We start from the raw sequence: 72089 nt of genomic DNA, 5'->3' as shown, positions 1-72089 counted from the left end.
TGCTCGGCTCAGTTGGGGCTGTAGTTCCACCTGCTCCTTCCCCTCGTCTCTCGATGACAACGCCAGAGGAAATTCCCCTTGGGCCCAGCCTAGCATTTCAGACAGGGAGAAAATCCCCATCTGCACGCGTGCGTAAAAGCCCTCACTTCAAATATTCAGCGCTCCACATGTTGTGAGAACCGTAAAGCCAATTGTTACATGGCAATTAGTTTCATAATAATTTCACACAAGGGGAAACACGGGACAGGGTAGCAGTCATGGTGGTTGGGGTGAGGGGGGAGGGGCTTACTTTTTATTCGCCTCGCCTTGCCGTTTTGCGTGATCAGACTTTAAGGCTTTTGTCTTCTCTGGAAACGCGAACTGAGGGGCGGAGCCTTGGGGCGGGTTTAAATAATGAAGGAGACCGTGACGGACTCAGTGGCATAGAAAGTACCAGCTGCAGAACTGCGGCCGTTTCGAAAGACAGATGGGGTAGAGGAGCGAGGGGTGGGGTGGGGCGGGGTGAAAAAAACTTGTACTGTAAAGCCTTTGCTCTGGTCTGTCTCTTGTCCTGGGTTTCAGTACCGAATGCAAGCCACAATTCATACCAACCAATTAAACTAAACCAGCAGCCAGTTCCATGCTTGTTTCACCAGCTATCCCTGTTCTCACAGCTTCTGGCTCTATGAAAATGGCGCTCTCTCCTTTCATAGCCCTGTATGCGCACACCGGTTGCTCGTCGATTTGAGATGCTCCCCTCTAAACCTTCGGCAGTGTGTGTGTTCAGTTCACATCCCAAAATATCCTCTTTCTGCCAGACATGATATTACGGCGGATATGATATCAATCAGCCAATAGAATGCCGCAAGCCTACTCAAGAAGGAAGAGTCCGTTCGTGCCTTAGGGGTATACTCTTCCCTGTGCTGGGTTCCTTAGCGGTAGCTGCATCGCCTGTGCGGTGGAGACGTGAGGAGTGAACGTTTTTCTTCCAGTTTTAATGACTCCCCCTTAGCAGGAGTCTCACTGCAGGGTTATGTTCCACTAAATCGCGTCTCCTGCAGAGCGCAGTTACACATAAATAAGTAAGTCAATAAACAAATAAATACAATAGTGATAGCAAACTGGCTAGGTGTTTCAGCAACACTTCCGTGACTCTTCTTCCAGCGTGAACAGAGGTCAAGGATCCAAATAGCCAGGTCAATTTCAAAATCTAAACCGACCGAAAACAGTACACTTAAATTCATCTGGAAAATAACAACAACAAAAAATATATAGTGTTGCCAAAAGAAAAGCCCTTGAAGTTTATTTAATTTTTTTTTTTTTTTTTTAAATCAAAGCAATGTTCCAACTGGCTTCTTACAATAAACTAGTCACTAAGAAAATGCAACTGTCACTTCTGCCTAGGTATGATTGAGTATTTTATCTAACGGAGCTTTAACATTTAATTTGACCAGTTGGCACAATTCGCATATGATATTAAAATCCCAAACAGCCCAATGAAGGGCAGTTGGTTTTTCGATCGTCGTCTCAGTGCAAAATCACTACCAAACAAACCATTCTGGTTAGAAAAGGCAAAGCTGGCAGCAGTTGACAGCGTAGCCAACCTACTGAACATGTGACCGGGCTTTAAACTCAGGTGCACCGCACGGTGTTGATTATCCAATTAACACGATTTAATCGAATCCAGGTACGGGTGAAAGAGGGTGAATACCCACGAGCTAGACATAGCAGAAATAAAGGAATATGTCCTCGCACACACATTTCATAAATAATTGGCATTTGAACATGTTAAATTTGCCCTGAATGTAACGCGCGTATGAAGGTCTTTGCGTGTCGTCTGCGCCGATGCTCACTTCCTGTTAATGACCTCACCTCTGCGTGTCACTCTGGCGCCCTGCCTGGAACGGGCCGCTGTTGTCTTCTGCGCTAATTAACACTTCTAAAAGACTGGTTCGGCGGCGCGACCGTTGTCGCGGGCGAGCCTTTCGGGAGCATTTTCGGCGATGATGAGACGCGGAGCGTGTCGCGGAGGAGAAGGAGAACGCGCGCCTCCTCGTCTGACGGAACACCGAGCGGTTGCCAGGAGAGGCGAACGAAGGAACAGACAGCGCTCGTTTGTCTCCTCCCCATCGCCATGGTAATTCCTCACGCATTTACCACAATGTACCCTTCATTTTGAAAGAAGAAAGAAGATAGAAACATAAAGGAGGGGGGGAAAAAAGGAACTCATCCTGGAAACCTGGAAAGGTTGGGGGGGGGGTTGCTGACGGTTTAAGCAAAGAGACATAACCACCCTTCTGGACTGTGCACTTCCCAGAGCTCATAGCTTTTCCTCCTCATCCCAAGCCAAGAGATTACTGTATCAATCCAGAAAATGTGCTGATATATCTAATGTGGGGTGAGCTACACCTGGGTGAGTGACAACCTGCTGAGATGAACTGGGTTTGAGTTTTAAAGGGGTGGATCGGGCTCCAGGGGCAAACCAACCATAAAAATATATATTTTTTAAATAGATAAATTAATGCCGGCTGACAAGCCTCGTGTTATGAAACAGAACGCACCTCAAAAAGATTTCACTTTGGCTGAGCTAAAAAGACAATTGTTTGCATCAAGAACCAAGACCTCATATCAGAAAATTGCTTGCATGGCAGTTTCCTTATTGGCAAGGGCATTTTACACTGTAATCTTTTAGTTGCTTTTTTAATGCTTTTAAGTGACTTGCAAAAGTGCATTTCACATGGCAACCCGACAACAGAAGAACGCAAAGTCACAATCACGTAAGAGCATGCCTCAAGACCGACATGATGAAGAAAGGCTAGCTTTTCTTTATTACATAGCACAATATATTATTTGATGCTGCATTCCGGGGAGAGGTCTTATGGAAAATATTAATGGAGGCAGAATTAATGGTGATTTTATTTGATAGGTCTAAACAGTATGGATTTCTCTGTCAGGGTGGTGAGGGAGAAAGCCTTACAGAAACAGGGAATAGCAGACCTAGTTTATTTATTCTTTTATTTCCTCTTTGAGGACACCAGCAATAGGCAGGTACATCTCTTAAATTCACAATGGAGCAGGGAGTAGGCTCCTCTGTAAGTCAAAATATGGTAGGGTACCATGAGCTGAACATTTCCTGGCATCTCAGAACCTGAGCACAGTATGTTACAGTCAGGGCATCCGAGAACCTGAGCACGGTATGTTACAGTCAGGGCATCGCAGACCCTGAGCACAGTATGTTACAGTCATGGCATCTCAGAACCTGAGCACAGTATGTTACAGTCAGGGCAGTCAGAAACTGAGCACGTTATATTACAGTATGGGCATCTGAATACCTGAGCACGGCATGTTACAGTCAGGGCATCTGAGAACCTGAGCACAGTATGTTACAGTCAGGGCATCTGAGAACCTGAGCACAGTATGTTACAGTCAGGGCATCGCAGACCCTGAGCACAGTATGTTACAGTCAGGGCATCTGAGAACCTGAGCACAGTATGTTACAGTCAGGGCATCTGAGAACCTGAGCACAGTATGTTACAGTCAGGGCATCTGAGAACCTGAGCACAGTATGTTACAGTCAGGGCATCTGAGAACCTGAGCACAGTATGTTACAGTCAGGGCATCTGAGAACCTGAGCACAGTATGTTACAGTCAGGGCATCTCAGAACCTGAGCACATTATGTTACAGTCAGGGCAGTCAGAACCTGAGCATGTTATGTTACAGTCAGGGCATCTGAGAACCTGAGCACAGTATGTTACAGTCAGGGCATCTGAGAACCTGAGCACAGTATGTTACAGTCAGGGCATCTGAGAACCTGAGCACGGCATGTTACAGTCAGGGCATCTGAGAACCTGAGCACGGCATGTTACAGTCATGCTACATGAGACCCATCAGGGTGACTTCCCCACAGAGGGACCGTTAGCATGTGACAGAGACAGAACACTCGGGACGAAGGACAAACCTGCCGGGGCAGTACCTGTCAGCGGAGGCACTTCCAGTTATGCTGTTACACCTGCAGCCATTCAAACGCTGATAAACAAAAGAACTAGACAGGGATGTTGATGCGACTGTAAGGGCAGATGGTGCCTGTTCTCTATAAGGTGTGCGGGGAGGGGAAAACGTGAATTCAGCAAAAACGCATTCGCTACACGGAATCCACGTGGGAAAACCAAAAAATGCATTAAAGCAGCATTGTCAAATTGTGCTGACTCAAACTGTAAGTGATATTTCTGTTTTTCCCCTACAGACAGACACAGAGACATAGTTTATTGTCTGTCCCATTGATAACCGGGAACCCCTGTGCCAAACAGATAACTTGAATTAATAAAGATAAGCGCAGAACGAGAAAGAAATAAAATGTAAGCATTCTTTGCTGGCAACCTCAGTTTCTCTCTATTCAGGGTAATTATTCTACATGAGTACTGCTAACCCGAAGCCTTCCGTGAATTTCCACTGTTGCCTTTGGGCTGCAGTTGCACCATAAAACATGGAAACTGCTCGTTCATCAGACCTTGTGTTTTCAAAATTTATTTTCACATTTCTGTCAACAGTAGTGATGACATGTTTATATTTTCACACCGCAGTTGCAGAATCTATTACCTTTCATATAAAATATATCATTCAGACAGCCTACTTCATATCATAAAAAAGAAAGAGTACCTTTAATTAACCTGTTGCGTTTGGATTCAGATTAGCCTGTGGTTTTTTATATTCATGATAAAGACAAGCCTGAATTTTAATTCAGTTAAATCATAAAATGAATTTTATTTAGTTTCCTGACTTAATTGAAATGAAATGACATTGATCTTTCCCCAAGCTCCTTTGTAGTCAAGGCCACCATAACTATTGAGACAAGTAGACAAAAGGACTCTATTAGTTTATTATTCATTGGATTGTGTTAACAATAGGTACAGAAACTACAGGTATGACAATAGGTGTAAACTATATGTAAATAAAAATAATGAAAATGTATGGAGTCCATGACAAAGTCAATAATTGGTGAAAGCTTGCTATGGTGATGACTGGGCATATTTATTTTCTCAATAAACCTTTATTTTATTAAAAAAAAAAAAAAAAATTCCTGATTCTATGGTATGTGCTGTTTGTGATGACTGCATAAATTCTGTCTCTACAGTCTGCATAACCGTCGGGTTATGTAAAGCAGCGCAAAAAGTCCTTCCGAACATTATTTAATAAATTCCGTACCAAATCATAATTCAGTGTGGCATATGGCATGACTGCCACGCACACTTCCAGGCATATTGATCTATTCCCCTTTCAGCGTCGAAACAACCGAGCTAATCTGACATAAAAGCCATTTACGTAAATAAGCTGAGCGTGCCGAAGCGATTTAGCCCTGCCTCGTAGCGATGAATAAATAAATAGACAAAAAAGTCATCATCATCTCCATCTCGTCCCTGAAGAAGGGGCTCGGAGACGGGGAGATGGTTCGATCGAGAGAATAACCCGTTCGCCGAACGAGCTCGTTCGGTGCGTAGCTCCGCCCCCAGAGGAGGACCGAGCCGAGCCGGCTCGCGGGCTGGTCGCGGAGGTGACGAAGAGGTCCGGGACGCGATCGCTCACGGCCCTGTCCGCTCCGCGTCTTCGCCTGCCCCACTCGGTCCTGACCCGCGAGACCCTTCGCCGTTTGCAGGTATGATTAATTGCAGCTCGAAGCGCCGCGGTAACCCCCCCCGCGATAATGATCTCGGCCGGGCCTCCTCCGCGCGGACGCCGGCCGCTCCGGGCCTGTTGCGAGTCCTCGGGGTCCCGTCGGGCTGCAGACACAGTAATGGGCATGAAAGGGACCGGCTTTATGGTCGGCGGGTGAGCCGCATACACAGCCTTTATGGTTTAACCTCAGAAAAAAAGAGGCCATAACATTGTGTCTGCCAGTTGCGTCGTTCCAGGGTAATGTTTTTCTCTCGAATTGCAGGCACCTCTCGACGATAAATTTTATACGTGCCTTATAAAATTGCGGAGCTTTGCAAATCCAAGTTAATTAAATGGGGACATCTTGGCCACAGCATTGCATCGCACAAGGTGAAAGATCTGTATGTGTGTAAGCAAAGGGGGTATCTGAAGACAAAAATAAATGCATAGAGGTCTACAATGGTGTGCAAGCATCAAAGATGGTGGGAGGGAGAACAGAGACCGCGTACTGTCAGTTCAAGGTCAAGCCAACCGTAAAAATCAAACAATTGGTAGAACCGATAAATACCTGGAGGTCGACCCATTCTGTTTCATACTATGAAACAGAATGGGTCTCAAACAGATTTCATTTTGGTCGAGCTAAAAAAAACAAACTATTGTTTGCATCTAATTTTTTCTCAAGAACACTCATCTTATAAATCAAGTGCTACTTTACACCTCTGAGCTGACAGAACCCCATATGTTACTGCCTCCTTTAAAACCTCAGACCTGTTCAATCCACTCATTAATTTCTGAATCGGCCCTGGAGTGTACGCTCATGCTACTATCACCCCTAAGTTCAGCAGCTCACATTTTAATGTGTTTCAAATCCTGTCAATATGTCAGTCCCATTTTATTTGAAGTTCACCGCATGCCCGAGTTTAAATCCTTATGTTTTATTCATCAATGCCTTCTTCTGTTGGGGAGAGGGATAGAGTAAATATAAAAGCCACAGTGTCATAGTACCCGGTTGAGTCGAGTATTTGATGATGCAACAGTTTAAAATTTTCATTGGGTTTTTCATGAGAAAGACCAGGCCAGAACAGAGCGCTCACCTGCTGAGTAATTGGATTTGATTCTCGGTTGTTCAAATACTTCCCAAGATTATATCCATGGGCTCTGGGTCATTGCTACCAGATGAGCACTATCAGTGTATTCAAGGACAGTTGGAACCTTCAGTGGCCAACCATGGCCATTTTCATGCTACTCATTAACGTGTGCAGAACCCCCGGGAGAACCAAATTTAATTAAATTAATTAATTAATTAATTAATTAATTAAAAAAATATTTATTGTAAATAAAGCATTTAACAAATAAATAGGCTTGTATTTGTAATGGAATCCAACCATTTGGCAACCAGTCATGGCATGGGTTTCATCGAGTTTAGTGACGGTTCATTCAATTGAAGAAAAACATATGCATACGCTATGACACGCTGAAAACACTTACACTGGGGAAGCCAAAACCAGGCAAAAATGAATGATCCTGAGATGCATGCAGTCATACATCGCAGCAAAGTTTACTTCAGCCCAACTGAATGATTGGTAATACTGATGCTCTGTCATCATGCTCTATTCCACTGTGCCTTGCTGATAAATAATTACAAGTGCAGAAATGAACTATTGTCACACTTGGCTGGATTCAGAGATTAACATTATTTTTAGATTTAGCTGTTTTAGCTGTCCTTCTCTGTTTCTTGAAATCAGAACAAATTTGTGAAAAATGCTTTTTTCTTTTCTTTTTTTCAAAAACAGTTTACATCATTCATCAACCTCCACCAGAAAGCTGAAACTGGTACTTTGCTGAATAAAGGTTGTTTGATGTTTATGTGGATGAGGTACCACTGTCTCATTTGGATTTGAACAGGTACCGCATGATCCAAGTGTACTTATTATCTGACCGAATGCTCATTCTGTGGAGTGTGTGAAAATATAATAGAAAGTAATAAAGCACATTACCCGCTCTTAAATTGTAACAAGGTCTACATTTCTGTGGGATCATGAATGAAAGTGGAATTGATTTGATCCATACAGCAGCTGAATGATGCAATACAATAATTGGTTGCAATGAAAATGTCTAATTATATGATGCATCATTTTTATGTTTTGACAAAGCTGAATGTGTATATCAATTATTATGCATCTTCATTACCGAAGTACAGTAGACGTGTATACGGCCTTATTATCCTGGAGTAATGAATAGTCTATTATGCCAAAAGGGCCAGGAAAAATGTATGGTTGTTATCTTGTACACATTTCCATCCCCCACCAGCAAGTGGGGGTTAATTTCAAGTCATGTGGCAAACAATGAGTCATTCAGTTAACACATAATAAGGCACATAAGAAGAATGACTCTATAATGTTTATATTCAAAAACACTTGTGCTGTGTCAGATTCAGCGTAGACAACAATATTAAAATAATTGGAAAATAATTAAAATGTCCACCAAGAATGTGTAAATTATCTTTTTTTATTGAAGTGGGAAATGGTTTAAAATGAGAAACCTGCTTTTTCATTTTAACCAGCGTTAAACGAGAAGAGAAAACAGACTGTTTGCAGCTGGGGCACATAAACATGGGAGCCAGCTGTGAGAGCCACACATTTAAGAAAATGCAATCTGTTTCTGTCGTTTGTTTTATAATCAACCTCAATTGCATTTCAAGGGATATTTCACTTTCAGTTTTTTACACTTTCAATTTTAGTACCTGTTTTTGATTGGCCAGGTGCATTGTGGTCAAAAGCAAGAAAATAAAAAGCAGCTTGTACTGCGATGTTAAATTTCCAGAGGCTGTACAGACTAACAGATTCATTTTATAACGTGTAATGGATGTGTGCATGTCATTTAAAAATTGGTCATTTGGAGCAGGTCATTTCTGATTATAGTGGTGTGCTTTGGGGAGTGTCTTGTAGCTCAATGAGATTATAATGTTAATAGCTGTAAGCGATTTGGAAAAACTCTCTCCCTTTAGTCCAGGTGCACCGCATTTACTAATCACAGTGGATAATTGATGACTGATTTTTGTCATATAGCCAATTATCGTTTTAACCAATCAGTGTGTGATCAGTTGGGAGGCTGTCCTTTAAATTCCACTGAATTGGTTGTGTAAGGAGGCCTTTTCTTCTGAAGTCTATGCGAACTGGGAGACATGTGAGTGATTGCTTGTACTATGATATTATTTCAAACTGTGATAACTATTGCTGTAGAGCTGGTAGCAGCTTATAGGTAAATGTATTTTAAGGAACGGTATTTATAAAAAGCTGCCTGTGAATGTAAGTTAATTGACGAGACTTTCCCATGGTGTGAGGCTTGTGGGAGGGAGTGTGTCACTTCCTGATATTTCAAATTGTGTCCCAAGATGCATAGGTTTGTAGCGCTACTTTGTCTTTCTCTGTGGTACTTATAGTGCTGTTGGGAGGGAGGTGCAAGCAGTGATCCAAGTTAATTTGGTTGTATTTAAAATTTTTATTACTATGATATGTATTGGCGTGTATTTATCCAGGCTCTGTTGCAAGTTCCCAGTACCTTTTAGGATATTTTCAGATTTGTAATTGGGTGGAGTGAGTCACTTGCCTGTGAAATGATACCACTGTTATATTTTGCTGTTTAATACTGGTTGAGGTGTTTGTACTGTCTTCATTGATACAACTGCTGATGGCAGCACCATAATGAGTTCTCGAGAGTGCAGAAGCTTCTTATCTGCTCAAGTTCAAGCCAATGCTTCCAAACTCATTGGATGGCACTTCATCCTACAGCAAAACAATGATGCCAAACATACACGCTAAAGCAACAAAGTAATTTTTCCAAAAAAAAAAGCTTGACTGGCCAAATAAATCACCTGCTCTGAATCCAGTTGACTTGACCACGCATTTCATATTCTATAGAGAACTTAAAGCAACTAGCCCCCAAAACCATCAGGAGCTGAAGATGACTACACTACATCTGCTATGATGACTCTCAGATTAACCATGACTTGTTGCCCTTGCGAAATAAAATGTGCCAAATATTATGATCGTTTAAATCTGTAGGTTCTGTCAGTTCTTTGATTTTTCTTTTTAAGCAAACCAGTGATGTGGTAAATACTTGTTTTGAATAGCCGTTGATATGACCTTCTCTTCATCACAAACTTCTTTAAAACTTTGTGACATTGATAGATCCATTTCTGCTTTTTCAATAAGAACATTTGAACTGACCAATGTCACCTTCATAAACTAAACCTCTCATGGCTCTCTTGTCCATTATGCTTTTTGACAGCTGTCACCCTTACCTGTGTTTTTCTCGGGCTGTTATTTGTTGTCATTTTGTCATTAAGTGTCAGTCTGTAATGTCTGTCCTGTGTTCTAAATAGAAGTTCCAATATATACAAATAAATAGAATCTGTCAGTAGGCAATGTACCAGCAAAATATTGTTTTTCCAAGCCATATAAAAAATGAATTGGTAGTGCAGATGACTCACATTTCATAATTACTAAAAATGGACTAATTTCCTCCTTTCATTTTTTTTTTTTTTTTTTTTTTTTTGCAACTGAACATTACCATACAAAATCTATCTGAAACAGGTGAGTTAATTCTAGTCTTAACACATAACATTTGGTCCCATATTCCAACTGAATTAACACTGTCAGAGTTGCTTTAACACTGGACATCTTACTGCTCACACACTGCTTTGGGGAGAGGTGGAAAAACGGAAAGGCCTGAGACCGCAGTCACTGGTATGTGACGTGATCTCGCTCGGACTGACACAAGGTTCACGTCTCTGGCTTCTTCATGACCGAACACCTTCTTTTGGCCTAACCAAGACGTTCATTCCGCACTTGAGCCGGAGTGAACAGGCCATAGCGTCCGTCTTAAGGAAGAACGGCTCCGAAGGGGCTCCAGCGCGTACGATGGTTCCCTCCGCCTGGAGCCAAGATGGTGGAGATCCTTCAGCGGCTCCAAACCTCCCATCCCCACTCAGATATGAGAAGAACACTTGAAGTGGGAGATTAAGGGACACTTTGGCTGAAGCTGCAATAGGCACAAAATGGACTCCGTGGGAAGCTCTTGACAGGCCTGAAATGAGTGCCTTCTCCACTGAGCCCCGAGTATATCTAGCCTCTCGTGTCTCCGGTGGATGACACACAGAGGAATGAACTGCGAAGGGCTCCAACCGGTTTTCTGGATGTGTGGATTATTGAACTTGACTCGTTGGCCTGCATTATTTATTTAATGGAAATGTGCTTCATAGTACTGCTTAAAAAGAGAACAAACTAATTAACACTCTGAAGATTGGTGGGGTTAGAAAAAAAAAAAGGCCAGGTTCAAATGAATTCTCATCAACAATGACAATCTTATGATTGGGCCCTCTTCAGGGATGCGTGACCAGACTGCAAACGTGCAGTACCTCCACATTAGCTTAACTTACATCCAGCATAATCTTCTCACAGTGACATGATCACGTCCATGTCAAAGTGGCAGTGTATAAATAACCACTTAAATGGCAGCTTACGCAGAAAACCATTATTAAGATTGGGAGGCAAGGAGGGGATCTCGTCCAAACTGACAGAGTACATATCCGTTCATCAGGTAGACTACATGCAAAACAATTCCCGCCAAAGGCGTTGCTTATAAAAGAAGATACGAGGAGTCATGCTGATGAGCCTTTACTCAAACCATGTAAGGCAGGAGATAACGTATTCCGAGACAGAAGAAAAGAAGTGTGCGTGGGTGTCTGTGTACAGTTCGACTGCAAATTTGGAGCGAGCCCTCCCCCCCTCCCTCCCCCCCCCCCCCCCCCCCCTCTGAATTGACAGCCCTCTGATACTCAATTAATTCTTCTTCACACGCTGCTTCAATGGCGGTGTCAAAAGGCCCGCTCTTCAAAAAATAAAAAGTTTCGAGTTCCTTTCTCTTTCGGTGTCAGCCGCCTGAGCGGTAATTGCTAACCAGAGAAGTCGTGTGCGTCGTCAGAGGCGCAGAAGTGCCGTCGCGGAAGACAATCCCGCAGACTCCCTGGCAGCTCCGAGGCCCCAGGTTGCAATTAATGATGGAGTTAACAACGCTAACAACGGCGCGGTGGAAAAACCACCGTCGAAACGACGGGTCCCAAAACACATCGGGCTAAATTTATCAAGGAAAGGCAGGCTTCCCGCTCACGATTATATCCAGAAACGTTTTAATTATTGACGGGAATACATTTCCAAAGAGACCGGTTTTCAAAGATGATTTAGAGGTTTTCTGAAGAATAAACACATTTAATGGAAACGCCAATATTTACTGTTGTTTCTGTGCTTTTCTTTCCCCTACAAGCTAATTGCTGAGAACTGGGTAGGTAGTTAGTAATTAAGTTCACATGAAAGGGGGTTATCATTGAGTTTACTGGGTAGCGGTGTTGCCCATTGCATTTGACCACTCTGTAATTTATCTGTAATCTTATCGGAGTTGGATCAAGGGTTTCTGTCAAACATGGGACACCAGTTAATGAATTAATCTTAACAAATGATTACAGGAATCCATCAATACCAAAATTACAACAGACACAGATAAAAAAAATTATGAGATAAAATTACTGACCATGGTTAGTCGAGTGTTTTATGTTTCAAACAACTGCTTTGAATGAGATGATGACGGTTCTTTTCTCTGGAAGAGAAAAAGTTAAAATAGCATTGAATAATAAATGTTCTGAATTCACGTTACAGGTGTATTATAGGTATCAACCATAGTGTTTACATCAACACACACACTCTGGGGTCAATTTCATGGTGGCCACTACTGACAGGAATAGAGATGGTAAATACCCACCAATAATTCAATTAAATAATTAAATGGCACAGTAATATTATAAATCATTGCATGGGACAAAACAGTTATTGCCTTGATAAGGGAGGGGATTATGTGCAGACTAGCTTTCAAATGTCAGACCGATACCGTCTCTCACATCTGGGGCTTCATCGGCTAAACCGTAAACATTTGCGCTACTGCAACTGAAGAAGCGCTTCTGAGGAATATCGGTCCTTTCAGCCATAATCTTACACGGCATATGCTGTTTCCCAGGGGTAATAAGTCCACTGCTCCAGATTCACAGGACCAGATGAACCTGGAGGTCGACTCTTAGGACACTGACAGACGGCAGCGCGGTCATTCGGAGAACTTTGTTCTGCTAGAAAAGAACGCACAGCAAGAAACGCGTTCAGTATCCTCCGATTTAATCGTGGGTTTAGATCATAGACATAAGACAGTTTAGCGAAAAGAAACAGGCAATCCCACAGCGGGGATTACTTCGACGCAGTCACATCCCGCCTCTGGTGACAGAAAGTGGGCCGTCTAGACACTCGGTTTACAGATAAACGTACGAACAGCAGTCCGCTTGTTTTTTCCTTTCAAATGACAGTGAACACGGTATCATTTGTGTAACCAGCGGTTTTATTTTCGTTTGCAACTGTCGTACACATTCAAGGGTCTACAGGCAGCATACGGACGTGCAGCACGGAAACATTCGCCGCGGTGTCCTTCATCCTTGCCCCATCTCCCTCCTCCTCCTCCTCTTCACCGCTGATGACGAACGACTCTCCGGTTCAGAGAGACAGATGCGCTATCAGGAGAAAATCAAAAAGCTGCTTTTTCACTTTCACAAAAGAAATAAAAAAACATACATACAATATAAGCAACATTTTACTGTACATACTGATATATTGGACAAATATACATCAAGAGTGTTAAAGCCATGAAGCAATACTCTATAGAGTGCAAAATATTCATTCTTAGGCTGCAAAACACTACATGTTAATGCACAAGCCAAACCATTGTAAACAGTACACACAGTTGTTTTCATTTTCCAGTCGATTACTTTTATGGTTTTGTCAATCATATTCATTTCGGGTCCGAGAGAATGGCAATCCACTGCATATTTAACAAACAAAACAACAAAAAACGAAAGAGACAAGAATAAATACACAAAGAGCTTAAGTTGTGTCAGCCTTTGTAACTGCACCTCACGAAGGTGAAATGAAAAAATGCATAAAGCTGACTAAAGCTTTACCAGCACAGGAAGAAGACACATGGACAGTGTGAACACTTTCACAGCCTTCTAAGCTTAAATTATTAAAACTGTAGCCTGTTAGTTAAAAGTCTGAACAGAAATAAATATTCAGATGTGACAAAAAGCAATGAATGATTACTTAAGTCTTGAACAAACCAAGACCTGGAAAATAATAAATAAATAAATAAATAAATAAAAGTAAATAAAAGTAAATAAAAGTAAATAAAAGTAAATAAATAAATAAAGATTTTAATATGAGTATAATGAGATAACCTTGAATGGAGACGGATAAACAGCATCCAGCATCTGGACCACGGGAGAGATTTATAATGGAAGCACAGTGGACCTTAACACATCAATTTGTGTGGATGGAGGCAGTCACACGCTTCTGCAGGCCATTTTCCAGTTAGCGGCAGGCACAGATTCCATCTGCAGATCTCATTTTCTGCAGTGTTCAAAACTCTAATACACAAGCCAATTTTCACCCATTCATGACTTCTCAAAGTTGTTAATTAAATTGCAGGTAATAATCCAGATATCCAATATGTGTGTAATCAAAATGTGCCTTGTGTTCTTGTAGGGAGCAAATAGAAACATAATTGCGACTTCAGAGGCGAACACTTTGGTGTTAAATATCAGGATTGCTTTTTCAAAGTCATTAAAACAGCATTTATGGATATGCGATAAGCACAGCGATGAGAAGTCTTTAAAGCTGCTGTTTGGTATTGCTGCACTAAACATGTGCTTCCCTTGTATGCATTAACACATAGGAGATAGACCATCATCTTACAAGTTTGCCTATATCGAACATTAATTACAAATTCAGGACAAGCAGCCATAAAGTTGTTGCACACATTAAACCTTTCATATCTATGTACATAAATGCACAATCTGATATTGAATCAAAAGCAAATAATGTCTTACACCATCTTTCAATGACATTGTTGAGCTGAGAATAGTTACCAGCGTTTTGTATACTCCAATGTCTTTTTCAATCGTAAGAAAATCACTTTGTTTGGTCAAATGAGTGTATACCAATCCTGCCAACTTGCTCATCACATTGCATACAATTAAAGTTGGTAGAATTTAAGGGATAACTCAGCCCATTGTATCATATGGTAAAAAACACAATATTTGGTCCGAATGGTGATCGTAAAAGAACTTCAGCATTTCTGGGTACCAGACCAGGCCTGCCTGGTACCCAGTGTGGCCTGAAAACTCCCAGGAATAGTTCCAACGTAAAATAATCCGGAAATTTTTTTAGCGCAAAGCCCGATGGACATGAGAAACGGGAGCGGTGGGCGGGGCGTGGCGTGGGTGGGCTGGGGGGCGGGATCAAGCGTAGAAGATGAGCTCCGGGATCTGCCCTCCCTGGACGCCCGTCCCGTTGGTGCTGTCCGAGGAGCACTGGAACTGGAAGGTGACCTTCCCGCACTGCACCTCCGTCATGCCCTCCTGCCCGAAGTAGCTGAGCTCGTTCCCGTCCAGCACCACGCTGGCCGTGTAGAAGGTGTCGGGCTCCACCTGCACGGGGTACTCGAACCACACCGGGAAGGTGTTGCTGGACCCGTCCGAGAAGTACTTGCTGAGGTTCTGGCCCAGCACCGCGCCCTGCCGCTTGAGCTCGATCTTGGCGCTGTACTCGGCCGAGCCGCAGCTGGACCCGTAGAGCCCGAAGCCGGCCACGAAGGCGCGCCTGTCCACGGCGAACTGGATGCTGTCGCAGCGCCCCCGGTAGCGCCACTGGTTGCTGCGGTAGGCGCAGGACTGGAAGCGGTGGCACCGCTGCGGCGACAGCCCCTTGCGCGGCTCGCTGGCGAACTGCAGCTCGGGCTTCTTGGCCGCCGTGTACCACAGGAAGATGTCGTTGGTCTCGGTGAGCGTCAGCACGCCCGACTGCGCCGCGCCGTTGGCGAAGTCGTCCAGCGCCATGGTGGGCACGCGGATCAGGTAGACGGCCTTGCCCAGCACCTTGCGCTTGTTGTCGATGGACGCCGGCAGCTCCCGCCGCTGGCACTCGGCCTCGGCCCAGCTCAGCGCCGCCTCGAACACCACCAGCTCCTTGGCGTTGAGCGTCTCCCGCCGCAGGATGCTCTCCAGGGTGCGGGCGTCGATGTCGCAGAAGCCCTCGGACCGCAGCGCCAGCTCGGCCTGGGCGTCGATCACCTCCCAGCAGCGCTGGGTCAGGTCGGGCTCCTCGAACAGGCAGCTCTGCGACAGCAGCACGCAGGCGTTCTTGGCGCTCAGGCTGGTCTCCAGGAAGTTGACGCAGGCCCGCGCCAGGTGGGGCACGATGTACTTCTTGGCGGCGTAAAGGGTCGCCAGCACTGTGTCCGCGCTCAGGTCGATCTCATCGCAGTATATGTACCTGATGGGACAATAGCGAAAAAAATTACAAAAATTGATTTTCTCTTTGGGCCTCACAGATATCTCATTACCTTTAAGAGCAGTTATCAAAAATGAACACTCTATCAGGGCTGAATTCTAGATCAGGGCTGAAATACATGCATTTCTGGCTTTTCGCTATGGAGATTCCATAATATGAGTCCATTCTGAACATCAAAGAAAATCTGCACCCTTATCTGATAACATAGAAAGTACCTACATGAGCTGCTTTGTTATTTGAAATTGGCAGCATCTGTTGCATGAATCAGTATCTCCAGTCCCGTTCAACAAAACAGTTCACAACAAAAAAAACCATCTGAATAGCAACTCCAAGGCCCAATCAAAAGCTTACACAAACTGAACTGCGTGGAGAGGTACGTATGTTACACAACAGCACAAACTGATCACTTCAGTATCAAGGACAGTGAGTCCAGGCTAAACTCTCAAAGGCACCGAAACTCTCTCTTCCCCTTCACGAGAACGATTGACCTCTCCACAACACATCCTCTCTGTACTCTCAGTTCTCAACAAATTAAAACGTCTTTTCTAAGGACTGCTCCATGAGTAGGGACAGTCTTGCCTACTGTGTCTAATGCAGAATCATAACTTACAACGACGGGAAGTGCCTCCTTCAGAAGGGAAGACCGTAAAAATGCCATACAGGAAGCGAAAAACCGTTAACCTTTAGACGGTGTTCTTCTATGCTCGCTTGCTAACTACTAAGAGCCACCCTTCCGGTGACATTGGTGGAAGGAGAGGTGGAGTGTGGGAAAGCGGTCAGGTTTCAGGTTTTAACTGCGCCTGGAGGACCCTTACTTCAGCAGGGCCAGGAACGCTGCCGGCTCCACGTCCGGAATACGGATCTCATCCTGATCCTCGGCCAGCTCTCCGTAGAACATGGCGTGGAACACCGAGCTTCCCACGGCCAGGACGTACTGGGGGAGGGGGAGAGAGAGACAGATTTTTACAAACTGTGGTCCCCTTTATTTTGGCATTACTGTGAACTGTTACTGCAATATATATATATATATACATGTAATTCCTACACCCAATATGGATGTGAATACACTCAAATTAAAGCTGACAGTCTACACTTTAACCTCACATTGATTGTTTTAACTGACATTTAGATGCGCACACACACTCACACGCACTCCAAAATTGTTTTCTGTCGACAGGCCTGTTGAGGGGGTGGATCTGAGAAGGGCCACTTGGCACAGCTGGTTTCACTTCATCATCATCGTCATCATCATCATCATCATCAGCAGCAGCAGCAGCAGCAGCAGCATCATCAACATCATCAACTTTCAACTTTCTCCAAATATTGCTGCAGACCCTGAGACACCGGGCTCGTGCTGCTTAAATTCCATCCTCTTCTCAGGGATGATACAACATTTGTTTTTTTATTGCTCTTATTTCCTGATCTGCCCATTCCCCAAAAGGTCATCTAACCATAAAATCAGCTTGAGCACATCAGCTTCACGCGTACACAGTAATGTGTCCTTGTGGCTTTTTAATCTCCCCGACCCCAAAGTTGGCCGAGATCCCATTTGATGGCAGTGCCATCTCACGAATAATATAACCGTTATATGGTGAACTGCAACGAGCAAACTTAATTAACCTGTACAGATAGCAGACACCAACAAAATAATACAGACATACAGCAGAAAGGAAGAAACTGTTTTTTTTGTACCACATGCTCAGTATCTTCGTATCTTCATAACGAATACAGAAGCAAAGCGCTCTTTAGGGAATCGACCACCACGCCACACGTTTTGCCTTTTAGAAATGGTAAAGATTTCTCCCTTGAAAATAGAAAAAAATTTATAAATTCCTGACCATGACTGCTGACCGCGCTGACTGGGGATAATTGCCCACTTGAACAGTTAATTAAACAGGGAAAATTAAAACAATAAACACGACCTTTCAGTTTTGTTTTGTAGTCTTGTCAGCGCAGCCAGGGGCAAATTAAACTAGGTCTAGTTTATCGTCGAAAAAACAGTAATGACAGTTTCAGACACAGGTACTGATAACCTCATCTGTCTGTAAAATACAGTAGGGTGAGATTTTAGACGCTGGTTGTTTTGGCGGAGGGGGGTAAGTCCTTGACTCTGCCAAATTACCACCAGGCACTCCAAGGTTAGCGCTAATGGGAGCCGCGGGCTTCCTTGGCTAACTAATCAGTCGTCAGCCATGTGACAAATTTACGATGCCGCAGTGGAAGCATTTGGCCAGTCAGCTCGCCTGGGGCTGCCTCAAGCGACATGACATTCCAGAGGACGCGAGGCACTCCCTACCCTCCAAAATAACCGATCACAACTCCGCGCGTCCTCGCTGGAAACCCGCCAGGCTCAACCCTGTGACCAATGGGCTTTATTCAGGAACGGCCAGCACACCCCTCCCAGCCTCATGTAGACGCACAGTTCATCTACAGTATGGTTACTCATGCCAAACCACCTCCGGAAGGTCAAAACAAGAGCACGCCTTAAAAATATCAGAAATCAATATCAGAAATTCACCTTGAACAGAAATTCACCTTGCACAAAATAAGGGCAGTTCTAATTTTGAGTTCATTTGTTCTTGCTCTTCTTCATTCCTGAACCTGCTTTACATGAATTATGAAGTTTAGCTGTCGAAGGCTGCGTGGCTCAAAAGCAGCCCTGCTACACAAAGGGTGCCTGCTTTCACTGCGAGCGAGACGCCCGATCGTTCATGCGATCCTGACGGGCAATGGCTCTCAGGCGAGGACCGGTCTGCCGTCCATCTCTCCCATGTAGCGATTATTTTATTGCCCCGGTTTATGAGGATGACTGGAAAGGGAGGGTTTGTACAGAGGGAGGGGAGGGGGGGAGGGGGAGGGGGAGGGGAAGGGGGGGGGGGGGGCTGACTTACTTTGTGTCCAGGCAACCGCTGCGTTCCCCCAGGTGACCCGACCACGAAGTGAACGTCTGCCATCAGCTCGTTGTTAAACATGACCGCATTCCTGCAAGGAAAGCGATACGCAGTACCTCAGCACAGCCGCCAGAGGTCAGAGGTCACGCACGGAGGGCACCTATCCAGGTTTTCCCATGTTGACATCACTGCTACATGAGGAGATGCTACCAACTATCAAAGGTGATGACAAACTGAAAAAATACAATGAAATAGTAAAAATACATACAGTAAGTTCTCCATGCCTTGTCTGAAAAGTGTGGCAGCCTGTTCTTAATTCTATAAAGGGGGAGGGTGGGGGGGGGGGTGTTGGGAGCCACAGCCACTGTGTCTCACAGCCAGACATACAGCTCATCAGCACCGTGTGCTGCTGGAACAGTCCCTCATTCTCTAGTAATCCCTTCAACACAATGCAGCTCTGATGCCAGGGAGTACACCGCTCATTTGCCTCCAAAGACCATTAACTTTTTACAGCCCATCATTTCAGCCCGCCACTTTTCTCCGACGCATAAGCCAATAAAATAACCAGCCAGAATGCAGTAAGAGAGATAAGCTAAAGATTCATGCTAAAGGGTTAGCTTCAACAGCCATCAAATTCGACGGTGTTTGCAAACAGCCCGTAACATCCGGATGTAGTATAGGAACTAGAAAGCTGACATTCCTTATCATAAAGTTCACAGAAATAACAAATATCGTTACTCGAATAATAAATAGCATAACTGTCCCCCATAGACTAGTAGTGTGTTGACTCGGATGGGTGGGAGTGACAGGTTAAGACTGATGTGTCAGTGAAACGGACAGGTGGGGGCAGAAAGCGCACACATTCCCCATGCTGCCATGGGGCTTTCCTGTGGGGGGGAGAGTAAGTACTCCTGTTTACCGCAGAGCCCTCTGTGTGTTCCCTACGTGCCCCAGTTGCATTGACCCTCCGCTGGGGCGTTGATGGATAGACTCCCAGGACTGGACAGGGAAGAGGTTGCGCTTACTGCAGGGGACGGGGGACACCGCCGCCCCCGTCACAGCATAACGCTTTCGGCACAGGATCAGGCAGGAAGCGCACATCTATGACCCCTCGCGTCCTCTGAGGGCAGCTCACACCTCCAGGAGCCGGTAAAGACCACAACTCAATCACAAGCTTGGTAAAGACCACTACTCGACTACAAGCTTGATAAAGACCACAACTCAATCACAAGCTTGGTAAAGACCACAACTCAATCACAAGCTTGGTAAAGACCACGACTCGACTACAAGCTTGATAAAGACCACAACTCAATCACGAGCTTGGTAAAGACCACAACTCAATCACAAGCTTGGTAAAGACCACGACTCGACTACAAGCTTGATAAAGACCACAACTCAATCACAAGCTTGGTAAAGACCACGACTCGACTACAAGCTTGATAAAGACCACAACTCAATCACAAGCTTGGTAAAGACCACGACTCGACTACAAGGTTGATAAAGACCACAACTCAATCACAAGCTTGGTAAAGACCACAACTCAATCACAAGCTTGGTAAAGACCACAACTCAATCACAAGCTTGATAAAGACCACAACTCAATCACAAGCTTGGTAAAGACCACTACTCGACTACAAGCTTGATAAAGACCACAACTCAATCACAAGCTTGGTAAAGACCACAACTCAATCACAAGCTTGGTAAAGACCACGACTCGACTACAAGCTTGATAAAGACCACAACTCAATCACGAGCTTGGTAAAGACCACAACTCAATCACAAGCTTGGTAAAGACCACGACTCGACTACAAGCTTGATAAAGACCACAACTCAATCACAAGCTTGGTAAAGACCACGACTCAATCACAAGCTTGGTAAAGACCACGACTCGACTACAAGCTTGATAAAGACCACAACTCAATCACGAGCTTGGTAAAGACCACAACTCAATCACAAGCTTGGTAAAGACCACGACTCGACTACAAGCTTGATAAAGACCACGACTCAATCACAAGCTTGGTAAAGACCACGACTCGACTACAAGGTTGATAAAGACCACAACTCAATCACAAGCTTGGTAAAGACCACGACTCGACTACGAGCTTGATAAAGACCACAACTCAATCACAAGCTTGGTAAATACTGCAAATCGATTACAAGCCTGATGAAGACCACAACTCAATCACAAGCTTGGTAAATACTGCAAATCGATTACAAGCCTGATGAAGACCACAACGCGATTACAAACCCGGCAAAGACCACGACTCGATTACAAGCTTGATACAGAGCAGGACTCGATTACAAGCCTGGTAAAGACGGCAAATCGATTACAAGCCCGAGAAAGAGAATGACTCAATTACCACACGTGCTCCAGTAAACAAATAGAAAGTGACTGGCTGCATAAATGACTCACTTCAACAGAATCACTCGAATCATAAATCACTTTCCTCGGGTCACCCTGCGTATTTGCCCCACCACCCGCCAAACTTAGCCAGCATCACTGGAATCCAGAGGGATCCTGGGATTAACTTCCAAAACTGGAGCAGAATTTGGGAAGTGTTCACCCTCCCCCTTCCTGCCTACCTCTCTCGAATGGTGGGGTACAGCCCTTGCCAGTTGCTGCTCTGGATGGTGTTGTTGTTGTTCAGGTTCTGCTGCTGGTACTGCTGGACCGTGGTGGTCGCCGACGGCTTCTTGGCGGGGAAGACCTCCGCGGCCATCTTCTTCTTCTTCTTGGTCTTCAGGGTGATGATCTCATAGCAGACGGGGGGCAGCTTGGAGCTGGTGGGGCTGCCCTTCTTGGCCCCTTTGCTAGACCTGCTCTTCACCGACTCTGGAAGCATCAAGAAGAAAGTGAGACATTTCATGTTCCGTCCCTTGGCATCCACCATGAGTGAGTCTACCTGCTGAGCAGTGGAGCAGAGCGCAGAGAAGACATTCACGAAGTGAAGAGAAGGTGAACGCGGTGTCCCTCTGGCAGGAAGGAGAGCAGGGGAGTGGAGTGGAGAGGAGAGGAGAGGAGAGGAGAGGAGGTGAAGAGTTTAGCGTGGTCAGTCAAGTCCTCCTTAATATCACCTTTCCTGTGAGCAAACAAGCTTCTTCTTTTCGTACGGCACTTTGCCTTCTCCTCCTCCGGCTCCTTCCCCCCTGCCGTTGTTTTCTCCTCGCTGGGGGATCCGAGCACTCTCGACGCAGCGATGGTGCTTTTTATGGTCTTTTTAAGTTTGATCCAGAGCTTGATACCCTCTTTGGGTCTCCATTACTGTGAGCTATTGAAATGCTAATTTTTTTTGTTTGTTCGTCCTATCGTTCCCGAGCTCTCCCTTCTCTCTGTTTGTTGCTCTCTCACTCTCTCTGTCTCTCTTTCCCTCTCTCTCACTCTCCCTCTCTCTGTCTCTCTTTACCTCCCTCTCTCTGTCTCTCTCTCTCTCTGTCTCTCTTTACCTCCCTCTCTCTGTCTCTCTCCGCCTCGCTCTCTCCCTCTCTCTCTCGCAGTGTTGACAGACCTAGATTTAGCGCTGCTGCAGTGGCGCTGGCTGCCCTGCTTTCGTTCAGGCACACGGTTGCCGCGGACTCTGCCGGGCTGTTTTGCTGACTACAGGAGTTGAATGGATGAGCGGAGTAAACCCCCCCCCCCCCTCCCCCCTCGCAAACGGAGCCAAAGTATCTAGCGGAACTCAGCCAATCGGGCCAGGCGGGGTGTGTGATTGGCTGTGGCAAAACCTGTGTAGCACCTACTAGAATATGCAAATCTCCTCAATTAAAGTGACAGTCACCCCCGCCCCCCTACTCTGCAATCATATTATATTTATCTGTTGTTTATTTTTGCCATTCTTTCCTCCTTTAGGTGAACCACATATTGCTCAAGAAAAATCAATGAAAATGCAAATGCCAGTGCTGGAATTTAGTTCTATTTATACACCCACTTAGGGATCATATAGCTGCATAAAAAAATTTTTAAAATAAAAATTCTAATTTAAAAGCTTCTCAACATATTTGAACTGTTTAATAAACATGTTTTACTTGTAGCAAAAACAAGATGTTCTATGCCCTTTATTTTTAGCAAATGAACAAGATTCACATAATTCTTTTAAGGAACTGTAATTTTGCCCCTAATTTGGCTACTAACATCCTATTCTAAATGGCAAAGTGGGACAAACACTGCCATGCAGTAAGAAGTCAATATGCTCGGTATAGATATGAAATGTCAAAAATAGACAATTCCATACATATGACATGACGGTCTACTGTTGCTGTAGCTATAGGTTAGGTGCACAGCAAATCTGTTGCACAAATTGCATTTTACACACTTGGATCTGCCATTCGATTCTTAATGAAAAAGAGACGCTTCTACCACAACGTGTCCAAACAGATTCAAGACAGAAATGAATTCCACCTTCACATAAACGTCAGTGAGGTTGACGGCATTGTAAGATGTTGGTTGCATATTCATAAACGCCTGGAAAATACAGATTGCATTTAAACCACAACGTCAGTCCCACCTGCAGCATTTTCAACACAGACAATTTATTTCAGCGAGCAGTGTGCATTTATATTTAAAAAGCTTTATGCGACGAACGGCGCAGCTCGCAACAGCGATGTAGGCTGTAGTCTATAGCTCATAAATAATTCTGAGGGAAATGCGTCCTGTTCCATTTCTGGACACTCCATTCGGGCGTCATTGTTACTTCAGAACTAGAGAAAGTTTTTTTGTTTTGTTATGCAAGGCAAACGAACATGTAGGCTGCACTACGTGACTGCCTGCTGCTACAGCGCGAACAACCTGTCATAAATCGGTCAATGTGGTAAACTGAAACAAAAGCACTTCCATAGCCTATATAAAAATGTAATGTTAAGGATAGAAGAGTCACTAACCAACCGCATTTCATTTGCTTACATGTAAAATTTAGGATCTTCTTGTACCTGTCAGTCGGACTAGAATTGTCCCCCATCGTACTGCGGTCGCTAGGCGAAGCGGTTGTAAACTGCATGTAATGATCGCAGTTTTGCGGGTTTACTTTGGATTTGAAAATATTATGGGTCGCGAAGCATGTTCATTACCGAAGCATTTGACGTAAATGTTAGAGCAACTCATCCCGGAAACTTTACTCAGGTTTACATGAGTCCGGCTCCCTCTATTGTTCGAAAATAGGACGGAGTGCTTGAAGCTTTCCTCGAGGAGCCCGCAGTCAGTTCCGTTAGATTGCCGTTTCCAATAATACACTGGCCGTCGGCGTGAAACCGCCTGGCCGACTGAGAAACACGGGCGGCCAATCTGTATCGCATATTAGCATATGCTGCATGCATGTAGGGAATGCATTACCATCCGTTTTAAAATGCGCGGTAGGCTATAATAGTTAGGGAACAAAGCCCTCTACCTCTTTCAGGCTGTGGGTTTCATTCCCAGCTGGGAAATTACTTGTACAATATATTATACCTGAATTGCTCCTGTAAAATATGCAGCTGTATAAATGTGTGTTTTAAAAATTCTAGATTATAAAGGGCATGTTTTTTTGCTATTGCTGGGGAAGCATAGGCCTACTTCCATTGATTACCATTGCCTCGTACATCCATTGTGTGTCCTGCAAATGACTGAATAGGATTCTTAAAAAGAGAGAAAAAACAAAGGATTATCTGGATGAGCATGTTTAATTAAATTGTGTAATTGACATAAGTCATCAATTTAGACGTCACACAGCCTGCACATAACACTGCAAACCCATTATAATTACTTCCAATGACTGCCAGTTCATAACGTTTCATTTCTTCCCACTGATAGCATGAAACATGGAAATGACTAGCAGCGAATTAGGAACACGGTCATTATGTACATATGTAGACACTTTATACGGATGTCCTCTTTTTATTCTCTTTAAAGGAGAACAGATGTTCTTGTGTGCATTATTTATCTTTATTATGAATAGGCCTGCAGTCCCTACAGAAGTATAAAGCGTATACGGGGAGGCTCAAAGTAGATTTCAGCTGCAGATGTGTTTTGTTACGTTGGCGGATCGTTAACAGCATTCAATATTCACTCCTTATTCTCACTCCTCTCGTACCTGTCTAATATCTTTAACAAGATACCCTGCTCCAGGTCCTCCTCAGCTGAGAAATAAAATAATATTAATCAACAGCACAGTGAGCCGCCCCTGTTCGGAGCGTCGAATCGAAGCCCCCCTCCATACTCTGCGCCGCACAAAACTCATTCTCTGCTACTGGCCTGTGGAAGCGTTCCCTTGGCAACCTGACACTCAGAAACCAGCAGGACAGGTCATGGTGGGCAACACGAACCAGTGGCCCAAACATGTTCTATTTCAACCCAGTCCTGTTTCTGTAGGTGTTTTATGAAACATACGGGAAGATATTTCCATAATTGTTTTAAGTTTAATATCTTAAAAGTGTAAAAAAAAAAGACATTTTTTCTGTCTGTGATCTTATTCTGCAATAAATTAGGTTGTATAAAAAGAGACAATTTTCAGTCATTGAGAATTTAAATTCAGATTAAAAAAACAGCATCATTTTGTAATCAAAACTGGCTTTGAGCAAAAACATCCTTGACAGTGTGAATTATCATGTGTGGGTGGGGCACAGCTAATATTTATTACGCACGGATTTTCACTAAACAGATGGTGCGGAATTAGCCTCTGATTCAAACTGGCATGACCCCGGAACAAAATGGTTCCTCCGATTACACTAACGATCGTGACGACAGTTTCATCAATCATCTGGAATTACGCTGCTTTTCCCTTTGACCTCATGCGTGTAAACTCATATGTAGAGGACGCTTCACACAGTTCAGTCCTGCAGAGGGTCGCAATAGTTTTATCACACTAATAAATGTGTTCTGTGAGTGAGGCAAACCTTAATAAATCTCTGCTCTCTAAGTAACTGCGCCAGACCTCGCTGACTAATCTTCCAGGTCAGAATGTTTACTTTACAGTATTAATTATTTTAATGCTTCAGCATGCTTCATACTTCCTGTTTTTTACACTGTACATCCAGTGGAGAAAGGGGCTTCAAAGCATGCAAACAGCAACACTTGAGACATGACTGTGACTGAGAAATGACACATTACTATGTTTTGAACACACAAATAGAATTGTGATGGATTCATAATGGCAAGAAGTCAGTTGTGTTAAGATGTTGCTCCTTAGTTCCCAATGTCCCACCTTTACCAACCCAGACTACCTTTTAACACTAATGTTCACACATTGTGATACTTTGGTGTATTTTTAGCATTCTTCTCCAGTGTTGCGCATATGAAAGTTTAACATACGAGACAGACAAGTTATCACACAAGACTTTTTGAGAGAGAGAGGGGGGGGGAGGGAGGGAGAGAGAGATAAACTAGTATAGACTATGCTAATTTAAATGTACCAATGTTCTAAAAAACTGATTTTTATTTGTTAACTTGCACTAATTTAAACAATTTGAATGCTTAAATTGCCAATGGAATTGTGGTTTACGACTGAACTGCCAGTTCGCTTATTGCCTTGAGTCAGTGGCATTAAACGAAAGAAAGCGGCCAATCCGACTGGACGTAATGAAAGCAAAGCTCCACCACACCCACAGGTCATTTATTCATCTTAAACCAGCTTCTGTTGTGACTCCCACAGCTGGGTGTCCGGAAATTCCTGATATTTGGACATGCCTTAATTCGCCAGCGCCCCGCATTACCACATAAATAAGGCCCTTTGTGAGGTTTTAGAAAACCGAGTTTTGTGTAAACGGCAGAGCAGAGCCTCCAGACGACAAATTCCTCAGCTCGTGCTGACATTCCACTGTTTGCATTAGAAATTCTCATCTTTAATTGCCAACTTCAAAAAGGGGAAAATATGAATATTTACTTTCCATATGAGGAATCTTAAAATTATCCCTTACAAATGTCATACCACTTAATGGAGCCAGAGGCTCATGTGCTTTTAGCCGGCTGTCTCGTCTGTTGCGGTTTCATTATTTATTTATTTGTTTATTTTTTACAGTGGCTGCAGTGCAACGGATTGCCTCTTTGAAAGTAGTTTAAATATTAATATTTGTTTCAATGGTCTCCTAGTGTGAAGTCAGTATTTCAGCATATAAATTAACTATGCCAAAAAATGATTCTCAGTTCGGATGAGAGATAGAAAACTGCCATAGATTTAAGCAGAGGCTTTATTTAATGTTTTATTAATTTTTAATATTTAATATTCTTTTGCATAATGGCAGTTTTGTGAATAAGGAAAGGGCTTGCCGATGTTAAATCTTCCTGCAAGGGCCTACAGTATGATGAGGAGCACTCCAAGAACATGCACACAGGACCATTATTCTCACTGCTGTACCTGCAGAGGTATGGACAATCACCTGTGAACAATGCTGTGGTTGGCCTCTTTTGATTGTTTGAGACTGCATAATGTACATTACATTAGTGGAATTCTTAAGATGCGCTTTTCAAGAGCAACCCATGCAAAAGTGCGCGTGTGTGTGTGTGTGTGTGTGCGTATGTGTGAATGAAATTTTGTGATTGTAACCTATTTTTTTATGTTTACACAGTATTCATTTATGCCGCTGGATTCCGGCTGGGTCTGTTTCTCCAGGGCACAACAGCAGTGCCCTATTTGACAATTCAGTCTGTGTCCTTAGGATTATAAATCCAGTTCCTTGACCAGTATTCCACGCTGCTGCCCAACATAAGTGCTATTATTTTTATGAACTATTTTGACCCATGGAATTGTAGAATGGAAAAGGTAAATTACAATTACAAAATTGCACTCATGCACGCATGCGCACACATACGCTCACAGACACATGCGCACACACACACAAATCAATGTAATACGTTGCCATTCAATAGGTCCTATGATTAGGCAGCAGTGCACATTAATATGACTAGTGCATTTGACTGTAACCTACACTAACTGAAATCTCCGAAGTACTTCAAATAAATCTTCAAATGACCAAATTCGACCAAAGTCATGATCTGACTCTGTAGGAATTCAGATACGCATTTGGAATGACAGCCATTTGCAGAGCCAAAAAATGTAGTTTTTTTTAGTCACTACACCTCAGGAATGGAGTTTGTCACTATACCTCAGGAATTGTTTGATCACAGGCTGTGTGACTGAGTGAGTCTCTCTCTAATTGAGATGGAAAACCTGGCCCACCTCAGGGTCTTTGATGGAAGACAGCCAGTCTGCCAAGAGGCACCTGCTGTGAAATCGGGTCCTGGGGAGAGTTGAATTGAGACTTATGAGGCAGAATTTGAGGTTCTGACTAAGTTTTTACAGAGCAGACTCCTCTCTGTCTCCCTGCACCAGTGTAACACAGAGGCCCAATTGCAGACAAGGAGCAAACATCTGAAACTTGAGAGGCTTTTATTTTTGAACCCATGTAATTATCTCATTTATCAAATGACCTCGGTTTGCTCAGACGCGGTGCTTTTGAAATCATTCGCTCCCAAAAAATAATTATTTTGAGTCGGAAAATAGGCTCAAACCTTAGGAACATTTATGAAAATGTTCCCTGTCAACAATGGTGTAAAAAAGCCATAAACACATACATTTAGCTACGTTGTTTGTGCCTGTGTCATAAAATTATAAAAGCATGTCTGTAATACACATAGGTGTACGCACATAGCTATTATGATTGGCTTTTTCCTCATTAGCAAGCTTTTTAGCAAATGTTCTAGTAAAGCCGTGTTTCCACCAAAATTACCCGGAACTTTCAGTCCCAGGAACTACTTTACCAGGAACTAAAAGGTTCCTTCAGCCAATGGTTGTCTGCGTTTCCACCGGGGTCTAAAGTCCCGCGAAGATTAGGCAAATTAGCCCACTGACGTATGAAAAAGCGGCGTTGTCGTCGGTCCATCTGTCATATTATTTCTTCTGTAACCCCATACTACCACCGAAGTAGCCTACATTATTTTCTAATAACCGGGACAGCCCGGAGGGGTTTATTCCACTTATATACAACGGGTTACCAACAATGACTATATATGGTTACTTTTGTATTTATTGATTTTTATCGATTTAATCACATGGAATTGAAATATTCTTCTGCAGCCGTTTGGGCATATTTTACCGCTGTCAAGCAAAACTGTCGTTGGTAGTTGAACTTGGACCGTTATGCAACAAATAGGATATAACAGGCCAATAGTCAGATTGTAACTGTTTTATATATCCTCTCAAACACATTTATTATGTTTTTATGCGAACATTCGCTTTCATGTCTTGACATCCGAAGCGACAGAATGCATTCACATTTCCAATATAGGCTAACTGGCAACAACAGCAGAAAACATGCACACGTTGTAAACAGTTTGCTGTTTGATTACTTTCTCATCATCAATTCCATATAGGCTAATCGCAAAATGACAAGAATAGAACGAAAACTCGGACTTGCGTGAACATTTAAATTAGTAGTGGTACAGCCACCGTTTGTTTTCCTTCGAAGTTACTGCTAGCCAAGCAGCGAAGTGTGCCCTCCAGATGCGAACCATGCACCATAAATTAGTCCATAGTCTTCCTGGTCTTTTTGTGGAATTGAAGAATGGCAGAGTAAAATTACGGCAGTCAGAAAAAGCTAAAGGTACGATTACTAGAATTAACCTGTTATTTTACCCTGACAAAAAGTGCGGAAGGTGATTTCCAGTTTGCTTTTACTGTATCACCAATGTGAATTACGCAGAACTACCGCATACCTCACATAACTGTATCAAACGTTTTGAGTCAATTACAACGGGCTAAGAAAATCCAGAAGAAAATATTCAGCAACCGAATTAATCCGTTTGAATGTTTTAGTACGTAATATGCTGTCCCAGCACGAATGCTTAGCATTTTATAAAACGAATATTAAAGCAAGAAAAGAACAGAAGAGCACATGTTATAATTCCAAGACGTTGGCAGGCTATAACCAAAAGTAGGCTACTGCGCCGCATAACATACAAGTTTGATTTGAAGTTATTATGAAAATAAATTGGTTTGCGCCTGCATATTTTCAAACATGGCGCCTGAAAATAGACACAAAAAAATCCTGTGAGTACTCGACCAATCAGAAATGTTCAGCGCTGCAAGCTCCACCCAAAAGGTTCCTGTACTTTCGGAAAGTACTACCCCCCGAGCAGGAACCTTTTGGGGGGTAAAACAAAGCCCCCAGAACTAAATTTAGACCCTAGTTCCTGCGGTGGAAACGCACTGAGTTCCTCAAAAGGTTCCTAGTTCCGGGGTATAGTTCCTGCGGTGGAAACGCGGCTTAAGACAGTTAACTGTGACCGTTGTGCTCACTGTACCAATATGTCTTTGCTATTCTCTTTACCTACTTCCATACTTCTTTTGGTGTTTTAGACAGCGGCTTGTTTAGACGATAATTACTGGCACCATCATGTCTGAATGCTATTGACCCAGATAAATACCGGATTATCATTAGTTATGTGAGTGGGAGATGGTGGAATTGATGGAAGAGTTCATTAATACCGCAGTGATCTGTGTTCCATGTGTGTAAGTTACTACAGCGTAGTTCTCAGAGAAGGTCTAGCTGAATGACATTGGTTTGACAAATAGCCAAGCGCATTAAATGAATGACGGAATAGTTAATGCCTAGCCTTTCCTTCATACATACTTTACTTCCTGAAAAAAATGAAAGATGAAATAAAATGTGCACATGAAACAAGGCTGCATCTACAGAGGGGTGTCCAACGCAATTCTCGATACGGTTATTCACTTGTTATTCACAACGGAAGAAGTGTGTCCAGCGTGTTGCCGTGGCGTCTTTTTGAGCCCATTTGCATTGCGCGTGGAATGCGCGATGAAGCCTGTGCATTTTCCGCTGTTATAGCCGACCACTGGGGACCTCCTTCGAGAGCTGCTGTGGCAAAAGAACAAGATTTCATAAATGCGCCACAGGTCGAAACTGAGCAGCGAGAAGGTCAGAGGGGTGAAGCTGAGGACTCAATCACGCCCACTCATCCGAATCTGCCTGAGGGGGGGACTCAAACTCTAACCGTATCTTTGCACATCTGCTTCCTGCCTTGCACAAATCTGTCTTTCTTTCCCACTCTTGCAGGACTGCAATTGTTTTTTATCACCTAACTACAGCAATGAGTAAAGAATTAAATGGACACAATGGACGCTTTTCACATTTTTCTCAGTTTAAAAAAAATATATACCATGATGAAGTCTGTATGTATTTGGACAGTGACACCATTTTTATTGTTTTGGCTCTGTATTACAAGACATTGGATTTCAAATGAAACAAGGAATATGAAGTTGAAATGCAAACTGTCAGCTTTAATTTCAGAATATTTACATGCATATCAGGTGATCTGTCTAGGAATTCCAGCCCTTTGTATAACTAATGTCCCCATTTTAGGGGACCATAAGCAATTGGACATATTAAGATCTTAAATTAAGTTGTCTTATTAAATACTTGCTTTCAAATCATTTGAATTTGATGACTGCCTGAAGTATGCAACTCATGAGCATCACCACACTTTGGGTATCATCCCTGGTGATGCTCTGCCAGGCCTGTACTGCAGCCATCTTCAGCTCCTGAGTGTTTCTGGAATTTTTGCCTTCAGCCTTATCTTCAGCAAGTGAAACGCACATTCAGTTGGATTCAGGTTGGATGATTGACTTGGCCAGTTAGAACATTCTGCTCTTAGGCTCTCCTTGGGTGCGTTAACAGTATGTTTGGGGTCATTGTCCTACGAGATGCAGTGCCATCCAATGTATATATTCATTGAGGCATTCTGTTGAATCTGAGCAGATAAGATGTTTCTGTACCCTTCAGAATGAATCCTACATCCAGCAGTCACTTCATCAATAAAGACCAGTCAGCCACTTTCAGTGGCAGCCATACATACTGAAGACATACATTCCCCGCGCTTACCTCTTTCTGTCACTTCGGTACAGGTTAATACTTATCTTATCTGTCCTTAAGACTTTGACCCAGAACTCTACAGTCTTTTTATATACTTTTTTTTGTTGCAAAATCTAACCTCGCCCTTTTGTTCTTGAGGCATACCAGTGGTTTACATCACATATCAAAATAAAACTGACAGTCTGCACTTCAATCTCATATTCATTGTTTCATTTCAAATCAAATGTGCTGGAAATGACAAAAACTGCATCATTGTCCACATTCTTACAGAATGCTTTGTATAGCACGACAGCATGTGTGAAAATAATGATCAAAAAGAAAAGGTTTTCTTTAAAAATATTATGCAGAAACTGGCTCAACCCATACTTTATATTAGAAAGAGTATTAGAATACATATTAGAAAGAGTGACCTCTCTGTCTCCGTCTAATCGATATTCTTTCAGAAGAGGAAATAAAAGCGCAGCTTTTGTGTGTGGAGTGGGGGCGGAGCCACGATACCCGCCCTGTCGCCCACGGTTACTGCCTTCTGATGTTGTTCTCAGAGGAGTCCACCTCAAAGTGGCACAAGCATGGCTGTGATTGGCTGCTGTAACCCTTGCTGGAACTCTGATTTTAGAGGAAGGAAGAGTCAGTAGAAGGGCCCCCAATCACCCTTCCAGGGGCAACCTCCATGGCGACCTCCACAGGCTGGCCACCTCCATGTTGTGTGCATCGCCGTTGTGCTGCTCGTCGAGCCCGCACCTACTGTAACTGTGTAAGGGTGAATGAAGGGAGTGGGGCGACTGATCTGCATCTGTGTTAATGAGCTAGTTCACCCTCGCTGTACATTTCTGTGCCAGAGGTAATTACAGTACCAAAACAAAGTCTCCCTGACCTTTTTTTTTTTGGGAGCAACACATCTCTGAGGCGGAGGATGTTGGCGGAGATGTTTGTGTACCCTAGCAGACCCACCTCCAGTACCCCCCACCCCCACCCCGTGCAGTCTCCAGTTACCAGCGCTTCTGCTCGGCCCCATAGGCGACAGACAGGCGAGCAGAGTTGGGCTGAGACGATAAGGATCGTACAGAGACTTACGGCGGGGAGAGGGGAACGTAATGAGAGTTCTTTGTTTGCAGGAGGGGGGAGCGTTTCCTTCCCGCTTAACAAAGCATTGCCAGCATAACAGTAATGAGGTGTCTGCCAATGTCTATGACATTCTTCTTGGCATTTACAGAGAGAGGGAAAAAAAACAGCAAGTCAAGAAAAAGATTGAGGAGATTTTTTTTTTTTGTTCTTCCTGCCTGCTCATTTCCCTATTCAGGCTACATGCAAATTGACCTGAAATAAAGGCAACTGATTATAAATGATTTATGTTTACTTTCTGTTTCATTTATTTATTTATTTATTTATTTATTTATTTATTTATTTATTTATTTATATATTATTATTATTATTATTATTATTATTATTATTATTATTATTACTTTTTAAGGGGAAATGGAATGGCAGTATCTGGTTAGATACAGGTGTTTGGTGCAGGTTATTTTGTGTGTGGAGAGACAGACTCTTTTAGAAGCAGTGAGGCTCGGGATTTTGTTCCATCTTGTTCTGGGTGAGAAAAATTGAGTTCGCGAAGCACAGGTCACTACAGGGCCACCGTGAAGTTTGGCTCTGTCAGTAATTTCACCGAGGGCTGTTTTATTCCCCATCTTGGGGTGCAAATCATAGAACAAAACAGACAAATACACACAAAAAATAAAACAGGCTTCCAGTGTAAGAGGTCGACCTATGTGTTGTCGAGTGACTGTAGATGAGGCCATCACTGTTCAGAGCCCTGAAGAAGCACTCTCCCCTCCTTATCTTCCCCAGCTGTCTCAGTATTACAAAAATACATTCCTGAAACTGCCATGTATGTATGTAATATTTGCATAATATATGTTAGAATATAGTTCATGATATTTAAAGTTGGTCGATAATGAATTTTTATCATGTTTAAATTCTTTTAAGGAAACACTTTTTGGTTTTTAAGAACTAACAAATATTTCTAATTATTTAGAATATAAGACATTGCCTACAATACAAACAAAATGGAACAGTTTATGCCAAATTTAATTTCCATTTTTCACAATAATATATTTTTTAAATATATTTCAGTGGAGATTGCATTCATAAACGTTTGAAACAAAGTAATTATATGGCCTAATTTAACCTGTCAGCCAAATGTGACCTTTTCCGATATTATTTCAAGGAACACAAAGACACTAATTGTAATCGGAATAATAGCATATGCTCATGTGCGATTGTTTCAATGCACTCCTGCCCTCTTGCACAGAAGCATAACTCTGAAGACCACTTAATGTGTATGTATGACACGCTAGGGATAGAGATTTCCGAAAATGACAAAACAATTGTGTCTAATTGCAAGCTCAAAACTTCATTTAAAAATTTGTGGGAGCTGAGGAGGCTATAAGTAAGTACAATATTGGAATCATAAAATCAACCCCAGGAGAAAGAGTTTCATCAGACACGCCAAGTCAGCGAGCTGCTCTCCCATCTTCCCCCTCAGACCCTCAGACCTAAACCTTGAGTCTTTCACTCCGGAAGCGGGAAAGGTCGGGAGAAGATCGCACATGTCCGGTCAACGAGATGACCAACATGATGACGCTGCTACTCTGCTGATGGGAGTCTGCTCTTCACTGATGGGTGCAGCCCGTTATTGCCCTGGGCAACTGAGCTGGTGGGCAGACCAAGATCCTCCAATGACCCAGAGGGGTTTCCCCTGCAGGAAGAGGAGTGAATAGCATCTTAACTGAAACCCTCCATCTATGGGTCAGGCCTTGGGTAAATGTACGCTGTCCTGTGGTGCTTTTGGCCGCAGTTGGCACTGGCATGGTCACAATGCAGTTGTGGAACAACCAGCCAATAGGTGCACTGAGCACGACGGACTCAGCTGCGCATACGAACCAGCAGTCCCCTGAGTTTCCTGTTGAGTGGCTTATCGCTGACTCTGAGCCGGCTGCCTGAGAATGATGGGATATAAAAAGTCCACCACTGAATTGAGAAAATGCAGGACCAGAAGGAACCAGACAAGTTAACAATGAGACTTCTGAATAAGGTCAAGTTCAGGAAGATTCAATTTATGAGGGAACACATTTAGAATTAAGAGTCGATGCAGGAGGCTTACAGCATAGTATTGGAAAAATAAGGCTCATAATAACCTTTATATAGGAGCCACTGCATGCAGCAGTTGGTTGTTTTGCAAAGGCCTATGGATGCTTCATCCATTTTAAATCCAGGCACTTTGTCATTTATGTTTACCCCTGGAACTGGGTCATTCTTTGTGTGATTAATTTTAATAAACACTTAAAAGGTCAAAAGCAAGTGATGGAACACAACATTTTTATTCTTGACAACACCCAGCTGTTCCTCCCACACTAAGCAACAAGGTGACAACGTGCCTGTTCCATCCAGTCTTCTCCCTTTCGTGCCTATAATCAGTCCTCAGCCTATGGATGTAAAGTGACAGTTTTGTGTCAGAGCTGACCTTCACTGTCCAATTTTCCTCAAATATTATATATTGTCTTTTTTTCTTTTTTTTTGGAGGGGGTAGGGAGAGGCTTGAGGCAACAATTTTAAACAGGAGAAAACAACCTGGTCTCGTGGCCTATGCATGTAACCCCCCTTACAGAAGGATTGTGAGGGTCATTTAAGAGGGACAAAAATGTAGATATATTTTCTACCCCACCATAGAAATTAATTTAATAACAATAAATGTGCCAATGACTGGTGTACATGTGATCACACTGGGGGCATGTTTGTGTTGGACAGCCATTTTTGAACCTTGATATCCCTGCCATTTCAAAACAAGACTCAATGCCATTTCACAGCTGGACTACAATTTATGCCATTACCATGTTTTGGACAGCTTCTAATAATTAGCATTAAAAATGGAGCCTTTTTTCAGCAAACATCACTCCATTTAAATCCAATTATTTTTGAGACAGACATGCCTGCATTTTATATTTTCATGGCTGTACACTTCATTAAATTTGAATGAGACCCCAAAATTCTGAAATTCTGGTCATAAATTGTCCATAGATTTAAGAGAGGCAAAATGTTAACGTACGAATAAGGCTGACTTCTCTAAGTTTAACTGATTCTGTCGTTCTAAATGAACTTAAGATCAATGGAGGACCGTTATGTCCAGTGCCTACGCACACAGAAGCCAGACAAGCTGTCATGCGCTCAATTAGCGATAACACGTTGGATCCAGCATCGCGAGGGTGGCTCTAAACGAGACCAGCAATGTTGGCGTGAACCACAGAAAAGTTACAGCCTGTTTTGAGCAGCACTCTACGTCAAAAAACAGAATAAACTAATGAGGGGGGGTGTTTGCACTGTACTTGTTTTAGGATGATGTATTGAATTTCAGTGAAGCAGTGAAGTGTACGTGCATGATAATACCAAGCATTAACAAAACTCAAAAACTAAAGAAATTAATCGCATAACACTACACTTTTAGTGAAATTTTTGAAAATGAATGAAATTGATCAACCCTAACACTAACATCATCCTGCTCTCCATCAACACATATCAGCACAACAGCAACATCCCTGTATATGTGTACTGTACCTCAAGCAACGTCTACTCATCACTGGGCAAATTGCTTAAGATTCAAACCATGTCTCAAATAGCTTAATTCATACTCTTTTAAACTGTCATTTTTTGCGATTAATTTCATTGATGGGCAAGTCACAGACCTGGGCTTTTTGAATTCCCGGTGTAAAATATTACTCAGGGCATATTCTGGGGTTAATATGAGAACAAAGGGGAACAGAACTGCATTCATATTTAGAACTGTAACGTTTAGGACAGCGCGAGATAAGCAGTAATAACATTTCGGCCCACTTCTGATTATGCTTTTATCAGCCGTGCAGATAGACTGCGGGCCGGGAGCACTCTTCAGTGGCTCTGAAACCACTTTTTAGTTTAATACCAGTGTCCTCTAAAAGTGTGAAGAGCGAGACGTGGTCCTGGATGGCCTGTTAAAACGCTCTGGAGGAAGCAGGAGACCACGGGGTTATTTCAGTCTCGAGCCAGTGTGGCTGTGAGCTGGATAAAAACTGCACAACGCTTCCAAAAATCATATTGGGACCCTGCAGGTTTCAGTCATACAGTCCATACTCATGTTGAAGTTGAATGGAAGCCCACCAAATTTGAGGGAGAATCATATTATTTGTGAAGAAATGCACAGATCTTCTGAAAATCACATTGGGACACTGCAGTCTTAATCAGTCCACACTCACACAGAACTTGTGTGAAGCCCAATACACATTACAGAACTCATCTCCGTATTAGCAAATATATGATTTCATTATATGATTTCATCACTGTGGAGTCTGCATGTTCTCCCCGTGTCTGCAAGGGTTTCCTCCCACTGGGTTTCCATGAGGGTAGGCTAATTGGAGACTCTAATTTGCCCATCGGTATGAGTGTGTGAGCGAATGGTGAGTGAATGGTGTGTGTGCCCTGCAACAGATTGGTGGCCTGTCCAGGGTGTATTCCTGTCTCTCGCCCAATGCATGCTGGAGTAGGCTCCAGCACCCCCGTGATTCTCTATACCCTGCCCTGGATAAGCGAGTATAGAGAATAGATGGATGATTTAATTTAGGTTCATTTTAGGCTCCTTGTGTTATAAGCAACCAACCACTCACTAGCTTGGAAACATACTATGGGAAGATTGTGTTGTTGGTATTTCTACTTATTAGTCTAAAAAGAGGATTAAGGTGCCAGGATGGCCATAATCTGGAAGAGGTGTTCCGAAATCACCCCTTAAAAGGATAATCAACTTTCCAGAGCTCTGGAATGAAGAGAGGATGCTACTGTTGGCCAGATAAAGATCTAGCTGTTCCAAGAGGTCGGCAACTGTGTCCTGACAATTAAGCACAATTAGTGTTGTCTCATTTTTTTGTAAGCAATGTATAAAATTTTAGGTTAAATTGTCTAATTACATAAAATCAGTAAAACAGTATATATACAGTTCATTTACATGCAATTAAACATGCTCATTCTTTTTTTTTTCTGAGAAAGTAATGACAAAAATGCTACTAGAGTTTTGGATTGGAAGGATAGGTGAATTCAGGCAAAAAGAACGAACAGCAGCCATCAAAGCTCAGTATTGTAACATCTATATTTTGTGCTGAGAAGAGATCAAGGAAAAGAAAAAAAACATAAGAGCATCAAACGCGGAAGCAAAAAATCACTACAGACTCTGGGAATACAGATATTTACCTAAGGGTAGTAGACTTTTTTAATAGATTGAAGTGAAAGCAGGAGGAATGCCTGTCACAGGGAGTTTCTGTTGCAAGGTGTTAAACCACCTTCGCTGTGCCTAAAATACTCTCTATGGTCTTCAGATGTATTTTCCAAGAAGCTTTGATCTGTGTCATTTTTTGACAGAGGCGAACAGAGAAAATCCAGATCACGTACAGATGATACCATGAGTGTACACACCTCCTACATGCACTAGAAAACATTTATTTCATATATGACTATATAGCCATATATTAGTGCTTTTTTATTTATTTTGTTGATAGTAAAAGAAATGCACAACATAGATTATGGCTAATATGCAGTGCAGGCAGATGGGCCTGCAGAATGCATATCTTACCTGTCGGTTCACTGGAAAATTCTCATAATAGATGCCACTGTTTTGTACCCACAGACCAGACTCTCTCACTAACAGACCATTATATACCACATGATCAATTATAGTAGCCTTGATCTCATCTGAGACTACAGCTATTGGTCTTCCTTTCTATTGCCTTCCACCATGCACAACGATCTATCTCTCTCTCTCGGTTATAAATCGATTCTAACATTACAGCAGTTTGCAAGACAAAATGAAACTTTGATTCTTAAGATTAAGAAATACGAAAGACAGTACGACGGCAGTTTCATCATCCAATTAAAATCTAGCAACGTCACTCCTGCGAACCATCAAATATATCAGGTGTACGGTTTAATTGGGAAAGTAGCGACGCGAAGAAAAGTTTGCACTGAAGGTCGCGTTTTTAAAGAGAAGTTGTACGGAGGATTGCGTTTTGTGGAAGTGAATGGCAAGCCCGTTTGATTAATTTGTGGAGAAGCTCTTGCCGTTCTCAAAAAGAGCAATCTTGAGAGACGTTAGGCTACACCTGCAGACATGCAAGTTGTGCTACTCTTCAAGGAACGGTGCGAGCAGAGAAACTCAAGGTGTTGAGGAATAATCTTGCTGCGCAACGAGCGTCTTTCCTGCGTCTTAAAAAGGAGCTGGACAGTGACACAGGGGCAAGTTACGTGGTGAGTAAACTGATCGCTAAAGACCGAGGCCGTATTCCGAAGGCGAATTTGTAGAGGTGTGCATGGTTGCTTCTGCGCAAATACTTGCTCCAGAAAGACTGAAATTGTTTCAGAACCTTGGCTTGTCTCGCCGGACTGTGTCTGATCGTATCAGTGACGTCGCACGATATTCTGAGATGTCTGTGCAAGATTCTGCCGCCAATTTCGCGTTTTATTCAGTTTCTATGAATGAGACAACAGAAAACGTACACTAGCCAGCTAGCAATTTTTTATGCGTGGGATTACAACGGATTTTGATTTACTGTCATTGTTGGCTATGCACGTGCACGACACTATCAGAGGTTAGGACATTTTTCAGAAACTGATAACGGCAATGCAGTCTTATGGTTTATCAATGGAAAAACTGAGTGGTGTGACAACTGACGGTGCACAAGGGTCCCCTCACAAGGGTCTAGTGACCCTCCTCAAAAAAGCGATGGCACTTCTAGGTCTGGATCTAAGTGATGTAGTCACATGCCATTGCATTATTCTACTAAGGAAATCTGTGCTCACAGTCACTATGTCTGAACAGTGCCATGACAAGGGTTGTTTCATGCATTAAATTTATTAAAAGCAGGGCTGAATAATCGCCAGTTCAGGGAATTATGGAAAGGCCTTGAAACTGAGTATGGAGATCTGGTTTACTACAGTGATAGCAGGTGGCTCTGTGAGCTTGCCTACATGGTGGCCATTACAAGCCATCTATCAGAGCTCAGTGTTAAACTGCAAGGGCCAAACCAGCTCCTGGTCTCACTGCTTTCCCATGTGAAGTCATTTGAAGCCAAACTAAAGCTGTGGCAGGTGCGACCTGAGAGGGGGAGCGTAAAAGGACACTGGAATATGTGAGGGAATGTGCTCATTTGTTAGAGAAGTTAAGTGAAATATTTCATGATGTGAAGGAAAAAGAACTGGATCAAAAGAACTGCCATAGATGGTAATGGAACTGAAAACACCTGCATAGGCCTGCAACTGAGATGGGAATCAGCTGTGGCTGGTCTCATTTGCATAACTTAATCAACAGTTTTTTTTACCATTTGTATTCATAACCATTATATCTACATTTTTAAGAATTTTGAATATATTTCAATATGGTTTTTGTGATGTAGGAAATGTCTGTCCACTATTTTCTTGTCTTTTTTATAACCGTTAAATTGAAAAATGGGCAGTCAATATATTCAGTTTTGCTGCTTGTTGAGTCTGAGTGAGAAAAGAATTCAAGAATTTTGATAGGTGTGGTCATTCAATGCATTTTTAATCAAAGCAATGACAATTCATTCACAGTTTGGTCCACATAGACTGCTGTTGTTAAATGTGAAGAGTTGAAAAAGGGAATTCAGTATGGAGAAATGTGTAACGTGTGTGTGTGTGTGTTCGCGCGTGTGTGTGTGAGTGTGTGTGTGTGTGTGTGAGTGTGTCTGTGTGTGTGTATTTGTATGTGTGTGTGTGTGTGTGCTTTTGCGTGTGTGTTTGTGTGTGTTTGTGTGTGTGTGTGTGTGTATTTGTGTGTGTGTGTGTGCTTTTGCGTGTGTGTTTGTGTGTGTTTGTGTTTGCTGCGCTGTGTTGGATGGAAAGGGTGGCCTATTTTCTGAACTCATTCAAAAATAGAATCAGAGAATTTTAAAAAATATGCCGGCTGACTGGGCCTGACTGAAATGACATTTAGAAATGATAGAAAACTTGAAAGGCTGATTTATTTCTCTCTCTCTTTCTCTCTCGCTCTTTCTGTCTGTGTGTATGTCTGTCTGTCTTTCTCTCTCACACACTCTCTCTCCCTCTCTCTCTCTCTCTCTCTCCAGAACACTTGCTCTGTCCCCTCGTGCCTGGCTTGAGACTGATATGCGTTTGTGCCTTGCAGAACACTTATTTACATATTCCTGTTTGGGCAGAATTGAATCTTTTTTCACCGTGTGAAGATGTCCAGATTAGGAGCCGCATGGCAGCGCTCGGTCCTCACGGGTGCCTCTGGGAGCATTGGTTCAAAAAGCCCCGGCAGATAAAACGATCGAGCCGCCAAGCCCTGGAGCAGGCCGCCATACGTCCCGTCTCGCGAAAAAGGGGGATATCTCTTCTTTAATATCTCCCGCTTTCATTTCCATCTCACGGGCTGCTTACAGCCACATCTGATAACCGCTGGAATAGGAATTTCAGACGGCCTAGTAAATCGCTTCGGTGTTTGCGCGAGCTTTTATTGCTTTTCTTCAATCACTCTTATTCACTTGAGGGTCTTTTTCAGGCTAACGCCTTTCATTTCGCATCCCGCGAAAAGACCGAAATCCAGAAAATGTCTTTTAATTTTGATGATTTAATGTGCTGTTTTGAAAGGCTACTTTTGCTGGTTTTTCTAGGATGGTGATATTTTTTATATCTCTAATGGGTTCTTTTAATTTTTGTGTATATATATTTTATTTTTATTTTTTTTGCTACACTGGTGATGGCTGAATAAAACTGCAAGGGCAACTGGTTGTCTTGCAAAAATGTAACTTCATTTTATTCAAATAAATATATCTGTATTTTCAAAAATCCAGCAGACAATGAAACTGAAACCTTTCCCTCCATATAAAACATGCAATGGGTAATATTGCGTTAAAAATACAGTGTTGTCTAAAATGTATCTGGGCAATGGAAAAAAGAAATGTAAAATCCTTGTTATTCAGGTAGCCTATAGCTTACGTTTAGCATGTCTCCTAAACTAAGGACACATGATTAAATAAAACATGCTTACGTGAATTCCATGATCGCTAAAAAGAAGACATAAATGAGGAATACTACTTCAAAAAATATAGCCTAATAGACCTGTTGTTTGTAATGCAAGCAAAATAAACAACATTGCCTACAATTGCTTTTTTAACAATATTTAAAAACAGGCATTGAAGTACGTTTTTTGGAAAAATGTTTTTCATAAGAGAAGTCCTCGGTCTTTGATTGAAAATTAACGCAACATTTTCCCAGATTGGGATTGACAGACTTCCCTGTCAATAAAGAAATTTAACAGTCAGTCAAACTGATTCCTATCTTGAAAGACAATAGTTTATACAGCAATTTCCATATTTGCCTTGTTTTCCAATAGTTCATTTGAAAGTCTTTGTTTAGAATGTCTGTGAAATTGTATGAAATTGATTGGAATTGCATTGAAATTGCAGTGCCAAATTGGAAAACCAATGCCTTTTTAAAGCAAGTTTTATAAACTACACAAGCTATATATTGGTTAACGTAATACAACAATACATCAGTAAAAATGCATAAATCAATACATGAATTCAAGAAAATGCTGTTAATTGCTTTTCTTTAGTGAAGAAAAAAGTAATTTTGCAGCCGCATTTAACCTTTATTGGCCTATATGGAACAGAAAAACAGGGAAGAGCTGGAACGTGGAGAAGTCAGAGGAACTTCAAACCTTATTAGTCATGACTTCACCTACAGCTCAAAGGATTGTGTGACAACAAATGGTTCCGTCCCATAGAGAAAACCCCGCATTCTTTCAACAAGAGCCCATGGGTGCTTCAGTGGCGGACAGATAAAGCTAAACTGGAGTCGTTAAGACTCATTCAATCAATCCCAGTTACCAAATGGTCCGTACCAGGCACGAGAGCGCCACAAAGTGCAGCCTTCCTGAAATCAATGCTAACACCTCTAATCAATGGAATTCAAAGGGAAAAAACGGAGACGGAACTGCAGATTACATACCGGAGCTAATCCACCATTTAATAGGGCTACGGCTAAGGACTGCGAGAGGGGGAAGAAAGAGGCAGATCAGATTAAAATGACACGGGGAGTCTCCGGGCTTTCATTAGAGAGCTCTTCTGTCCGCGCTAATGAATCGACGGAGGATCCAATTGCTTTCTCGTACGCGAAGTTTACCTCCCTTTCCCGGAGGAGCCGCGCGAAGGCTCTCCCGCCATTTTCCCTCCGCGGAAATGGAAGCAATAAAACTCAGTCAATCAGGGCATAAAGGTAATCAAAGCAGCACATTACCGCCGGCTTGGAGGAGGTGGGGGGGGGGTGTCAGGGAAGATGTAAATGAAGGGGTGAAGTCCGGCGGCCCTCCGTGCTCAATAAAGCCCGCACCTTCACCGGGGGACGTGGGAACATGGCGACTGTCCTTCATATGAATTTTTATGCATGATTATCTTTTTTTTAAAAAAAGGCAGACCGCATGTAATTTAGCTCCTGTCTAGCCTACAGACAGTTGAGCTTCGGAAACTGGGCGTGGGTTTTATGGAATCGCCCATCGCGGTTCTGAACATTGCCTGATCTCATTTAAGTCGTCCTTCACGTGAGGCTGTGTATGCGCATGCCCCAGAGGGGCTTTTGTTCAGTTCCACTTTGTGCTTTATTTACAGGCTTAGCCGTAAGGATTTTATTTCCTTTTGATGAAGAGTCCATTATCGTAATGCGGGCGCTGCGGCGGTTGGATAAATGATGGCCTTCCTGTTTATTAATATACAGCGTGAGCGGAATGCTTGTTGCGCCGCGCGCCTTAGCGTGATTATGCCCTTCCCTGTCAAAATCACCTCGGAGCTTTTCAAAAAAACACACTCGGCGAATGGGAACGTCCTCTCGCAGACAGCTCCCCACTCACGCCGGCGCGCGAATCCGATTGCCCTGCGTTTCCAGGCTAATAAGAGCACCGTGATACGGGCGGGACGCGGCCTGGCCGTCGTTCAGCGGTAAGTGCCGGAGAGGCCCCGTAATCGCGCTGATCGGCCAATCGGAGGCTGCGTTATTGGGGCGGGCGTGGCGTTTAGCGCGCTAAATGGATCGGAGAGAGGCGGGCGCCGCGTTCGCTCTGACAGGGTCTCCCACAGACACGGCCCAGCGTGGGGTGGGGGAGGGGGGGCGATTACGGACAGATTTACGGCTCCTGTAAAAAACGGCGAAGGTTGCACGCCGCGTACGCCGGCGCCGAGCGTGAGCTCCGCTTCGCTTACGCGTCCCTCTCGGCGCTCGCCGGCTCTCGTGTCACTTCCTCCGCTGTTTTTCCACTGCGCAGACGAGGTGGTGGCGAGCATGCGCGAGGCTGGGGAACGAGTGGACTCCCGAGCAGCCCCCCCCCCCCCGGGGGCCGCGAATGAATGCTTACAGCACAATAACCTGAGGACAGCGCTATATAACAACCCCCCTAAACACCACCCCGGGCTGCCTGGTTCAGCTCGCTAACACCATAACCCAAACCCCCTAAACACCACCCCGGGCTGCCTGGTTCAGCTCGCTAACACCATAACCCAAACCCCCTAAACACAACCCCGGGCTGCCTGGTTCAGCTCGCTAACACCATAACCCAAACCCCCTAAACACAACCCCGGGCTGCCTGGTTCAGCTCGCTAACCCCATAACCCAAACCCCCTAAACACAACCCCGGGCTGCCTGGTTCAGCTCGCTAACACCATAACCCAAACCCCCTAAACACAACCCCGGGCTGCCTGGTTCAGCTCGCTAACACCATAACCCAAACCCCCTAAACACAACCCCGGGCTGCCTGGTTCAGCTCGCTAACACCATAACCCAAACCCCCTAAACACAACCCCGGGCTGCCTGGTTCAGCTCGCTAACACCATAACCCAGACCCCCTAAACACAACCCCGGGCTGCCTGGTTCAGCTCGCTAACACCATAACCCAGACCCCCTAAACACAACCCCGGGCTGCCTGGTTCAGCTCGCTAACACCATAACCCAAACCCCCTAAACACAACCCCGGGCTGCCTGGTTCAGCTCGCTAACACCATAACCCAAACCCCCTAAACACAACCCCCGGGCTGCCTGGTTCAGCTCGCTAACACCATAACCCAAACCCCCTAAACACAACCCCGGGCTGCCTGGTTCAGCTCGCTGACACCATAACCCAAACCCCCTAAACACAACTGCCTGGTTCAGCTCGCTAACACCATAACCAGCATCTCCTCAGCGGAGAGGCAGAACAGTCCTCAGAGATCACAGGCCGGTTCATTATTGTGGGGCACAGATATTACACCGCAGTGTCTGCTGTACGGCCCCTTTGAAAGCACTATAATGAAATCTTACCGGCTGCATTATGAATAGGTACATTTTTCCATTATGCAATAGTATAATCACAGGGCATTGACACAGGAGCAGAGCAGATTAAACCGGGGATGTGGATAATAGCATTTCATGGTCTCCATTTAAACAAAAAAAAAAAAGCAAAATGGTATGATTAATATATCAAAGCATAAAAGTTATGATGAAACAGGCTTCGGAGAAGAATTATCTCTCAAAATAACAGTCATATAGGCTATTACATACGTAATGCCTGTACTAGCGATTCTTTTGAAGAATGTCATTTGTGTAGCTTTTCCTTAAAAAAGGAAAAGGTGTTTTTGTGTCAAAGGCAATGTAAACACAATATGTGAGAATATGTTTAAAGGAGGAGCTTTTTCATATCAGGAAACGGGCGCGTTATATCATAAATTATATTTGCTCAGGTGTGCCTTCCCATTGAATATAACGTTGATAGATTATGGAATATCCTTCCACAGTCTGTCTATCATTTAATTTTCTGGCTATATAAAAAAAATATTGACTCGGGGATTGAAATTTGCTTTAAAAAATAATAAAAATGAAAACTGCCGACTACCGAAGGCAAAGACGACGACGGATGACACCTTTATTGCTGTTTTTGGTTGAGCGAGCTTATTCTCCGCGTTCGCGCGGAGGTCTTTGCGAAAGTGGGAGAGGATAATATTTGGCGTCCTCTGATTTAGTGTCGCTCAGGCCACTGCAGACAGAATTTACTCGAGCGTAAGGATCGCATCTGCAGCCGCGAGACGTTCTGCGCTCGCTCTCTACCATGAAGCATTTTACTGCTCCGACACAGACGCACTTCATTTCATTTCACTGTGATTTTCCTTTTCTTTTTTTTTATTTCTTTTTTTTTGTTTCTGAGCAGAAAGCCGTTCTCTGCTGCTCTGTGATATTACCTCACCTCTTAGCCCCTCTTATTGTTCCTTCATCCTGAGCTTTGGAGGAAAGTGAAGCCAAAGTTTGGCAATAAGGCTGAGCTCATTTGTGATGCAAGATGGAATGATGATTTTTTTTAAATGTTGCACAAGTATTTGTTTTTATTATGTTATTGTGCATTTTCATCTAAGGTGTTGACATTCACAAAACAAAAGTCAGTGAATATTTCACTGTAAGAAATACAATGAAATAAAAGCTCTTTGAAAGGAATGCTGCAGTATTACAGCAGAGATAGCTCTAAATGGAGCCAGTGCATTAGCCAGTGCTAATTTCCCATGCTGCACTGCTACAGAGGAGCTAGCTCTAAATGGAACCAGTGCATGTCTCTGACAAATGTGACCTCTTTGAGAAGTCTGTGGCACCCGCATGTTTGGAGACAAATGCAGCGGTCCCCCTTGGAATCCTGAGTAACTTAAACCTGACCTTCCGCAAGCAGGACAAGGCCAGTTGTGTCTCGCCATTGCAAAGCCCAGGTCACCGTTAAAAACGCGGCATAAGCTCAAACTGCACTCGTGACAAACAACTCTACCAACTGAGTCACTCAGGAGCCCCAGTATCTGAAGATAATGCCGTTACGTTTTTCCGATTGGACCCCATTAGGCAGGCCCCGGTCCTCTGTGGCTCATCTTGGGGCTCTGTAGGAAGCAGGCCCTTGAGATGCAGTAGGGAGGTTCAGTCCTTCTGCCATGCTTCTGGATGATGTGGCTCTGCATAAACGGAAAACAAAGTGCAGCCTTCTTACACTTATTCTTGCGCTGTCAGTTAACATTTATAATGAATGCGGTCATTTTCCAAGAAAGCATCTGCTGATATAGAGAGGGTTTCTTGTGGTCATGGATTAGCAGAATTAGTTTCGGTCACAAATGAAAATCAACTTAAAACCTCGCATTGAAAGTGTGCCAGATCACAAACAAATCACTGAGATTTCCCCCAAAATGCTTACAAAATGAACGCAGGATTAAAGCGATAGACCGTGACGACCGGTGGATTGTTATCGAGACGTTTTTCTCTCACGGAGAAGCAGCACGGAGAAACGGTCCCATTGTTGATTTGCTCCCGTGTAATGCTGGGGAGGAGCTGTATTTCCTAAGAGGAGGAGAAGCTCACGCCTCTGACCCTTTCTGTTCAGTTTTCATTTCGCACGGAAGCTCTCTGAAGCGGCTGCCGCTTCCTACTGTGAAAAGGCTGCGTTTCGTTTGAAGAAAAGCTCCGGCCTATTAAAAATTCATAGAAAGTATTTAAAACGTGTGACCTATATTCTCAGTACAAATAAATGAATAAATGATTTTGTGCCTGTGTTTGTGTGTGTGTGTGTGTGTGAGAGAGAGAGAGAGAGAGAGAGTTTATCTGTTTGGAGAAAGGGCTTGGGGTAGATTGGATTGGGTGGGGGGGTGCGTGGGAGGGAGGAATCCTCTTGAAATGGGACACAAGAGATTATTAACAATAAAGGATATACACATCATATTGAAAGAGTAATACTTTATTGTCCATGCTTCTCTGGAGCTGTCTGTCTCTTACAGTACTGTCTTTGTCTTCGCCATGTAGTGCCAATTTAATGAACCACGTCCTGTGTTTGTCGATATGTATTAAATCTATGATTCCACATGGTCCTGAATGATTATTTTAGTTTGAAATGCTTTGTGTAAAATATCAAGTACCTCAACTCCTGAAATGTCATTAAGGTATGGAGGACTGTGTTATGAGATTTAATAATTGTATTGAGGTGCTGCTTTTTCAAAGGACTAATGCACTGCAGGCTTTTGGTTGGCCCAAAAGAGGTTCAGTAGTTAAGCATTCTCCAAATAGTGTGTTATACTGAAGTCCCTGTCCTTAACTCACTGGAAGAATGACCTCCCTAAAAGCCAACTTACCAGCCTACTCCTGAGGTCCTATCTAACACATCTCCCCTGCTCTTTGGGGCGTCGGGGACTAATTAGGGGTGATAAGTGTGGGCTCTGCAGAAATCAGTGCAGTACCCTAGTGCAGTCTTTACAGGGACTCACTTTCTGAAACCTTACGGATTATTGTGAAGTCTGTCCACGTTCGAATGTTCAAAGGGTTTCACACAGAGCTCTCAACCCAAATTCTTGGTTAGAAATATGAGCAAAGTTTATTTGAGTTCCGATCACGCGTTCTCAGCTTGGTGGGTAAGATGTGGCTTATTGCTTCTACAGGGTATGTATGTGTGCCCCTTGCCCAGGGAGTTAGGCTTTAGCTAAGCAGGTTACTAAGAATCTGATCATATAAAAGCATGAATAAGCAGACACTTTAAAGATAAAAACTCCCCTCACCTTCCTGTGGTGTCACTGGAGGAAAGCGTGGTTACTCAGAGAAAACTCTTCAGTTTGTCCCCGGAGTTTGCTCTTACAAAAAATCTACATGCCAAATTCATCCTTCTGATTCTGGTCTCGTCTGGTCCCATTGTGTGGTCCTGCAGTTCTACAAGAGTACTGCAATACCCGGAGCCTTTTCTATCCATTTTCCCACCCCACCCTCCGGGTCATTCGCACGTTCCCATTACGACGGCAGGATCAACTTCTGCATTTACATAAAACATATCCGTTTCATTCCCCTCATTTCCTTCATACCCTTCCCCCATTAATTTCTAATAGACCCATTTTCTGATTCATGCTCACATTCTCATTTCCTGACATTTTGACCTGCTCTTTCTCAGCTGGTGTTCTGATATGTGGTCCTTCATGTAGCACGTGGCGGTCCTGCTCCTTCCGTCATCCTCTTTCTCCTCCCCTCTATTTGCCACCCTTTCATTGGCTCTTTGTTTTCACACTGCCCCCTGTCTGTTCACCCTCGCTGTCGAGATCCTTCTTAGCAGGCCAGGCTGCCCCGTCCATGCCCTCGGCTGCCTGGATGGCTTCGTCCAGCGGCTCTCCTCTTCCTCTTCCTCTTCCTCTTCGTCTTCTTCTGGCTCCAGCCATTTCTGCACTTCTAAAAGGCCTGGTTCAAACTCAGGCCTCATTTGGGTCAGGACAGTGTTGATGATTGGGACTTCAGCTTTGAAAATGGGAATGATTCTCAGCTATGACTGGTTTGTAATGTGTATATATAAATTAACATGGAATCTTTTGGACACACTCTGAATAAGGCTTTGTAGCTGAAATGTTTTTCATTTGTATTATATTATTTATAATAAAAAATAAAAAAATTAAAATATTGGCACCCAATGTGGTGCTGTGCATGTCGAATTCCCACCCTAATTTGGAATGTCCTACTCTGCAACCACAGTCACACTCAGTGGTCCCTGCTGCCCAATCAAGAGAGCGAATACAATACGTGGTTCTCCTCCAAAACACACCAGCATTCTCATTTTCAATCAGAAGACCACAGCTAAGCTTGCAGAGAGCGGAGTCAGAGGAAGGCCTATCTTATGCAGCCTTGGCATAGGCTACAGTCCACTGGCATCCAGTTAACCAGCACGGCTCCCTAAATAGCTATGAACGTGGACCCCTAACCGACTGAGCCCATCCATACCCTGGGTACGTACCCTCCCATACCCTGGGTACATACCCTCCCATACACTGGGTACATACCCTCCCATACCACATCCTACAGCATACCACTTCACAGCATGGTGCCTTAACCAAATGAGCCCCTTTAGCAGCACTTGATTTTATTATTTGAGTGCCAAATAAACAATAAGAGCAATGCAGGTCTTGTGAATGTATTTGTTGGGTGTGCTTTTTTAGAGTAACAACTGTTTATTGGTTTTTTTGTGTTTATGACTCCCCTAATTTTCATTTTTGTTGAAGTTTTTTTCTTTTATTCTTTATTTCTTTAATCCCTTTACTTTAAGTCTGGTGTTGAGGTGTTATATGCCAGTATTGTTAAGAATGGATACAAAAACCTGTGAGATATTTTGTGCTGGCCAATTTTGGAAGGCTTCTTGTCCTCGTCGTTATGTTGGTGCGGTTGGCCATCTTTCTTCATCCTTTCTTGTTCGACTGGATCTGGTTTTCCCTCAGGCACCCAAGTCCTGTCAGGGTGTTCTCTGGGGAATAGAGAAAGCTCTCTTCTCCTTTGGTAAGAGATGAACAGCCTCTGCCTTTCATCCAGCCGAGCCCTGCTCCCTACGATGCCTGCTGCATCCATCGAGAACCCAATAAGAAGAGCAAAGACATGAGAGAGGTTGGGAATGACACATAATACACACGCACGAACACCAGAACAACAAAAGACAACAACAATGGGTCTGCTTCAAAGGGCTCTCCCCTGCTAGTGCTCCCTGCACCATCATGTGATGTGAAAGGGGGAAATCATGTTTGGCCTAAAGTGAAAGCTTTTTCATCTCCCAATTGAGTTATAATTTATGTATTTATTTCGTGGGCTTTCATGCGGCGTGTTTGTTTATATACAGTATCCAAGCCGCCCGTTCTCTAAGCTGTGGGTTTCGCATGCGCACATTTTGAATACCACTTTACATTCAGTACAGGACCGCGCGGATAAGGCTATTAGCCCTTCGCCCGTTCCTGGCAATGCCGCATGCAGAGCAGTCTGGGAAGGGAGCTGATTACTTGCACCCAGGCACGCAATCATGTGACCTCTCGACCGGACCCTGGACTAGGAGAGAAAACTAATGAAATTGTTTTTGTTTTTTTTGAATGTGGTAAAAAGGTTTACATTTGCGCCAGGAAGGTCATTCCACTTCTGCAAACACGTACGCAGGGTAATTGACGAGTTGTCAATCGAATCCGCGCTTTCAGCACTTAGCTGTCTGTCTTCGGACCGTGCTTCCCCTCCTCCGGGCAATCACCGCACTTTGAGCTCTGGTCTTTGCACTTGTGTAAGTCACTCTGGACTGAAGCGTCGGATAAACACCAATTAAAAAGGGAAACTGAAGTTTCATGAACATCCTCATGGGTGCAACTACAATGAGCTGACACCGAATAAGCACTGTTGAGAATCGGCACATTTTCAAATTGTAATACGCTTGGCTTGATGTGTTCTGAAAATACATTTCAGAGGACTTGCTGACACCCATATCGAATTAAAACCCTTAATGGGACAAATAACATTTTGTATGCTGCTTTCCAGTTAGTCAGTTTAGATCGTATGTTGATTTCCACCACATATTGCACTATCACTGTACCATCTGGTCTACATCCTTCTATCTATAAAAAGGACTGCAGAGCCATGACTGCACACTTGCTTGGGTTCATGTGTGTTTGTGGAAGTGGAATAACCTCTTTAAATATAAACCTTGTTAGTTTGCTCTTCTAGTCAACGAGGACAGTTGAGAGCTCATGCTTTTAATGGAGATGTGGTGGTGACTGTACCAAACCTTATCTTTCTGCAGAACATCAGATCAAATTTTGGCATTATGGGTTTCTTCTATCCTCGGGAAAACATGGGAATGATAAGTAAATTAAAAAGTCATATAATTTTAGTCAAGTTGTGTACCGTACATTTTTCATTTTGTCAAAGCTGTGGCTGTCCTTTAGCAGATCAGTTGTCAAAATCTGTTGTTGTGACTATACATAGCTCAAGAAATCATGCCACAAGTAATGCACAAGCTTACCTTTGCATTGCTTTTCAGTTACAAAAAATAGAATATAGCCTATTTCCCAGTCGGTAAATTGTGACTATACTGTCACGGACAGAAATGTTGCAAATCATTGAGAGGGTTAGGATCTCGGCATTCCAGGGATAGGCCGATGTAGATTTAAAGTACAATGTACATTAAATTTCCAGTTATATCCAAACGTCATATCTTTAAAAAAAAAAAATTTTTAACTTCTTCTCAGTCATTTCATTCTCTGCTGAAGTTTCCTCCCCCAGCCATGTAAAAATATGGTTTCATATTTTTACACACCATCATTTTTATTTCAGTTTTGGTGTACAATTGTTTAGCCAGGTGGGGCAACTCTGAACATAGCTCACAGAAAAATTATTCAGGACCTCAGTTTAACAACACGCATTATTATTTGGTCCGGATACAAAAGTAACAGCTGCTGGTCCAGCTAGACCACTTGGCTACTTTGTCTACCTCAGCTGTTCTCTACCCAAGTACTAGCCAGGCGTACCACCTACCAAGCTAGCTAGCTGCCTACTGGAACTTTATAGCCACCATTTACTTGCTGGAATGCTACCACACAACCAAAACCACTGGGAATCAGTTGACGGCTGGATAGGGCTATCAAACCAGTCCACTGTTGTAATAAATTCATGTAAGTTGGGTTGCTTTCATAACAATTCAGAACAAGTCCTTCTGCTTTTGCCATCTCCAGAACAGGCTTTCTGATATATCTGCAGGGTTGCAGATTAGCAGATGAGCTTTGGTGTCTGTTTCGTATAATGTAGAATCCTTTTTTAATGAACAAGAAGTTCCACCACAGAAGTAATGTTGACCCTTGTTTATAGAGGCAGAATGTTTCAATTTGTATTAATATGCTGATTTTTGAGCTTATTATGTATAGCCGAAGAGAGAAGCCAATTACAGGAATGTGCCATATGGAGAAGCCAATAACAGGTCGTTGTGAATTGGAGAAGCCAAACACAGGAATATGAGAAATGGAAAAACCAATCACAACACCGTGTGAAGTGGAGAAGCCAATCACAGGAATGTGTCATATGGAGAAGCCAATCGCAGGACCGTGTGAGGTGGGGAAGCCAATCACAGGAATGTGTCATATGGAGAAGCCAATCGCAGGACCGTGTGAGGTGGGGAAGCCAATCACAGGAAATGTGTCCTTATTCGACTTCCAGTTTGCGGGTGCTCCGTGTTTCCCCCACCATGTCCAGGGGAAACATGTCTTTGCATAATGAAGAGGGAAAAGCCGCCTCCCAGCAGCCCAAACTGCATAAGCAGTTTCTGTTTTTCCATGAATCTCTCTGTCTCTCTCTCTCTCACTGGCTTCTTGTTTCAATGGCAAAGAGAAAAGCAAGCCTTTAAATGACAGTGGAATTGCCTGGCTCGCATAATAATAATAACAACAGCTACAAAATAATAATAATAATAATAATAATAATAATAAATAATTACATTATGTCCAGTCTAGTATATCTGTGTCAATGCTGGTAAGCTGTTAAGTGTCAATCTTGAATTGAATACTAGAAGTCATTTTGTGAAGGCATTTCAGAAAATAAACTGGATTCGTTTTCATTCCGACCTTAAACAAAGTAGCCTTGTGCACGCAATTCATGTCAACCTGTCTTCTGCAGTGGTGCCTGAAGTAGACTGAGGACAAATTTATCACAGCACAGCACATTTTGCCGGTGTGGGTATGATGGGATGCTGGCGTCTAAGCGCTCTCGATACCTGTACCACACTAACGCCCCCCCCCCCCCACTTCTGCCAGTGGACCAGTCCCTGTCTGTCCAGCACAGGGGGGGGGTTGTGGGCTGTGGTGTCTCCCCCAGGTAGCCCCGCGGTGTGGGGTCTTCAGGGCTAGGACGTTTTCATGCTCTCTGCACAATGTGCCCTCTGTTTACGGTCCCGTCCAGGAGCATCACCACGGCCTCATGCCAGCGACGTCGACAAGGGACCGCAATCTTTTCATATGAAAGCGCCCCTGATTTTCCACTTCACTACAGAATCCTTTCAGTCCGCTTGAGCTTCCTTCTCCCAGACGTGCCACTCCCTCCCCCAGACACACAGACACACACACACATGCACTCACTCACACAGTCACACACACACACGCACACACACAAACTCACTCAGACACACACACAAACTCACACATAGGCACACACACACACACCAATCTCACTCAGACACACTCACACAGTCACACACACACACACTCACTCAGACACAGACTCGCACATAGGCACACACACACACACACACACACACACACAAACTCACTTAAACACACACACACTCACATAGGCACACACACACATGGCCATGCAAACACACTCACACACAAATGCACACACATACACACACACGCATGCATGCATGCACACGCACACATACTAGCACACACAAACACAAGTACATACACACACACACACACGTGTGCACGCAGGCACTCACACACACACACACACACACAGACCTCTGTGACAAATACAATCACTCCCAGCCCTCCCAGAGCAAAAATGGACCATGATTGTAATGATTGTATTTCGTTAGTCTTTCAGACCAATTACTGAAAAAATCTACTCTATTCTGTTCTGATGAATGACAATGCTGAGTTTAAGTGAAGAATAGGACCAGTTTCAATTTTTTCACAGGCTGAACTTTTTAAAATGTTGGTCATATCTCAGAGTAAAAGTAAATCTATCCTTGACATTGTGTGAATCCTTTCAGACAGCTCAAAGGCTAATTTGAGTGCCATTGCTTGTCCGCAGCCGAAATGTGTGATAAAAAAAGGAGATGAACAAAATGGCGGGAGTTTATCATGGACCCACTGCACTCTAATTAGCGGGGTTCGAAAAGGATCGCCTCGCCATCGCAGGCATCCGAGGCACTTTCCCCCACGGGGCGAACGACGAGGGGCGGAGCCCGCCGCACTGACTCAGCCCGTCACGGGCCTCAGAGTCTCCCGCGAACTCGGCCTCCGCGGGGAACGGAGTCTGACGGCGCGCGCGTCGCTCGCGCAGCCCGAGGCTCGCCGCTCCGCAGGGGGGCGGGCGCGGCGAGGCGAGGACGCGGCGCCGAGAAACGGGGTCACCGTTTTCGACTCGTATCGCCCGTGAGCCCGCACGCGTGAAGAAGAAAAGCTAAAAGCCCGACCCAGCGCTGAGCGCTATGTAAATCATGCTTTTGATATGATAGATGTTTAAAATGACAACAGAATTGAAAATGATGGACTTTCTACTTGTATATTGAAGTATATGGACTTTGAGTACTACTGTAAGTGCTACGGCATAATGATATTCACACAGTTCAGAATAGAGCTTTTTTTTCTTACAAACATACTGTGTAAATCACATAAAACAGAATCCAGAGCTGCTTCTGTAAATTATGGATAAGACTTGAAGAGGAGCGTAAAGAAGTGGCCCGGTCCTCTGTGATCATTGGTGGCTGAAGAGGAGAAAGCGGGGAGGGGGGAGTGGTGGCTGCGGAGCTCGTTCCTATGGCGACGGCAGAGAATTCGGCATTGTTTGGGAGGGGTTGCAGGTTCACAGAGAAAAGAGGGCCTTTCACCTCGGGGGTAATGCAGCCAGACTCTCTCTCTGTGTGTGTTTGCGGTCCACAGGTGGAGGAGAGGCAAAGCAAAGCGTTCTGCAGTAAAGGAGCCAAGGGCTCGGACGGGCACCCCAGAATTCCTGAGGCGCATCGTCAGTTTGATCTGCACTTTCAAAAGCAACGCTCCAAACGGCAACCTTTCTGTTTTCTACTCCATGCACCTGAGGGTAAGCAGGTGTAGTAACCTGAGACAGCGTCGCTGTCCCGCTCCCACTGGGTCGCTCCTGTGCAAGCGATGCTGAACACCGTGCAGTGTTAAGTGGGAGGACACGTGGGCAGATTCCTGCCTACAACTGCCGCTTCCGGGATCTCTCCGAATCGCTGTGGCTTCTGCGCCTCGGGTATTGTGAGGGGAGCTGTGCTTCGCGCTGGGTAATTTCCCGAAAAAATCACGTTTAAATTTACATTTTCACATGTTTCAGACGTGAACTGAAAATTTCCACATACCAAAGGAAGTATTTTCTTGAGCAAATAAATTTCAGTCAGATAACCTTTCTCAGGCTGCATAGGATAAAGAGTGACATTCTCAATGTTTTAAACATTAGTCAGACTGTCAGACACAGTTCTTAATTGGCAATAAACTTGTGAACATCTGAAAAGATTCACATGTGTGTGACATCCACCTCCCTTCCCATTAATGCTTACACGTACACCCTTATCCCTTTACACTTCGACCTCAACAACCATATTTCATCCCCTTCATTCTTACATCAGCCTCGGGAACCCCAGCCTAATAATCTGAATGTAGTGTAAGACACTGGGCAGGGAAGACTAGGGGGGGGGTGTGGGGGGTGCGGTTGTTTGGGGTGGGGAAGCTTCTCAACCCTCCTGGGCTTTGTAATGGAAATCTACACATTAGCTGTGAGATGCAGTTGCTCAAGTTGCTCTCTTGTAATATTTATAGACCCCCCCCCCCCCATCTCACCTCACCTCACCTCACCTTTCAAGCCAACAGAATCACCCGTGAGGTTCTGTTTCTGCCCTGCCCTCCCCTGCCCAGAATGCTGAATCTGTATCTGTGTCCCCTTGTGTTCCATCACTGTGGCATTTATGTTCATGCGTGCTGACTGATAGGATGGGCCTGATGATTGGCCGAGATATAAATCATAGAGATGTAATCATGAAAACTCAGTGGTATCACTGCATAGAAGGTAACTAACATTGTGCATTGTAAAAGTGCACTGCTTCAAGCAGCAGTGACTTTTTTGTTAGAAAGATACCGGGGAATGGTCATGCTTAATTGGTAGCAATCATAGAAAGAGCAGCAGTGAGGGAAATCCGGCTCCATACACTGTATCTACCCTCAGATTCTGTGCTCTAAATCCTGGGATTGGGCCGCAGTTCTTGCTTTCAAAATAAAGTGGTTCATATCAAACTAATGAACAATAAGATTGACCTTGCGCTTTCACATAGTTAGATGCAGATGTTGAGAGAGTCCAGTGGACAAGCAATCCACTCTTGCATCACCGGCAGTTTACATGTATAAAATGTTTTTTTGCTAACGTTTGCACGTTTTCACAACATTATGACTGGAAAGAAAGTGGGTTACTGCTGCTTTAAGTTTCTGGTCATGGTAGACTTATACTGCAGTATAAATGCGGGCAATATAAGACCAGGTGGCTCAGCCTTTGGGGCGAGAGCAGGGCTGGCAGTTTACCCTGCTGCCCTTGTGCGGGAGGCTGTAGGAGACTAGCAGACTGTGTTACCGACAGAGGAGTCTCATGGCAGTGCGGCGATGCAGAATACAGACTAGTGATTGGACGGCACAATTTCCTGGGGGGGGGGGGGGGTTTGCTGTAATGCTGCTCACCGAGCACCTCAGACGGGCAGGTGGCGGTGGGGGCTGGAGGTCAGGTCACAGAGACCCAGAACACACCCTACCTGCTCACCCCATCACCCATCTTCAGCACATCATCCCATCACTTCCCCTGTGATTTCTGTCATACATCACCCCTTTCACACACTGCCATCTGGGTGCTTTTGGCTTAGACTGGAGGGAGCTCGGTTGCTCTGGTGATGGCAGTTTCCCCTCAAACAATGAAGAACTCTAACTGACTCACTGACTGACCAGCTGAATAACTGGCTGATCGACCAACTGAACAACCGACTGACTGACAAGACAGACTGATTGTCTTTTGGAATGAGGACGTTGTAGCACCACAAGGCGAATGTGTCAGAAAAGCTCCTCCAGCTCAATTTTAGTTTTATATTTATGCCCCTCCCCCACCTCCCCCCAATCAAATGAGTCTCTCATCTCAATGCCATATATGGCAGGGGCACATGCCACTTAATCTGAATCAAACCTGGATTGACAGGCCTCTTCAGGGATAGGATATGACAGGGTTTACGGGACATGATGTAGGGGCATCATCTGCTGAACAGGGATGGGAATGACACACACGTCATGAATTATAGAGCTGGGAGCTCCAGAAGGAAAAGCCCTGTGGTGTGCTGTTTTGGGCACAGTTTAATATGCCAGCAGACTAACTGCAATTAATGAGCAAACACAGCAATAGAAACTAAATGATACAAAAAACATTTCAAATATAGGCCTTTTGAGATATGGTAAGGTCCAGATGCGTACATGACATTAATTAGTAACTGAATTAAAGGGACAGTTGCTAATGCTGACCATTGAAGGTGACTAAAACTGCATTTCTGTGTGATGTTCCTCGGTGCTGTTAATTTACTGCGTTTCCGATATCTAGCAGATCGGTTCTGCAAATTGCTTCTTTCTGAAAATGAGCAAATCTGGTGCTTTTCATTTAAGCGCAGACCTTGGTGGCCCTGGCAGCCAAGAACACTAATGACTTTACTGACCTCTGTTGGCGATGGGGAGACAGCACAGGGGAGGGTGAGGTCGTAGAAGACGAGCACGTCTATCTGGAGGTCGAGGGAACGGGTGTGAAAATCGGACGGCTCGTTTTCTGCCGTACTCTCTCTGTTCGCTCCATCCGTGGCAGACATACAGGAAGCCGCGAGCCCGTAGATCAGCCCCGTTTACCGCCCGGCCCATTTCTCCCTTCACACGCCCCATATCAAGCTGACAGCTCTCAGCTCCCAGAAACCTGCCTTTAAAAAATGATGCTTTCGCCGAAAGCAAAAGGTGAAATCCAATACAACCTACCCACAGAGCGCCAGAGCGCACACACCTTAAATTATTGATTAGTGAAAAATGGGTTTTAAGGGAATTTGACCCAAAGTGAAAAGGAAATTACTGTTTTTATTGTGTGGTATATCAAATTTGTCAGATTGTTTTGTTTTCGGGTGCCGAGTGTCAGTATTGCACATCAGATATTCACATAATTGTAGACGGCAATACTATGGAGAAAAATAAATGTATTCGACGGGGCAATTGTAAAGTTGCTTTGTGTATAAATTCTATATTAGAAGATGGATGTGTCAAATTTTTTAGAAAAATACACAGTAGTTAAATCTTATTTTTCTTGTCAGTGGAGCTAATAGCCCATCAATTCCACTATGTATGCTGTTCCAGCATTACATCATAAAACTGCAAATAGCCAGGGAGAATTTCCTGTCCTATGTAATATTAATAGATTTCGCATTGCGGACCATTTGTGGCACGTTTAAATATTTAAGCTGATAAATGAAAATGGAAAATGTTCTGGTCTTTGTTCTCGGGCCTTTTTAATTCAAAGCAGAAATGGGAAGCGCGTGTCGGACTCACCTCTGTCAGCACAAAAGACGAATTGTGCATTTTTGAGATGACGATGCCGAGGATGTCGGCGGACTTGACCTGCAATAACCACCACCAAGTCTGGTCCCGGTCCCGGCCCTCCTCCTCGGTCCGCCTCTCCTCTAATCCGGCAGTCGGACTAGAGCACAGCGAGCGCTGAGCCTGGTGATTTGCGGGGCAGATAAATGAGGTGCTCGCCAGTGTGAGTGTGGGGAGAATTTTTATGAAGGAGGAGAAGACCATTCTGATCTTGATAATGCGCGTGACAAAAGATAGGCGTTTAAACTCTTTGGCTGTTTCTCGCTTACTCCATCTCTCTCTCTTTCTGAGCAGGGGCTAAAATAGAACCGCAAAGAGAGAGTGTGGGACCCTGTTTCTGTTCTATGAGGCGCACACACACACACACACACACACACTCCCACACACACACTCCCACACACACACACACTCACACACACACACACACACACACACACACACACACCACACACACTCCCACACACACACACACGTGCGCACACCTATACACACACAAACACACACACACACCTACCTGAGGACATCATCAACTGCCATCTTCAGCCAAAGATATTCTTCCATAGGTGGACAGTCCTGAACAGGTACAACACGTGTGCTTCAATGCTTTTCAAATAGTGTTAGGTCAGAGTGGCGTGTGTATTTACTCATTAGTGTCGAAACCAAACTAAACTATGTGTTTACGTGGTAATAATGTCGATATATCACAGTCTGTTCTCGCAATTTTTATTATTTTTTTTATCAGACCAGCTGCGCTTGTGGTGTAGCTTAGCCACTTTCCCCAGAGTGGAGGCAGGCTTCTGGGCTAATGGCCCACCTACATGTTCAGCAGGGCTTCTCAGGGCTTAATGGGCTAGGAATGAGGCTAACTCTGGCTTTTAAGCTTCACTCCTGGCCTCGCCCATGACGGGGGTTAGCGGTGAGGTCCTCAGACCAGTAATGCTCTCAGCATTGTTTCGTTGGGTCGTTTTTTTTTTACGACGCCATCATAAAGTGTCTCAGTGGGTGGAGCTTTAGCGGTGGCTGAAAACCAATCTTTTTTTTAAATCTTAATGCTCATTTAATTCACTTTTTAATTGTTCACTGAAAGTAGTGTAACGTCCCTGTGGCGCTGTTGAATTTAGAATTTTGGCACTGTAGCTCAGCGGGGCCAAACATTTTAATGCCGTGGTGTTAAACTTGTATAAGGTTGCTTTGACAAGTCATCAATCATTATCTTCCCTAAGCGGTTTCTTAAATGATTGTTCTCCTAAGTACATGACGCACAGCTTTCCTTGCCAAGGAGGTAACTTACATTAGCCCTGATTTTCCAATGAACATTTCAAAATTGAACTGCAGGCAAATGCTCTGTTCAGTGTTAGAGCACAATGAAAGATGAGACGTGTTCTACTTTTATTTTTCTCCTGGGTTGGGGCGGTTGCAAGCTGCAGACTAAACTGAAAAATAATGATTCTTTTGTTTGTAAAAGTACTCTTAGTCTCAAGGCTAACACGGAGGAGCCACATGCTGCGGTGTCCAGACGTGAATATTTCAGATGTGGCACGAATTAAGAGGATAGTTTGAAACCATAATACGGTGCTGTTTTTACATGTTATAGCATGTATGATCATTAAAATTAGCATATGTCTATGTGTGTGTGTGTACTGTATGCATGCATGTGTGTGTGCGCACGTGTATGCATGTGTGCGCGCATGCGTGCACGTGTGTGTACTTTCATAAAGACGTAACACTTTTACAGTCTCAAAACATGGAGCAATAGCAGCATGTATTTATTTATTGAAAGTATTCTTCTAAGTTAAAAAGCGAGGTGATTTTGCATATATGCAACAGCTTATCCTGCATTCCACTGGTGTCATCTGCTACTTGAAGAAACCAGGAGATGGCAGTAGCTCCATTGTGCTTGACGACCAGCCGGCTCCCACCCCCTCTCATTTGTGTCTGTGAAGAGAAAGGCAGCCAAAGGATCAGTGCTAATCAGGAAGGGGTCAAGACACAAATATCCTTGGGACTTTCACAAGTGTCTGCTGCGTCTTCTTAGAGTGAGATTTACAGATTTCGATTTCCCCAGCCCCCCCCCCACTTCAGCCAGGAGTTCTGAAATGGGAAAACCCCTGGAGATTTCTCCCCCTTTCACTCACCACAACATGCCACAGGGGGCTTAATCAAAACAAGTGGCTTCAAGTGGGTGAGAGACACCGGTAACGCTGTCTGGAGCTGTGCAGGGGGGGGGGGACAGATCACATGGATCTCCCAGTCCCCTGAGTGACCGTCTCACCCTCCCGCAAAGCCCAACCTCTCTCCAGCCCTCCACTTCAATTCGACTAACTGATTTCAGCTGAGAGTAGGGGACCCTGGCAGTGAAGTGTGGCTTAGGCAAGGAGGTGTTGGACAACACTGTCGGATTCCCCCACTCATGTCACAGCGATGGGATGTGTCATTTGGACTGTTGTCATATCTGCAGTCGAAATTACACATCTTGTTTATTGGCACGGTGCCTTTACGTGGGGCACTAATGCCCATGTCTGGCCCCCTTGCACCCAGGCTGGCAGCTGATAAATGATGGTGTTAAAAGGTACGGCTCACTGGCTCCACAAATCCGCTTCCTAACCCCAGTCTGTGAATCTTCCAGAGCTGGGTATGAAAGGTAGAGCAAAAGAAAAGAAAACAGCGGTGAGAATGCCAACCGTCTCCCCCGCTCCTCTCTACTTTACGGTCGCTGGCTCCTCGGAAGATCTGCTTCTTAAATTCAGTGTGTGAATTTTCCGAATTCTCCTCTAAATCCCCTGGAGTCAACCGCGGCTCCTCCAAACCACATCCTATGTTTAGTCCACGAAAGACGCTGGCTTTGCTTCCATTCCGTTCGCCGGGCCTGAGGAAGACTGAGTGATCCAGCAAGCACGTCCACCGCGAGTAAAGCCACACAGCGCCACTCAGTACCTTACGCTTCAGCCTCACAAATGGTTCCTTTTTACATCAGAGCAACCAAAACCCTCGACCCTTTTAGAAGTGGTCCTCGACCCAGGTCTGCTGTTATTGTCTTGGTTTTCAACTTAAAATAACCAGCCTAGCCAGAGCCAGGGAATTAATTATGCATATGCAAAAGGTAAACTTTCGCACTTACGTTTGCTCCAAAGACAAAGTGATGGTTCTGTTTAACCCTGTGACAGTTAACATTTCAACCATAAGGTCTTCATCAGAAGTAGCACTGTTCCCTCAGGTCCATTGACATATACTGCACTGTACGCCCTTCAAAAACCATCAGTTTGAATTTTTGCCCATTCCTCCATGTTTCAAGTCTGCCAAGACCAACAGAGAGCATCAGTGGGCAGCAATTTTCATGTCATGCCAGTTATTTTAGGGGATTTAAGGCTGGGTTTTGGCCGGGGCATTCCAGAATACTGACCTTCTTGATTTTAAGCCATTTCTTTGTAGTTTTTGCAGTGTGGTTTGGGTCATTGTGTGCTTGAGACAATAACATTTGCCCTAAACGCCAATCACTTGCGGACTGAAGCAGGTTCTCAAGGATTTGCCTCTATTTTTGGCTCCATCCGTCTTGCCCATGATGGGAACAAGCCTCCCAGTCCCTCCTGCTGGAAAGCAACCCCATGGCATGATGTTGTCACCACCATGCTTGATGGTTGGGATGGTGTTACTTGGGTGATGTTTTGCTCCAAACATAAAACGCTGATCAATATTTTGACCTGAAGGTCTCAGGGTCTGGCATATGGATTATAGCAAACTTCTGGCATGATTTAATGTTTGATTTTCACAGAAGTGGACTCCATCTAGCCTCTCCCATAGAGGTCAAATCTGTGAAGTGTTGAAGAGGTTTTTTTTATCTCTAGATACTTTCTCTCATTTCAGCCAATGAGCTCTGCAGCTCTGTCAGCGTTGCAGTTGGCCTCATGATTGCTTCTCTTACAAATAAGCTTCTGGTCTGGTTGCTTGGTTTAGTAGGACAACCAGATCTCAGTTGTATCTGAGATTTAAAAAAGAATTGTTGCAATGGCCTTAACAGTGCTACTCAAAAAAGGTTTTAAGCATTGCTAATCTTTTAAACTTCTCCAGCTTTTTGCCTCTACAACTTCATCTCAACTTTATGAGGTCACTTTTCTTCATGATATTGTGACTGATGTTTAATGTTTATTTTTAATTTTATTTGTAAATCTGAACACATTAAAATTTTTAATTTCATTTTTAATTTCTGGTTACTTATGACTAGAAAAAAAATCAATTTTTTTTATTTTGTAACAGGAAAATGAGAAACTTTATGAAAGCGCTGTATATTCTGGGAGATTTCATATATACGCAAATTTTATAGTCCTCTTTGGGATTTTCACAGGAAACCAAACTTAATACCCCCTTTCCTACTTCAAACAGATTCCAGGGGAATGTGGTGGGGGTGGAGTGGGGGGGGTTGGGGTGGGGGGTGCCAGTGTCCCTGCCTGCATGGCTTATCTCTGTGCAGGAGGTGGGTGTGATCCAGATTAAGGTAGACCAGATGTATGGATGGGCCTTGGTGAGAAGGTCAAACCAGACGAATAAATAATGGAGAATTCTTTCTTCTCCAAAGAAAAAGCTCAAGTGGAGAAGTTGGCATTCATTTTTTATATCAGGGGTTTCTGAATCATAATAATCCCATCTGTTTGTATAATGAACAATTCAGAATATTCCGAACATACAGTAGATTCCCATAAAACATTTTAATAATTAAACCACTGGAGGAAGTATTATTGATATTATTTTTGAGGCTTGCGCAGTCTTTCCACGGAATCGTTAATGGATTTGTACACTTTTGCTGACCCATGACCGCAGTTGTTTTTGCGCTAGATTATTTTCTCAAAAAGAAATATATACATATTTTTTTTTTAGATATAACAGGGCAGAAGGGGGGTATTGAGAGTCACAGTTAGCCTTTCTACTTCTGCCAGAGCCAGTGTTTATGGAACTGGGTTTGACTGCCTCTCGCCCTCTCTCTCCCCACCGAGAAAAATGTATTACGCATCGTCTCCTCTTTATTGTGTTTTTCTTCATCCCTTTCTCTTTCTGGAACAGTCTGGGGTTTGCCCTCTGTCCTGATTGTTAACTGACAACTGCCCTCCTTTTGTTGAACTGCTCCCTGCTTTTGGACTTTTCCTGGCAATTGTTTCGCGTTTCCTGCACTGAAGGCTTCCGGAATGATCCGGGGTTTGTGGCAGTCTTGGGGTCAGTGTGTTGTTATGACGCTGCATAGCACACACGCCAGTGTTAGTGGCAAAGCTTCATGTCACAGCAGGGTGATAAAGCACAGACACCATGGTGTTAGTGGCAATGCTACATGTCCCCGCACTGTGCTAAAGCAGCAGCACACAGGGAGTAGCCTAATCGAAAGGCTACGGTGAATGCCACTGGTAACTTGGGCACCATTTTGTCAAACCAGGCTCAGGTTTATCAAAAGGATCCTGCCTCATACCCCAAAACATAGTTACCTAACAGTACAGTAAGTCAGAGGCATAGAGTTCACATGAGCTGACCTCTACCAGGCCTTTTGCCCTGTAACTTCCTATTTACATGGTGTGTGGATTCAGTCTGGATTCTAGTCCAGTTCTCTTTCCGATATCTCCACATTTCCCGTTTCACTGGTAGTCTCCAGTCTTCCTGAGAGCTTGATCGATTGTGAATCAGTGCAGCCACAAATTGATTAATTAACCGCTATATTACCCAGTCACCCAGGGCCCTGTACTTACACAATCTCCAAAAGTGCCAAAGACACTTTTACTCGCTGTCTCGTTCCATGAAATTAATGAATGCTTCATTCTTATGGATCTAATTAATAAGCCAAAGACAGATGAGAATCCGTCATGGCCGCTGCCTGGAATACTGTCTCTCAGCAGTTAATCACCTCCCTGTGTGAAGCTGGTGGCCTCCGTCCTCTCTCTGAATCCAGCCTGACAGTCTCTGCTGCCCCTGCACTCTCCTGACAGCCTTACCGTATTGCCTCCTGTATGACTACAGGATAAACATGAGGCCTTTCCTGGTGTGTGAGCATGTCAAATGACAACCCCGTTTCTACAGAGAAAGTAGCCCCTGTCAATATCTATTACATTACATTACATTACATTACAGGCATTTAGCAGACACTCTTATCCAGAGTGACTTACACAACTTTTACATAACATTTACATAGCATCCATTTATACAGCTGGGTATGAAGCAATGCTGGTTAAGCACCTTGCTCAAGGGTACAATGGGTGTCCAACCCAGGAATCGAACCTGCAAGCTTTAGGTTACAAGACCAGTTCATTACCCATTGTACTACACTGCCGCCCGTACGTGTTCATCCCATTAAGGTAGGTGCACATTTCTGGTGACAGACACTGTGAACAGTCTCTCTCATTGTGACACGGCATGTAGCCTTCTGTGTTTAGCACTAGGTGATGAGTCACTTCTGCCCCTGATTGGATGGCAGTCTTCACCACCCCTCCTCCTAGCCAGTGATTACATCTGTCCGTGTGCCACTGCGCATCGCTCAATGTTCCATCCACGTCTGCACCCACAGCCTTTCGGCATCAACCATAAATCAAAGAACAAAGGCCAGCTTTTTCAAAGCCGTTTATTTGACAAAATAACCAAAATGGAGGGAAGATCCTGATGTTTAGCTCCTACACAGCTCAAAATGACAAACTATTTAAAAATAAATAATTGGTTTCTAGACAACATAATACATTGATAACGCATTAAAAACTGTCAACAAAAAATCCACATAAGAAAAAATACAATTATTTTTGAAGGATATTTTATGCACAAACCCACATACACATTATGAGTGAAGTAAAACAAGTCAACCAAAAATATAGATGAAGCTGCCTCATCAATGTCATATGTCAAATATTGCTACTATGGATACTTATAAAGCACCATCCTACTATACACCGCAAAAACTGTTTACAAAATGGTGTAGGGGCTTAAAAAACAAGGCCTGGATTATTATTTAGGCCCCAGATATCACCAATAAGAATGTCAACCTTTTTTTTTTTTGATGAAAATACTAAAACTGGTCTTTATTTTTAAATCAGTGTTAAGAACAAATGTTGATTGAATGCAGACGGTGGAACTGTGGTAGCTGTGGTCATTAGCAACGGCCAGGGAAGTTCAGAAGAGGGCGTCAGCTATGGGACAGAGAAGACCTTTAGCCCCTCCCCTGGACACAAATGATACAGTGGATCGTGTGCAGATTGTAATGTGCCAACATGTGTTAAAGATGCCGTAGGTTTCACATTGAGTGTAACACAAAACATTTATGGTCACGGCAAATATCTACTTACATTTCATAAGAACATGAAAATACTAAATAACAAAACGGGAATAGACTCATTGTACACATCGTACACATATTGTGCACATTGTACAAGGTCTTCTAAAGCAGGCTATCCTCTTAAAACAGCATTTTCCCCCCTCCCTACTGTAGATGTGACAAAACAAAAGTCTCCAAACTGTTTGAGATTTCAAATGAAAATTGCAAGGGAAGCGTGCTATGGTGCAGGGGGTGACGCGTCAGGTCGCTAGCACCTGACGGTGGGGAGGGGTGGTGGTAGGCGGGTGGTCACCCTGGGGCTGGGTGTGGACGGGCTCAGGAACACGCCCAGGCTTGGGGGGCAGGGGAGGGGGTTTGCGCAGGACGACGATCCGGGCGCTGGGTCGGCGGAAGAGGAGGTCACTGAGCTCATCCTCCCCACTCTCCAGAACGCTCACCCCGTTCACCTCCACCAGCCTGGAGCCGAAACAGGGGAAACCACAGGTGTAGGATGACTACAATTCCCATCAAACATTTCACCGCCATCTCATTGAGACTACTCAACTGGCTTTCTCAGTTGATGTGGAGAAGTATCTGGACATGTATGCATCATTTATTTTGAAATCACACATACATTTTTTTTATTGTTACACAGTAGCAAATATAAATCCCAATGTACATGGTGGTTTTTCTATTAAATAATTTTTACAGCATCGTTCTTCTGAACAATCTCATCAGGAGTGCTTTCTTTGAATTTTTGGAACATTATTTTACAAAGCAAGACCTCACCTGTTTAGCATTTTTATTATTATTATTATTATTATTATTTTGTTTTTGGTCGAATTTTGCATTTAAATTTGAAATCTTGGCTTGGAAACCCAAGAAATAGCCTAAGATCTAGCCCAGTTTTAATATTGCCAACGATTTAGCCTAAATCTATTTGGCTAAGCGAACTCTGAGCATAAAACACTTTACTTTTCATTTGCCACTGTACCTGCGCCTGACCGCCTGCATTAATTACAACATTACGCAGTACCGGAGTCGCAGCGCGCTAATTTAGCCGCACGCCGCGAGTCCACTCGAGGAGCAGGAGGACCACTTGACCCGCTCACCGTACAGCTGCTGCTTCTGAAGCCAGAGCAAGGGCGGTCACAGAAAGCAATTCACACAGCGACAGCAAGCCCGTAATGAGCCTGGAGGCTGGCCAGCTACACAAATGCCTGCTTTGTCACCTCAGCTCTAAAGGGTCACTACCAGAAAGCAAATAACCTGAGAGACAATCTGGCTCCCCCTCAAATTGGTACAGTAAAAAGCCACTCTTGCTACACCTACACTAGACCTTTATAAAATAAACTAAAATACAAGGTATTAACTACTCACACAAAGATCTCTCAACAATGACATTACATTTTCAAACAATCCATTTTCAAGCTATATTGCCAGTGTAAGAGTGTAACATTTTGCCTAAAATGAAAAGAAAGAAAAAGAAAAAAATGCTGACACAAATCTTTCCAAAGGCCTCTCAAAGTTAAAATCCATTTCATAACAGATTTTCTTTTATGATGTTTGAAGTACAAAAAATGAAAACGTAAACGTAATACCCTGGCAACAGCGCGGTGGAATAGGACGAGCGCGTGTTATTCTCCGGCTATCTGCTCCCCGCGATCGCGTCAACATCGAGTTTAGCGTTTCAGAACCTTCCTGTTATGCTCCCATCTGATGACGATTGAGAGAGCTGGGAGAACGAGTGGATGGGATTCGAAAGGCCGCGCTTCCTGGCTTCCCGTCGGAAAGGTCCGGAAACAGGTCGGGACAGAGACTCCGCCATGCCTCGTGCCCATGTTTACGGAACCGTGCGGAGAGAGCGCCAGGCCTGGGGTGGCACGGCAGCACACCAGTCTGCCATTCGCAACCGCATGGGAGCTTTTTGAAACTCAGCCTCAATATTTCACTTGGCGAACATATCTGTATAATTGCACATAGGCTGTTAAGGAATAACCACTGTGCAAATGCAATAGTATATTTGTACGGTGTTATATAAGATTCATAAACAAGTCGAGGTAATCAGTTAGGTTGAGGCCTGTCATGGATAAATGCGTGTGTGTGTGTGTGTGGGGGTGTGGGGGTGGGAGTGGGGGTGGGGGGGGGGGGGGGGGGGGTTGGGGGTTAAAATGTGGCAGCTCATGAACCAAGACAAACATTAACCATCGACCTGTGAATTTACATGCGTCATAATCACACAGCAGTAACACTGTAATTACACAGAGGGATTGCATGTTTATTATGAGCTGCTGGGCAGGCAGTTACCTGTCATGCACGCAGAGCTGTGTGTTCTGCGCGGTGACCACCACCAGGCCGGCCTCCTGCGAGAAGCGGGCGGTGAATCCGTAGCCGCCGTCCGCGCGCCGCGTCTCCTGGGTCATCAGCAGCACGGCGGGGCACTGCGGCGAGACCAGCTGGCCCAGAGTCAGACTCTGCCTCTTAGGCTGCTCCTGAAACCGCGTCACACACGCATGCACATATACGCACACACGCATACATGCACACACACACACGCACGTGTGCACACACATACACGTGCACGCACGCACACGCGTGCACAAACACATACATGCGCACACGTGCACACACGCATGCACACACACACACACACACACACACACAGATGTACAGACACATGTGTATGCGCAGTCAGGGACAAATAAATCACAGAATTGAATGGCAAACAAAGTTTGTTCTTGGAATTCATTGTTTTGTTTTTTTTCCAGTGTTAAAATAACACAGCGATAAAACTAAGTGCAAATATTTTCCTGGCAAACAACAACCAGACGTGGATAATTCTCTCCATAGCAATGACTCCAGAGTTTCAGACAAAGCAGACACCATTTTCTTTTTTTGTGCCAGCGAAGCATTTCACAGGGGAGTCTCAAACAGCCTCCTCTTTATGAAAGTAATTGTTTTCACGAAAGGGCAGTGCTGTGGAGAGGCACACAGGCAGGGCTCACAGGGACAGGCCAGGGTCACAGGGACACATGAAAGCGGGGGGTGGCGTGGGGGAGGGGCCAGGTGAGACCCGCCATTTCTCCGAGGGTGCCGCGTAAGCCCGCCGGATTAAAGCTGTCCGTCTGGGCCCGCGCCCGCACCCGAATCCCAGCGCTCCCCTCTGCCCTCCCCCGCGGCGATCCAACGCGCCGCGGCCGGGGAGGGGGGCGGCGGCCCACGTGAGGGGTCACCGCCGGGGCTCCCCCCAAATACATGAAAGGGAAGAGGAGCGCTCCAGATAGTCCTAGCGAAGCTGGAGGAGGGCCTGGGAACCTCTGAGTAAAGCACACCAGTCCTTTCCCAGTCCTTCATTTCCTCCAGTCTGGAAGCCTGCCGTCCAACTCCGTGAACCCTCAGTATACTGGCTGTTTATTCAAGGAAGCTGTTGATTGGCTGGTATGTTGGGTTATGTGAAATAAATGCACGCGTACTGTGATTTAAACTGCCTTTGGATCGCTCGTACTGGTATGCACTGTGATTAGGCCTGTCATCAAATTCCAGATAAGAGTGAGCGAGCAGAGAATGCAATGCATATCGTACATTTACTAATATTTCAACTGGCAAATACATGCCCTGTCAAATATCATAATCATAGAAGGGGTAAGGACACACTGATATTAACTATTAGGAAGAGGCCTAAAATGCAACCCTGTGGGAGTGGCTGTTGGCTAGTGCAAAGACGGTGCAATAAAAGGTTATGGTTTTTGAATGGCCAGTTGTTCATCATTTCCATTAAGGCACAGAATGTTGTCATAATTAATTCTCCTCTTAGCACAGATGCAGCTAGCGCCCATGTTCTCAGGGAGTCAACAGCCCCTCGGTCAGTAGAGGAAAAACATGTTTCCAGGGTAACCATGGAGAAGAGGGCGTCAGCAGTGATGTCATAATGGACCCACTGTCATGCACAGCGACGGGGTTGGCCAGCTCAGGGCTGCCCTTTATGATGCGATGCATCAGCAGAAACAGGAGCCACTCACTGCAGTTCCACTCGTTAGCCAAAAACCAAGCCGCAGCCACCCAGCCCGAACCACATCCTTGCCAGATCTCCACCGCGCCAACGAGCACCAGAAAGTCGTGCTGTAATGAAGACTGCAGGCAGCTCGTACTCCTCCACGAGCGGCCTGGTTTAGGTCTGCCACAGGACCAGAACCAGGCCATTCCTACGAAGCACGTCTGCCTCCAGAGATCAGGGTGGAGAAAGTGCAGTACGATGGGACCCTTTTTTGTCTGACCCTTTTAACCGGCGAACCTGAACCCATCAGAACTGAAAATAAGAGGGTGTACAGGAGAGGAATTCCTGCAGCATCTTATAAATCTGAAAGCTCCACTTAGATCCATTTCCTCCAGTCTCCAGTTGCCTCAGCCCCTCCCCCTCCTCTCCAGCTCCTCCCTCCCCCCGCCTCTCCGCTTCGAGCGTAAGCCGTCACCCACACTGTCTAGCTGCAATAACGCGCCGGGATTACTGAGGCAAATCGACGCTTCCTCGCTGTCTGTACTGAGCGCGCTCAGAGGAAAAAAACATCAGCCCGCTCCTTATTAGGCCTGGCCCCCGGAGTTGACCCCTCCATCGGGTCACATGATAAACATCGGCGTCCCGTGCTTTCCCATAAACTCCAACATCTGGAGACGCAGGCGCGACACGGGCTGCCCAAAGCCAGCCCCTCGTCGGGCCGCCCCGGTGCAGACGGGCGGAAGGACAGGGAACAGCCTCGTTTCGCGTCGGACACAGACAGACACGTTCCCACCGGCCCTTTGCCATCATAATTCCAGCCCCAATATAAATGAACTCTGTCACTAAGTCTAGAGAACTATACAGACACCCTCAGAAATAAAGGTACAGTGCAGGTACAATTGTGTTCTTTAAGGAACAAAAGGTACAATAATGTTGGGTACTAGTAAGTACCTTTTATAAGCAAAAAAAAAGGTACAAATGCATTATTAAACCCGTGGCTAGGGGTACAGTTCGATGTACCTATTGGCTACCACCTCAGTGACAAGCCATGTACCTTTTTAGGCACCTTTTCATGCTCTTTTTCTGAGACTGGAAGCCCAGTGAGCACAAGCCCACATCCAGGCAGAATCTGGACATCTAGAGGGGTGGAAATCTCTAGATGTGCTTTGGGCCTGGATCCAGGTCGCCGCTAGCCTCCGCGTACCTTGGCCTGGAACTCCTGCAGTGTAGTCTTGAGTCTGGCCACCTGCCGATTGAGGTGAATGATGGTGATCTCCTCTTTGAATATCTGGCAATCCAGCTTCATCTTATCAAGCAGGTGGACCTCTGGGCGTCTGCAAGGGAAACCACATCTCACGCCAGGGGCAGCGAGGGGAAACACACCCCACATGATGGTCATGTGACAGCTGTGGTCAGCCTAAGTGCATGGTGATCCTTTAATGAGACGTTAAACCACTGCGTTGATCAACTTCACACTGATCTATACACTGCTTCTTGAGAACAGTCTGGGAAGATAATGTGAATATCAGTTGCTTGTAGCATGTCCTTAAAATATAAAAAACAGGGATCAATGCTGCCCATGTTATTGAGACTGAGATGTAGCCTAGCACTACAGTTGCTGGAACTATTATTATTATTATTATTATTATTATTATTATTAATAAGAATAATAATAATAATAATAATAATAATAATAATAATAATAATATTATTAGGGGTCCAATCACTCCAGGTGTAGTAACTATATGCTAATACTCTAAATTGAAATTATCAGTATTACTGGACACGTA

General features: G+C 44.2%; 2 protein-coding genes and 1 long non-coding RNA gene across 5 annotated transcripts in view; 1 reads left to right on the top strand and 2 right to left on the bottom strand.

The window, feature by feature from the left end:
• Positions 1-13045: 13045 nt before the first annotated feature.
• btbd3b (BTB (POZ) domain containing 3b) lies at positions 13046-22575 on the bottom strand. Of its 3 annotated transcripts, none has more exons than XM_035399603.1 (5): positions 21863-22575; positions 21543-21792; positions 18960-19050; positions 16884-17002; positions 13046-16050 (listed from the first exon to the last, which is right to left on the bottom strand). In XM_035399603.1, exons 2-5 carry the CDS (start codon positions 21677-21679, stop codon positions 15018-15020), a joined length of 1380 nt encoding a protein of 459 aa, XP_035255494.1. In that variant the 5' UTR covers positions 21680-21792; positions 21863-22575; the 3' UTR covers positions 13046-15017. The 3 variants fall into 3 exon arrangements, with proteins under 3 accessions (XP_035255494.1, XP_035255495.1, XP_035255493.1); XM_035399604.1 differs by having other exon boundaries at positions 22035-22575; XM_035399602.1 differs by having other exon boundaries at positions 21543-22575.
• Positions 22576-38799: 16224 nt separating this feature from the next.
• LOC118217751 lies at positions 38800-55900 on the top strand. The gene is made up of 2 exons (XR_004763284.1): positions 38800-39131; positions 55310-55900. It is a non-coding gene; the product is annotated as an uncharacterized LOC118217751 (long non-coding RNA).
• A 10417-nt stretch (positions 55901-66317) lies between these two features.
• LOC118218366 overlaps positions 66318-72089 on the bottom strand; it is a 122956-nt gene continuing 117184 nt past the window's right edge. Inside the window, exons 18-20 of the mRNA XM_035400974.1 lie at positions 71504-71633; positions 68613-68797; positions 66318-66782 (exon numbers count right to left, since the gene is read on the bottom strand). Coding sequence (XP_035256865.1) covers positions 66566-66782; positions 68613-68797; positions 71504-71633 — 532 coding nt within the window. The 3' untranslated portion in view covers positions 66318-66565. The remainder of the gene's footprint in view (positions 66783-68612; positions 68798-71503; positions 71634-72089) is intronic.

This window comes from Anguilla anguilla, chromosome 18 (assembly GCF_013347855.1).
Source record: "Anguilla anguilla isolate fAngAng1 chromosome 18, fAngAng1.pri, whole genome shotgun sequence".
NCBI lineage: Eukaryota > Metazoa > Chordata > Actinopteri > Anguilliformes > Anguillidae > Anguilla > Anguilla anguilla.
The sequence above is the reverse complement of the archived record's forward strand: the minus strand, read 5'-3'. Positions and strand labels throughout refer to the sequence as shown.

Bases quoted from the DNA above. Each gene is read 5' to 3' on its own strand.
- btbd3b (XM_035399602.1), bottom strand. From the start codon at position 21,850: ATGGTGGATGCCAAGGGACGGAACATGAAATGTCTCACTTTCTTCTTG. The intron at 19,051-21,542 runs GTAGGCAGGAAG...CTTTCCTTGCAG, and splicing joins TACCCCACCATTCGAGAGAG to GAATGCGGTCATGTTTAACA. The intron at 17,003-18,959 runs GTAAGTCAGCCC...CCCCTCCCCCAG, and splicing joins AGCGGTTGCCTGGACACAAA to TACGTCCTGGCCGTGGGAAG.